The following is a 72,089-nucleotide window of genomic DNA, read 5'->3' on the forward strand; positions in this document are numbered from 1 at the left end:
CAAAATCATACAAGGCTAAAAAAGATTTAAATAGAATTTAGATTTTTGCTTGCTGAGCAGTTGTGCTTGGTAGCTGTACAGGCAGCTAGTCTCCTAAGGTATTAGTTCTTTTGGTCTTTTTCCATAGCTGAGTTCATTTTTAAAATAACTTCAACATTTCAAGAATGATCCATGGGCTTGGACTACCTTTAATTCTTTTCCATTTCATTGGGACACTTTTATTAGTTTTCTCTTTTATAGCTCCCCATACAGAAACTGCCAGCTTGACTCTACATCCAGGATCAAAGCCAATGTCTATCATTCTATAATAGGAAGATCAAATTAAAAACAGCTTGCTCATCAGGATGTTTAAAACATCCTTGTTTCACCTGCCTAAGTCTTCTTTAAAATGCTTCTTTAAGTTTCTACAGATCCCATAAGTTATCAACTTTTTTTTTTCAAGGTCACTTCCATGAAATTATATTTGATGAAGTGAAAATAAGAAAGACAAATCATGACGAAAACAGCCTAGAATTTCAACATGCTTTATTTAATAAATATTTTAAAGGACAAAACACTAGCAGAAAAGAACAGCAACATTGTACTTTGACAGGAAACAAGAAGTATGTAGAGGTCTTCAATAAAATTCAATATATATTATTCTAGTATTGCAGAACATGAAAATAAGATAAGTTTCTAGCCTTCACAAGTTGTATAGCATGGGTCAAGAGCTTATGGGTCAAGATTAGAGGACAGGGACGGACAGGGGATTTTACGGTGGGGGTCTGTTACAGGCCGCCTGGCCAGGAGGACAGAGCAGATGAAGTGCTCTATAGGCAGATAGGAGCAGCCTCACGGTCACAGGCCCTGGTCCTCATGGGGGACTTCAACCACCCTGACATCTGTTGGAGAGACAACACGGCAGGGCACAGGCAGTCCAGGAGGTTCCTGGAATGCGTGGATGACAACTTCCTCCTGCAGGCGATAGAGGAGCCGACAAGGAGGGGTGCCATGCTCGACCTTGTGCTCACCAACAGGGAGGGGCTGGTGGGGGATGTGAAACTAAAGGACAGCCTTGGCTGCAGCGACCATGACATGGTGGAGTTCAAGATCCACCGGGCAGCAAGGAAACTACATGGCAAGCTCTCTCTGCCCTAGACTTCAGGAAGGTGGACTTCGGCCTCTTCAGGGACCTGATGGGCCAAGTGCCATGGGAGGCGGCCCTGGAGGGAAGAGGGGCCCAGGAAAGTTGGTCCATATTCAAGGAGCACCTCCTCCAAGCTCAGCAGAGGTGCATCCCGATGAAAAACAAGTCAGGCAAAAAGGCCAGGAGGCCAGCGTGGATGAGCAAGGAGCTCCTGGACCAACTGAAAGTGAAAAAGGAAGCCTATAGAGGGTGGAAGTGGGGACAGGTAGCCTGGGAGGACTACAGAGAGGCTGCGCGAGCGGCCAGGGATAAGGTAAGGAAGGCCAAAGCCCTGGCAGAACTGAATCTGGCCAGGGATATAAAATGCAACAAGAAGAGCTTTTATAGGTACGTAGGGGACAAAAGAAAGTCCAGGGTAAATGTAGGCCCCCTCCAGAAGGGAACTGGTGTCCTGGTTACCCAGGACATGGAGAAGGCTGAGGTTCTCAATGACTTTTTTGCCTCAGTCTTCACCGACAAGAGTTCCTGTCCCACCACCCAAGCTGTAGAATGTGCAAGCAGGGACTGCGAGAATGAAGAACTGCCCATTGTACTCGAAGAGCAGGTTCGGGATTATGTGAGGAACCTAAAGGTGCACAAGTCCATGGGACCTGATGAGATCCATCCGCGGGTCCTGAGGGAACTGGCGGATGAAGTTGCCAAGCCACTGGCTATTGTATTTGAGAAGTCGTGGCGGTCTGGTGAGGTCCCCGATGACTGGAAGAGAGGGAACATAACCCCAATTTTTAAAAAGGGGAATAAGGAAGACCCAGGTAACTACAGGCCGGTCAGCCTCACCTCTGTGCCTGGCAAGGTCATGGAGCAGATACTCCTGGAAACCATGCTAAGGCACATGGACAGCAAGGAGGTGGTTGGTGACAGCCAACATGGCTTCACCAAGGGCAGATCGTGCTTGAACCAATTTGGTGGCCTTCTATGACGGGGTGACAGCATTGGTGGACAAGGGACGAGCAACTGACATCATCTACCTGGACTTGTGCAAAGCTTTTGACACTGTCCCGCACGACATCCTTCTCTCTAAACTAGAGAGACATGGGTTTGATGGACGGACCACTCGGTGGATAAGGAGTTGGCTGGATGGCCGCACTCAGAGAGTGGTGGTCAACGGCTCAATGTCCATGTGGAGACCGGTCACGAGTGGCGTCCCTCAGGGGTCCGTGCTGGGCCCGGCCCTGTTCAACATCTTTGTCGGCGACATGGACAGTGGGATAAAGTGCACCCTCAGCAAGTTCGCCGACGACACCAAGTTGTGTGGTGCCGTCAACACGCTGGAAGGGAGGGATGCCATCCAGAGGGACCTTGACAGGCTGGAGACGTGGGCCCGTGCCAACCTCATGAAGTTCAACCAGGCCAAGTGCAAGGTCCTGCACCTGGGTCATGGCAATCCCAGGCAGAAATACAGGCTGGGCGGGGAATGGATTGAGAGCAGCCCTGAGGAGAAGGACTTGGGAGTGCTGGTGGATGAGAAGCTTAACATGAGAAGGCAATGCGCCCTTGCGGCCCACAAGGCCAACCGCATCCTGGGCTGCATCAAGAGAAGCGTGGCCAGCAGGTCGAGGGAGGTGATTCTCCCCCTCTACTCTGCCCTGGTGAGACCCCACCTGGAGTACTGTGTCCAGTTCTGGAGCCCCCAACACAAGAAGGACATGGACCAGTTGGACAAGGTCCAGAGGAGGGCCACAAAGATGATAAAAGGGCTGGAGCACCTCTCCTATGAGGACAGGCTGAGAGAGTTGGGGCTGTTCAGCCTGGAGAAGAGGAGGCTCCAGGGAAACCTGATAGCAGTCTTCCAGTACTTCAAGGGGGCCTACAAGAAAGATGGGGAAAGGCTGTTTAGTAGGGCCTGTTGTGATAGGACGAGAGGTAATGGTTTTAAAATAGAGGGGGGTAGATTTAGATTAGAAATTAGGAAAAACTTTTTTACGATGCGAGTTATAGAACACTGGAACAGGTTGCCCAGATAGGTGGTGGAGGCCCCATCTCTGGAAACGTTCAAGGCCAGGCTGGATGAGGCTCTGAGCAACCTGATCTAGTTGGGGATGTCCCTGCTCCTTGCAGGGGGGTTGGAGTAGATGACCTTTGAAGGTCCCTTCCAACCCTAACCATTCTATGATTCTATGATTCTATGATTCTATTACTTTTTTTCTAAGGTTGCACAAGTCCTCTAAGGTATTGCAAGCTCCAGTAAGGCATATATCAGCTACAATTACATTGTTTTATACCAGTAGGAGAGCGTTTTTATTTGTGCTAAGAGTGCTGCAGACAATTCTAGCTGTTCCAAAAAGGTACCATGAAATCTTTAATGTGAAAAACAAAAGATAGTTAAAGCCTTAAGAGAAACACACAAACCATGGAAACTCCAAGGAGGAAGGAGTAAAGCCTAACTTAATTTTAGCTAGTTTTCAGGAGCAATTGTATTGCAGTTATTTCCTCTCGTTCACCAAAAGAACTCAAAAAAAAAAGCAGAGAAAGTTTTAAGAAGAGATTAATGAGAAAGTGAATAGACAGAAAACTAAAGGAAAGCCTAAACTCTGAAGTCATCTCGCAGCTGATTTTATTGCTACTGTACAGAGGCACCAACCACCTCCCCACCTCCAGGGACTATTCAGACCTTTTACTTATCGAAAACAACATCTGAGATTCCCAGTATATGTGAAAGAAAGTAAAAAACAAAACAAAACAAAACAAATTCCACTCTGTGGCAGTGAAAACCAAGGCTAGAACTCTTCTGCACACAGTAAGTTTGATCCTGCCCACCCTGAAACCTCATGTGCCTTTTTCTCCCTATATCTCTTCAATGCCACTCATACTTTGCCACATTTCTGTACCAAAGCCTGGACATAGCCATGGTGTTTCTTACTGTTCCTTTGCATTAGTTATTTTGGTTTGCTTTTTTGTGTGGCTTTGTAACATGGTAGTATGCCAGCTTTCCTTTTAAGTGGTCTAGAACCTTTTATGATCTAATTAAAATAATATGATACTTACTCATCTGCTTCCTTTCTACCATTAGGCTTCCTTTTATTTTTTTAATTAAGTTTTCCTGATGATGATAGATGCAGACAAATTAATGCATTGCTCAACACATTTGAAAAATAGGGATGCTTTTTTAGGAGTCTCTATATAAATTTAAGCAGCCAGCTCCAGGTTTTAACACTTGGATTAGATTATGGCTCTTGCTTCTCATCCAGGTGGATTTCATTACTCTTCCCTGTCTCAGCAAAGTACATACTTGTCTCTTTCCCCAGCTGTCACTCAGAACAGCCAGATCCATATAAAAAGGAAACGTGACGAGGTTTTTTGCTGATCTATCCCAGGCCTTAGCTACTCAGTCATCACAGACAGAAATCATGCAAACTTCACTAGTCTACATTTTGGAATGGATGATGTCAAGTATAAATAAGACAAATTAAACTTTCATTCTGTACTCTCCTTCATGTCATTCAACAGGACAACAGCAGTCTTGGGGTTTTTTTTTGCTTACATTTACCAGTTGATCTCCAAGCTTGAAAATCATAATCAAGGAACTCAAAACTCTACCATAATTACACACGGAATTGCGTCCTAATATTATATACACCTTAATCATGCTTATGGGTGGAGAGGGGGAAGGAGACCTTTGTCAAGGAGTTGCATTGAGAAATAAATGCTTCTTCACAATTTTGATAGTCAGACTTAGCAGGATAAAACCCCAGTGGGCAAATCCTACAAGCCATTTCTGTATTCTTTACTCCCAATTTTTCCACCAGGAGTACAGGGTAGAGTATTCCCCCTTAATATTTAACCACAGATTATCCTCCTCACAACCACTGCTGGCTTTCCAGCAGCCACCAACACCCAGGACCTGCCTGGAGGTGCGGGCCTCCTCCACCACCTTCCAGAGCACGGAGGTAGGCGGTGGGGCAACCCAGGCCTTGCCGTGGGACGACCTCCCCTCTGGCGTGGGGTCTGTGGAGCATCGCGGGGGTTGCCTTCCATGTCCCTTTGGCACAAAACCCAGCGGTTCGGCCCGGCCCGGCCCGGCCTGGGGCACAATGGGCACAGGACCAGGGAAGCAAGGCAGGACAGCGGGGTTTGGGCATGGCACGCCAGCAGCCACGGCCGCAGCCTTTGGCAGGTCCCACCAGCCGCCTTTGCTCCTTCCACTCCCGGCACTGCCCTGCTCTGCTGTCCGTGGCTGCTGGGGTCTGAGAGGCGAAGCGCTCCGGCCAGGGGCCCCCGCGGGGACGGCGGGTGAGGGGGGTGCTCTGCCCTCTCCCCTCCCTGGCCTGAGCCCCACGCACAGGCCCAGCGTGGGTGTGGGGAAAGCCAGCAAGGAGAGGTGACCGGCAGCCGGACCCCCCCCCCGCGGGCCCGAGGGGGCAGGGAGGCGGAGGGGGCGCAGCTGGGTGGGTAGGGAGGCCGGCGGGCGGGCACGCCGGGGGGCGGGCGGAGGGCCGGGCTCTCCCGTTGCCAGGTGAGGCGCAACGTCTCCGCCTTCACTCTGTACGCGCGCAGCAGCGCGGAGCCCAGGGAGGCAGGCGGGCGCTATCGCTCGGCTCGGCTCGGCTCGGCTCAGCGCGGCGCCCCTGGCCCGCCGGCCCCTCTGCCGCCGCCCCCCCCCGCTATGGCGAAGGCGGGCAGGAAGGGATGCAGCTGCCCGGGCTTCCTGAGGAAGAACTGGCTCCTGCTCAGCACGGTGGCCGCTGTGCTGTTGGGTGAGTGAGGGGAAGGGAAGGAAGGCGGCAGGGAAGGGGGTGCGGCGCCGCCGCTGCCGCCCCCCGCACGGCCTGGCCCGGCACGTTACGGCCGTGCCCGGCGCACCGCTAGATCGGGGCTGGCGGCGGAGCGACGGGCAACGCCGGCGACGGGGCGCGCCGCGGCCGCGGGTCCGGGCCGGGTGGTGCGGGGAGATCCGCGGCCCGCCCGCGCCCCGGTACCGTGAAGGCTAACGGTTTTAACGGCGGGCGAGGAGACCGGCCGCCCTCCCCCGGCGGCGCGCAGGCCGGCTGAGGTGCTGCGCGGCCGCGGCGGCGGGGAGCAGGTCCGCAGTGGCACGATGCTGTGCAGCCCGCAGTTTCGCGTGGGTGAAGGCAGCCCCCGCCGCCCCCGAGCGATGGGGTCGGCAGCGAGGGGCCGAGACGCGGGGTGCCCGGGGCCCTCAGCGCCGGGCCTCCTCCCACCCTGTGTCCATCCAGCCTGTGTGACAAAGGTCTGGGGATTAGTAGGGTACAACTGCCTTGCGAAAAACCTGCCGGTCCACCGGATGACCGTGAGCCCTTCGTGCAGGGGTTCTGCGCGGTTCCCCCATGACAGGCTGTGGCCCGGGCCGCGTTTGCCCACCTAGGGGGGCCGGCAGCATGCTCAGGGGAACAAGCCGGATTCACGGTGCCTTCACGTCATCTGTTGAGATGGAGGGTGTTGGTGGTGGCTTTGGGGTGCTTCTGTTGGCCTAAGCAAGCCACACAATTGGAAGAGTTTGGCCATGCCACCTACCTTTCAGTGGGTTTTTCAAGAGTGTCATTGTAAAGACAGGAGGATTTCTCCCCTGCTTGCCAAGAAGTGTCTGAAGCAGAAATGAGTTGAGCACTATCTTATTAAGAATAGGCGACCAAAAGGGCCAAGAGAAGCTGTCAAATGGCTTGGCTGAAGAGACTTTTTCACAGAACTTAATTTTGGTCCTAATCACACATCCTTTTCATTTTCTCCTGGTGATTATTTTTATGCTAAGCAAGCAGAGCTTCCTTCGTGTTACTGCTCCTGTAAAGAAGTGCTGCTTTAAGTACTTCATTAACAGCACTTCCTGTTTGATGGGTCTCTTTGAGATGGCTTTTCTGCTAATTTGAATTTTGTCTGGCACATATCTATTTCTGTGCCTGTTTGTTCAGCAGAGAATTACCCTTTTGGAATTCCACCCAGCTATTTATAAGCTGTGATCAGAGGTGTTCTTATGTATACATGTGTGTTTTCCTCCAGGCATTCCATATTTGAAAGGTCTCAGTTCTTTTTCACCTCTTTAGTAAGTGACGAGATTTTAGTGAGTTCTGTGAACCAAGTGTTAAGGGCTTGCTTTGAAAATCTGACTGTAACAGCTGAAGAAATGTTTGTATGTGTCTGTGTTTGTGTGCGTACAGTTGCTTTTTCATCTACACCTGTCAGGCACACTTCTGTGAGTTGACATACTTACATCCCAATTACAGAAGTGGTTAAGAAATACTTTGCTCTCAATATCTCCAGTGAATGTAGGTAGAACTGAAGTGCATGATATGATCCTACAAGCTGGTTGTTCTGAAATGAAATTTCCCTGAGAGCCAGAGAGCCTGGCAATGTGAGAACTATGGGGACAACTTGACCCTAATCCCCTTCATACCCAATGGGAATTCACAATGAGAGAGTGACAGGCACACAAATATCTCCTGTGTTTTTGGATTTCTCTACCTGCTGCACTGTAATTAACAGTTCAGAACTCAGGGGACCTCTGTAATATGGCAAGCAGAATCTTAATAATAAGTTCCTTGAGCTTTTGACTAAATTACATTTGGCAAGTAGCTAAGTGTCTGCTGCATTTTCAGTATTTCTTGGAGGTGAAATAAGTTACACAAGGAGAACAGTGAAATTCTTGTAAGGGTGGCTCAATTGAATTCTATGTTATCTTTTTATTACAGCTTGAGGAACATTTGTAATGTATCTGGAGTCCACAAACCCTTCCTAATTAAATTTACATATTTATTCTTTTTTAATATACACTAGGAAATTGCTCTGAGGTTTATTAATCTACTTAGTTTGGAGGAACAATTTAGCATTCATGAACAGAAGAGTATCACTTATCATTTTGAAGCAGAAAATATGTTTAGACTTTTGAAAAAGGTATGCATGAGTGAGGAGTGAAAATATCAAATGCAGCAACCTATGGAAATATACTGTGAAAGCTGTCCAGCAACGTGCCTGATATTGCAGCACTATTGTATCTATCTTATGGAATCATGATTTTTGCTTGTCGTTATCAGAGCTGTGTTCAGTATCCTAGTGCGGTATGCTTATCTTTGCTAGTACCCGTATAAGCTGAAAAGTTTTCCTAATTACTTGTTCTGCCCATCTCTTATGAGATGGAAACAGACAGAAATCCTTCAGAATTCCAAACATTTCTTCCTTCAAGAGTAACTATTTTGTGTGTTTTATTTGAAACATTCAATCATTTGCCTGTCATTTACGTTTCCAAAAACATTGAATTTGTTTCATAGCAGTTAGGGAGTGAAATTATTTTAAATCTGTACACGAAATATCTTAAGAATGTCACATCCTTTTGGTGAAAACACCAAAATCAAAACTCGAGACTCAAGGTTATTTTTTTTGTCTTAGTAGAAATTGTTTCAAACCACCAGACTGATGGGGGGAGATCTATGAACTCAGATTTGGAGTCTGAAATTGACTGAATTTCAGATTCAGGGCTAATTCTGAGGCTTGTGGTTTGTATAATTTCAGTGATGGGTTTGACTGAATACGAGGCCTGAGATGTGAGTTGCTTGTTCATTAGTTCTTAGGGCATGCTGTGGGTTATCTATGCTGACCAGTGACTCAAAGATGAGGTTTGGGCTCATCTATGCTTCCCCTGTCTCACTGCCCTTCTCTAGGAGGCAGAGGGGCGGGAGAGTACCAGCCTCACATAGGTACCTGTTAAAGGAGAGGTATCTTGCATCTTTTTGCTCAGCTGACCTTACTGACCCCAAAGTAGCTGAGCTATCAAAAGCAGTTTGAAAGTCCACTTAGTTCAAGTGCTTCTTCAGCCTTTAATAAAGAAAGATATATTGCTTCCAGTTTGTACAGTCAGGTCAAAACAAACCAGAAATATCCCTGAAATGTACTCACCCTGAAACAGGTTTCCAAAGGACAATTGCAAAGGGAGAGTTTAAGTCACACTTCACAGGATTCTCACAGAGCATCTATTTTTTGTCATCACTTTGTCTCCAAGAGGTCACTGCTGCAATGCAACAAAACCAGTCGCAAAGGTAAAAGGCTGATGATGTGTAAATACTTACTCATTCGTTAGTCCTGCGGGTCGTAGCCTCATAGCTTGTAGTCCTGGGCGATTCTTCACCAGGACAGCTTTTTTCTTACAGTGGAAATAAAAGTGAAAGTTATTTGACTGCCTGTGGTCCCAGGCTTTAAGTTACAGTAGCACACTACGCTAAAGCAGAGATCTTTTTTAGTTACTTAGAGAGTATGCGCAAATAGGTTTGAATACTTATGTTTTTCAAATCTGTTAGACCAATATCATTTTGTAAGAGTTCTGTGGTCGGGGAACATGATTCTGAGGGATTCCGTTTGCGTAAATTTACAGGTTGCAAGTACTTTTATTTGTTGCTTAATGGAATGTCTGTCTGTCACTTCCTAAACAAATTCAGAACTTCAGATACCCGTGAGACTGCCTGTGGCTCTGAAGTTTGTTTGTTTTTTTTTTCAACAGTGCGTGTGTGAGACACTGAAATTGTTCAGATACTCATGAGGAAGATATGAGAAATGCGATAATTAGGTTGATATAGGCACCAATCACAACAGACTGTGAATGGCGGGTATCCTTTCTTCAGCCAGCCATAAATCGTGTTTATCAGAGCAGCGTAAATGCAGTGAAGAGCACTGTTGTACTCTGCCATTAACTTCCTCCTTCGTGCCCCTCTTCACGTGTACGGGTGGCTCGCCGCTCGCACCCCACACCTCAGATCTTAGCAGGAGGGGGGCTGTCGTGCCGTGGCCGGGGTCGGGAGCCGGGCGGGGGGAGGAGCTGTCCGAGGTGGCTGGGGGAGAGCCCGGCGACCGGGCGGCGAAACGCCGAGCTGCGGGAGTCGGGAGCCGGGAATCGGTGGTGGGAGGCAGCGACGGAGTGACTGACGGAAGGAGGGGGTGGGGGAACACCTCCAGCATGCCTGAATACCTGATTTTTGCACCTCTGAAGTGAAGTTTATTCAGTCTCTACAGGACCAGACACCTTTCTTGTGCCGTTCCCTTGTTGGAAGACTGAGGCTAGCATCAGACCTCCTTTTCTCCCTGCATTTGAGAGCCAGACTAAAATATACATTGTTCCTGTCTGTAGCACAAGCATTACAGAAACTTTGAATGGTGCAGCTGTAGATATCTGCCAGGATTTGATGAGTGCAGCGGACACTGGAGCTTCTATTTTGTGCTGTATGGTATCACCCCAGCAGTCCATATTTGAACAATTTATTCTTTTTAATTTTAATGAAAGTTATTATTTTATATTATACTGTTAAGTAGTAATATCTCCCTATAAGAGTATTTTTTGTTCAGAAGTCTGTGTTTAAAAAAAAAAAATATCAAGTGCATTCACACCTGCTAACTGTAGCTAGAAGGGCTAGGCTCCTTCTGTAATCAGACACAAAGGGGTTTGACAGCTGCTTTTAAAAGCACTGGTTCTTTAAAATTCCAGTCTCAGCACTACTCGAAGCGTTACTCAAAGTCCACCAGTGCATTCTTACAAGAATTAATGTCTTGCAGGGTGAAGATAACAATGGAACAATTAGTAACGTATCACTCTGTTGACAGCCTCTCACCACACGGAAGGCCATTCTGAATCCAGGGAGCTGACCATACTCCTGAGAGTGGGAATTTTCTTTTGCAAATGTACCCTGCACCCTCTAAATCCCATAAGCCTATAAAGTCTTTCAGTTTCTCCCAGTTAGTTTTTTTTTTTCTGTCTCTGACAAGTGTAATTTAAAAATAAAAAGCCCATTCTATATATTGGGTAAGGCTTCACTGTTTTTCATTTCCACCTCCTCGTACCTTTACCAAAAAGCGGCTATTGGTGTAGTTTAGGCTGTCTTCTCTACTATTTCTCTTTGCTTGTGCAATACAGTGTGAAGGTTACAAACAATTAAGTGGATTAACTGCCCCTTGAAATATTCTAGCAAAAACAGAGCTCTTTTCTTCATAGCAGGAGAAAAATTGAAGGGAATGTACTAAAGCAAAGGATTTATAACTGTGTCATTTTCTGACAAGTATAGTTGTAAAGCAAACATCTGATTCCTTTCTTGAATTCTGAAGCATGACATTTTATTAACTTGGAATTTGTAAGAAGTGAAGACCAGACATCTGGAACCAACTGTGGTAGCATGGAAGTTTAACAGAAGACTGTGGTTTCTTCCTGGTGTGATTTAGAGTAGCATAGATGACATTTGTGACTTTTTATGCCTCTTTAGACAGTTGCGATGCTTATTTGTCTGTTCTTCTCTGTCACACTGCATACAACCTGACAGAGGATGAGATCTGGTCAGAAATGTGTGAAACCTAGCAATTCTAAAAAAAAGTCTGAATTTAAATTTTAAACACAGAAAGTAAAATGGAGCATGGCAAACAGTTTCATCTGAGAGTTTCACATACTAGTGGGGATCAAAAATGCTCTGAACCAGAAACTCAGCCAACAAAAGAAACTAAAGATAGCTGATGCTGATAAGCTGATAGCTTATGCTCTTGAGCTGTTTTGAAGCAAAGAAAATCTAATTTTTATTTGTTCTTCTGGCATGTAAAGTGTTTTCCTATTGTCTAGATATGCTGTGTCTCATTTTGACATAAAGCTTAGTTTTCACTTTATGTGATTGAAGTGAAACTGTTGCTAGAGCTGGACTTTTAAATAAAGGGAGCTTTGGAAGGAGTAGGGCTAAGGTCAATTTACACTCTACAAAAGCCCTAAAGCTACCAAGGTCAATGAAATATTTCTTTCCATTCGTAACAATAACACCAATACTAATACCAGCAAAGTATTTACTGTTTCCAGTTTCCCAGTATTATTTAAAGGAAAATACTACAGGCAATTACAAAAATAGTACTTTTTTTTCTCTTTATGTCCTAAAAAAGCATAAAGATACTTCCTTCTTATATACCCCAGGAAATAGATAACATTCAGGATGAGACTGCTCGCAAACAACACTTGCACTGTTTGTGGATCTAGCTTTTTTTCACAGAAGCCTTACAGGATTTGTGGAAGACATTCTTATTTATGGCCCCACAACAGTATCTCATGGTGTGAGGTCACATATGGATCATATTTTATGCTGAAGATCAGGGCTATATTGGACTAAGTGTTCTAGATTTATTTTTCTGTCTATCATTGTTCCGTATATTGCACATTCCATGAGAAATCGATACTGTACCAGCAGCTTAAATGTGACATGTGATAACAATTTCTGTGGATTATATATAATCTAAGTATTTTCACAATAGGTTGCAAAACAGCCATATCTTGATCCTTTCGTGGTTTTGGAACCACAAACAACCTGGCTTTGCTTAATCTGAACTGATTTTCTAGGTCATATCTCTGATTTCTCAATGTTTTGGTGTCTATTAGTTTCAGAATAATTATGTTTCTGCATAGCACTATCTATCTCTCTTTAGTTTCTACTAAATTGCCTCCTGGCTGCTTATCTCGATTTATTACAGTCAGAATCATTCCATCGGTCTTCCAGCAAGAGGATAGCTAGGACAGTCTGTCCTGTTTACTGTCCTTTCTTCTCATCACAGTTTAAAACAGAAGCTGTAACAAAGGTCAGATCTGGCAGATATTCTCGATTGCTAGCCTTTCACCTTCCTTATATCATTGCCAACCATTTAGTTTCTTGTATGTTTCAGAAGTCTCAAATGAAGATACATCTTTCCCCGATGTGCTTTATAGAGCTAATATCTCTTGGGCTATACAGGATGTACAAAGGTACTCATATAGCTTTGGGGTAGCAAGCAAATGTTGTGCAAAGAGAACAGAAGATCAGTGGACTTTTAAAAGAAAGCGTGATAAGCTCTTATTTTTCTGAGTGGCATTGGATGGTGCCATTGGTGTTGTAATACATTAGGCCATGTAAGCAAAATGTTAAACACTCAGAACACCAGAACTGGGTGTCAGACAATGTCTGAAATGAGCAACAAAAGGGATCCAAATGAAAGCACTACTTTATAAAGTGTTGTGGATTTGGAGACATGGAGAAAGCTGCAAGACCTATATGTGTCTGGATGACTGCAGAGGAGAGAGGTCATAATTAAAGAAGGCACCCAAGTTAAGGTGAGTGGGGTGGAGGAGAATGGTAGTGGTTTTAGAAGTGACAGCTGAAAGGGGTCATGGGGAAGGTCTTCAGAAGAAGAAGGGCAAGTTACCATTGTCACATTACATTTCAATTTTACTGTAAAACACAGAAATATGAGGTAGAAAGATACCTCCTGGGTTATCACATCTAGTCTACTGCTGCTTCAGGTTACACCATTTTATATAAACTTGTGTAACATACCATGCCTCACCTTAAAGCTGAATAGTCTTCTTGATGCTGCACATCCTCCTAGGAAGCTGCATTCATCAGTCTGAATGTTAAAAACCTTACAATTTCCAGTCTAAATATATTCAGGTTCAATATGCATCCGTTTCTTAAAACATTACTCTTTCTCTGTTATTCAGCTATTTGTGTATTTCTGGCTCACTCATCCCTATTGGACAAACCAAGCTCTTTAGTCTCATTTCAAAAGGTAGGCTCCTCATTCTTTTCACCACTCTACAGTCCTTCTTTGCATGTGTTCTGGTTTGAGTTCACTTTTCCTGAAGCCTTGATGAGTTTCACATAGTATTCCCAAACAGAACTGGTGCTTTCACCGGGACACATCCAAATTGCTGAGGAAATGTAGGCTATATAGATGCTGGGGAAAAAATGTTGTTTTCCCCAAATTGCTTAATTTAGGATGTAATCTTTATAGTATGGTGTTTATTATGTTAAGGTTGTGAGTACTGTACTTCACAAATCTAGTGAGTCACCGAGTTTGTTGAAAAGCTGTGAAAGAGGCAAATTGTATTCCTAATACAACTTAATCTATCTTAACAGAGTTAAGGACTAACCAAGGAATGAATTCTTCACAACATCTCTCTGTATGTTAGTGGACTGTTCCTATAGGTAGGTTCTCTACAGCACTTCTCAATACTGTACTGAGATACATATGCAGAGGAAGCACAATGATCAAGTTTTTTCTTTCTTTCAACTGTTTTATTTTATCTTGGCTTTCTCAGAAGTTATGTCTGCATACTGAAAATACTTGGGAGATATGCACACATGAAATTCACCTGCAGCATGTTCAGATAAATGAGAGTGAGCTAAGAGCGCAATAGTAGAGACTTAAATTACCAAGCTGCTTAACCATCTGCCATTCTGAGGCAACACTGATTCAAGGTTCAGTAGAACTGCGATCACCCAGGAGAATGGCCATTATTTTGCTTTTCCTGGCCCTTGGTTTGACTAAGGGTGGGGTGGGTCCTGCGGAGGGCTGCATTGCAGAGAGGACGGTCTGTGTTATCAGTGACTGCTACAGGCTACTCTCTGTTATCAGCCATGTTGCAGGTTCCTGCAGCACAGAAAGTAGCAGGAGTTACGTGGCTTTGCTGATTGTAGCAGCCTTCACACCTGCTGTGAGTAAGGGGAACTCCACACTGGAGAAGCTGGCTTTTACCCCTCTGGCCAGTGCTCCACTTCGCCTTCATTCCTGAAGGCTCATCACAGGGAGTCACTGTCCACCCAAACTTCCCTCTACACTGCAGTCAGATGACAGTGTGTCATTCGTGTGAAGGAATTTACAGCTGCTGCACCCTCAACAGGTTAATCGGAGAGAGGACACAGGGAGTCTCACCACAGAAGAGGAATGAGCACACCTTGCTCCAATACATTCCTACTAAATATTTTTCACTAGACTAAGATCTGACTTGGGACTGGAAGATTTCTGAGAGGACTTTTCTTCACATGTCTTTGTAAGCAAGTGGGTAGACTGGGCAACACCAGCATCCAGAGAGTTAAGATCAGTTGCCATATAGTCATACCTCAGAGACTCTAAATCTTACTTCAGTAGTCGCCTGCAGTTTTCTAAGAATCTTGGATTTTTTTTCAGTCAATGTCAGTATGTTTGTTAGAAGGAATATTAGTTGTCAAACAGAAAGTAAAAGAGTAAAATGCATAACATTAGAAAATATTCAAAATAATCAAAAGATAGCTGAAATCATAAACTTATAAATGTTATTATAAGCAAAAATTTCTTCTACACCTTCTGTTTTAGTGTTCTGTAGTTCACACTGTGTATTTCTTTGTAGTTAAGACACAGCCAGTGATACTACAGAAACTCTAGAGAGAGTAGAAAAAAAAATTATTTTATAAAATATTACAAATGGACTTATACTGTTTCACAGACTGCAAATCTTAGCTGCCTGTGCTCCAATTCAACATGTTTATATTAAATGCTTTGCATTGTGTTTCAAATCGAGTCAGTGAACTTTGTTTGCTAGGCTTTTCAGTCCCATGTATCATCTGTTGTAAAGAAAATCCAATTAAGACCTACCAATGTGACAGAAGTAATTGTATTTTAGTCCATCACATGAACAGGGTATAATGTGAAATTATGAAGAGCTTAATCACTTTGTTAATAGCACAATGGATGTTGCTGCAGTACAATTAAATAATATCAGGTTTGAACCATCAGACATGCCCATGTTTTTTCATCTTTCAATGCCATATCAGAGTAAAATTCCTATAATCCCCCCGTGTCTATCAATGTCAGCCAGAATCACTAACTCTGCTCCAGTGAAAGGGAGTTTCTACGTGCTGGAATTATGTGAAAACAGGAAAAATAAAAACCGCAACTTTATTCAGAGAAGGACATAGTGTAATCCAGAACAGATTATTTTACAAAACGATTTATTTGTTCTCAGAAACATACACTGGATTTCTTTTCTCATTGTCTTTATGGTTTATTCCTAAGGATCATTTCCATAATAAAATCAGAGGGAGTTGAAGGTGATGTGCTGTTTCTGCGGTGTCATGCACATTGGTGGGCTAAGAACTCTGTGACAATTAACACTGTGCATCCCGTATCAGCATTGTCATCCGTGAGTGCAAATAACACGTTAGGGAGTCCTACCTGTTCAATACCAATTTTATCTGGTTTATGTTCTCTTTCAGTGAGAAACAGGGCCAGGCATATGTGTGGCCTTCAGTTATTTGTCTCTAAATCATGAGTTGTTTTACCTGGGAGTGAAGGTAAAGACAGTAAAGATACATAGTATCATGCTATCTTCTTATCAAAGATGTAACCAGGCTCTGAAAGGTGTCTAACCCGTAATGGTAATAGAGTTACATAAAGCAAGTAACTACAGTCACTTCATGTCCTGAACAGATTCAGCTACTCAGGGGTTCTGAGTTTTCAAATTCAAGATCTGAATTGTGTTGACCCCACATAATTATACAAAAAAGGCTTCAGAATTTAGCCATCACTCAGTGAAAGATTGTAAATGGCCTCCACATTTAGTTGCTCAGGTGGCTGCTGAGAGGACAGCGCATTTTTACAAGTTTACAGTAGCTGCAGGACAATCTGTGACACTCTCCAGGTGTGCTAGTATAGATGAGCCCAGAGATTACAGAATATGTTTGAACAGGGTGTTTCTTTTCTTACTCATTTCCAAATCTGTGTCATGAACTGCAGCACAATACTTGAAGAAAAATGTAGTAGTGCTATAGTTGTTCCCATGCAAATAACTTGGTTTTTTCCTTAAACAACATTTCAGAAAAAACAGGAATATGCAAAAAGACATACTCTAGATGTAGGGCAGATTGTGGTAGGTGAGTGTTCACCAGATACCCAAATGTCACAGAGTTAGCTTTGCAGATATGCAGAACCTAGAACATAGTGGTCTTCTAAGCCACGTTTTACCCAGTTTCTGTGGTTCATTCACTGTACACAAAGTACACAGGCCAGACTGGTTCTGCCACCTTGTTACAGCCAGCCATCATCTCCTATGCCCTGGAAAGCCCCAGGCTTGGCAGCTGTGATGGATCGATTGCTACATGCAGTGCAGCTGTTTTCATGTAGTGTCCTTTTGCGGTACTTCCTGCTTCCCTTTTCCTGGGTCGCACAATAAGAAATGGGTCATCCCATACAGATGAAGCATACATTCCTTCTAGCTTTTTATGCTGGGACTGCTGGGACTACTTGAAAGATGAGTGCCAACAGATTTCTGTTGGTATGCTCATTTTTAGCGATTTTCTTCCACTCTGTTTTTTCTTCTCTTGTTCTTGTCACCCTCACCCTTTCCTTCTCTTAGTCTACATCTACAGCCTTCCTTTGAAGGATTTTCTGTCTTTTAACAAGTTTGTAAAAAGACTACCTGGGAGAGTAGTGCCAAGGAGTCAAGGCATAGGTTGTTTAATATGGGTTCAGACAAGATAAGTGTCCTGTGGCCTTTTCACATGTTACAATCCCAGGGACCCAGACTGCACCTTTCACCTTCTATGTCAGTGGCTGCTGGGAGAGAAAATGTAGACACCATGCTATACAGCATGTGCTGTACTGTGCACAGTTGCAAGGAGATATTTGCCTTAGAAAATTAAATTAAAGACATGGGATCGTACTGGGTTTTCCACTTTCATTCTTCCCTTCTGCTCAGTATTGCAGAACTCTGTACCTTACGCAGTACATGCCATTGAGTTGTAAATAGAGGATTGCTCTTGTAGTAAAAATCATAACCTAGGTTAGCCGTGTGGGCAAGAAGGAAAAGCAAAGAGAGGGGATGGAAAAGGAAGAAAAAACAATTTAGCATGGCAAGAGGAAAGGTGGAGTAGTTGAAACTGAGGAAAGAGGAAGAGGGCAAGCAGGAAATGTGATGTTTTGCTCTTTTGAAAAAGCGGAATTAAATTACTCCATAAATGAAAAAGAGAGAAATTAAAATAAAGGAAAAATCCTAATATATAGCAAAGGCTTTGCCTACTATAGGGTGTTTTGCAGTTATTAAAAGCAATTGCACGTGTAAGAATTAGTTTCGGAAGTGGTGGAATATCGGTAGCATTCATGTAGAGAAATTGACCTTTTTTTTTTAAACCTTTGTCTATACTTCCTCGAGGCTGCTGTAATCAATGTGATGTTAAAAGCACGGGTGACCATGTGAAATATGTTTATGCCTGGCCACACTTCTTTCTGTGTGTTCTAATTCCCAGGCAGAAGTTTCCAGTTGAACTTGGTTATTGAGGTGAGGATCAAAAAGTTCTATTTACGTCCATTTCCGTAAGCATATTTATTCTGCTGACTTTCTGATCTTCTCTTGTTACTGTTACAAAATAAATTTTCTTCGTATGTTACCATTCAAGCAACATATGCTAGATGCTAGCTCCATTTAAAAGGTAGCTGCATTTTACTGTATTTTGGTGTACTACTCAAGTTAATATGGGTGTAAGTGCTCTAGTAAAGAAATAGCATGAACAAGGAAGTGAGTGCAATAATCTAATTTCAAGAAATTGTTGGAATGGGGAGGTCTATTCTCAGTTACTGCCACTAGATAAGTAATATTCTTGCCAAAAAAAAACCCCGAAACAAATGTAAATATGTAAGTTGAAAAGCTTAAGGAAACTCTACTAAAATTTTGAGAGCACATGGGAAGTCTTTATAGTGAAATCCAAAGAAGTGGAAAAGAGAACACTGAAGAATGAAAACCAGGGTGAATCTTTCTACCTGCTAGTAATCCTGCTAAATATACAATGATCAAACTTCCCAGCTGGTCACCATGACAGTAACTACCTGGAATGAAAGGTAGTCACACCTGCTCAAAGTGAAGTGGCGTTACGCAACTTTTAGTAAATTTATAGTCTAGTGCTGCTGCAGTTTAAGCGTATGCCTACTCTAAGTCATGTGAATAGTCTGAAGACATGGAGAGTACTTGTATGCTTAGATTCAGCTATTTACACTAGTATTTTCAGGATCAAAGCCTTAGCACCTTACTTCAATACATGTAACCGTTTTACAAACAGAGTTTTATCTTGCTTGGGCTTATCGTAAAGTGTAGACTAGCAATTTTCAACACATTTAGCTTAGTCACTAGATTAGAAATAGAGATCATTGTGTCTTATCATTCACTGGTCAAGGGCATTTACATAATATTGCAAATATCTTCAAGGCTATTAAGATTCAAGATTGTTGCAAGGAATTTAAACTGTGTGTGTTCACTGGCCCGAATGACACCTAAATCAGAAATCTTAATAGTTGCTTAGAGCAGCCCATCTGCCTGAAAGGTTATCTTGCTCATTTTCCATCTCTTTATTAGCAGGGAGGACTTGGTAGGAGTTTATAATCTGCCTCTATTTTCTTTCAGCTTGTTTTTGCAAGTGCAGATAGAGCACAGAAAAGACAGTTTATTATCTTTTTGTGTTCTTAGAGTCAAATTCTGTGAACTAGTAGTTTACATTTCTGCGTCAACTAATATTCAGATAACATGCAAACTGGCACGAGTCACAGCCATGGTGAATCTTTAGGAAGAATTTTTACAAAAATCCTTACTTTGTAGAAGAGAATGTTAATGAGTTTCTTCTCTAGTAGAGAATTGGATATGAAATTCCTGTCTGTTTCCTTCAATATCCTTCAATTCCTGTGGGTTTGCCTAAATCTGGTTTTGAACCTGGTAGTTCTTCATTCACTTAAAATAAGGAACCTATCCTATAACCCTGTTTAGTCAAACTTTACACCAGCTTCTTGAGCAACATCTAACTTAAATGCCTTACATACCATCAAATAAGTCATAATGCTTTCTGAACACTGATGAACAGATTTCCTATAACAGTGATTTTAATTTGAAATGCCTGTCAAACTAAAGAAATTTGTCTTTTGGCCTACTATTTGTTTTCTTTTGGTAGAACTTTTATCTGTGGTTTGTCTCAGAAGCTAAAACTATCTTATTTATTATTCATTTAATCCAAAGGTAAGAGAAAGTACGAAGGTGCTTTGTGCTGTGACTCAATCACTGGTTGTACTTACAGTCTGGTATTTTGTAGATTGGTCCTGTAGTGGATTGAGTGTGAAATAAGCTGAGTGTATTTTTGTTATAAGTTTCCTGGAAATTATTAAATTAATTTAGTGATTGTAGTCACACTCTTTTCTAATTACGTAGAGCAGCAATTACCAAAAGTATTGCTGCTGGGTAGAAATATTTTCAGCAATATAAATTATCTGAAATATTTATTTCATATCACTTTCTTTCTTTAATGTTTGATGCTGTTTATATATGATATTGATTTTTTTTTTTTTTTTAATACCAGTAATGGGTCTTCTAGAGCTAGTGAAAGCAAGTAAAAAGTCACTGCTGGACTGGAGTGATAATCGGAGGGTGTAGTCGAGATTTTTCCAAAGACATGCCTAAAGACATCTTCCATGTTCAGAATTGCATGTGTTATTACTGTTCCTGTTATCAATATATGTAACAGAAAAGAAAACATCTCTTCTCTAATTTGCTTTAGAAGTTATGCCATGGCTGTAAAGATGTGTCTGTTGCTCAGTCTTTTTGTTTTACTGATCTTCTCCTATTTTTCCTCCTTTTTCCACATGTCTCTACTATAAATTCCTGCTAATCTGTGTCACATTTTTTATGTGCCTTTTAGGTATTGGAGTTGGCATGCTGGTACGGGAATATGGCAAACTGTCTAAAGTGGATAAATTCTACTTTTCCTTTCCTGGGGAAGTGCTGATGAGAATGCTCAAACTCATCATTCTGCCGTTAATCATATCAAGTATGATCACAGGTATGACTGGAAATGTAATGGTAGCTGATGAGATTATCATTGTGGTTTAGCTTTCTTTAAAAAAGAAATAACCTTTAAAAACACTATATAATGAAACGTATGGATTGCATACATTTAGATTAAGATTTTCTCTGTATAATGAGAATGGGTTTGGAAGGATTAGCACCGTTATCTGGTAGTTAAGTTATAAAGAGCTGTGAGATAAAAACATACATGTGTATAGATTCTGGTTATCTCTTTCTGCCTGTTTTCAGGAGTGGGTTAAATGGTTGCAAATTGCAAGCCCAAAGCTGCAACTGTCCATTCTCAGGTACAGAGTTAGCTATTTTAAGTAGTCTCATGCTGCCATTTCACGAGAAAGGGAGAGCTGATCTCATAGCTTACTTCCATAAAAAGTAGAAATTCCTCACCTACACTTCCCTGGTCTTCGCAAATTCCCGTGAGGTACTTTGCATGAGCTCTAGCATTTGCTGAATCCTTCTGTGAGACCGTTCAGTTCACTGACATGACAGAAGACTATAAATTTGGAAAAAAAAAAAATTGTTTGGTATGCTTGGTTCAAAGGAGTTTTGGGGAAGTGCAAGAGAGTGGGGAGTCTGTGGCCAGGAAGGGGTTATGGATCGTGCTATGAAAGTGCTTTCAAGAATAGGATATTGAGTACAAACTCCCAGGATCCTCAGAGTTCATGGCCAAAAATATCACTGATTTCAGCAGTGCACCTCAGAGTAAGCCTATGATGGGAAGAGCCTAAGGGAAGCTGTAAAGGCCTTTGGGCATATCTGTAATGCAAAATGACAGCAACCCAGTGTTAGAATTGAAATAGAGAATGTCAAGTGCTGCAAGATGGAGACATCCAGAAAGGAAAGCTGCAAGAGGCAGAGTGAGAAATTGGAGCAGAAAATAGTCAATGGCTGTGTCCAAAGGACTGAAGTGAGATGAAACAGTTGTTAGTATGTAAAAGAAGAACAGAGAGAAGAACAAAAAGGGCTTGATGTTTTAATTAATAGACAGGACAGCAGCATTTTTATACAGAGGAGGAAATGAGACAGAAAGCAAAGGAAAACTGAACTCTACTTTTATCATATTGAACTTGAGTCTCTGACAGGAGATCCAGAAAGAGCTGCCAAGATAAGGCTAATATATTTCTTTTTTCAAACAAGCTTTTATTTGTGAGTGAAGTTGGGCCTCTGTCTTCAGAAATAAATTATATCATTAGGATAACCGTGAAATTAATTATTTATTAATTGTATCTCTGTCCAGCACTTGCAAGGGAAAACCAGAATCATACTGGTAAAAAATATTATGCTGCTATTTAATGTTTAACATTCTAGTATGAGTAAACTGCATTTGTAACTACTAACAGGAGCTAGAATTTTAAATATTACAGATTGCAGGAGTTAAATTCATATAGAGAGATTATAATAAGATGCTGTGATTCTGACCTTGGCATATCCAATTTACATAGAAAAGAAGGGCTTATTTTTTTCTACACTTCTATGTTAGGTTATTAGGCAAGAAAAAGGAAACAAGATTGATAAAGAATAGAAGCTACTTCAATAAAATATGTAGAGCTTTGCTGCTCTTGAAGACAAAAGCACTAGCTTTTGTGTGCAAGTAATGCTGAAATGTGTGTCAAGCAAATGAACCGGGCATGTCCGTGCATGATGGTTTTCAGTGTTCACCTGCATCCTTCTTCAGGATGTTGATGAGATATTTTACCTCTTCTAAAAGAAATATGGTAACCTTCCAAGCATCAGAAATGCACATTTGCATTGAATAAGTAGGCCTGGGTATAATCATAAAGCACACTGGTCATTTTTCCTCTTTCACACAGAGTCATACAGAATGGTTGAGACTGGAAATGACATCCTGAGACCATGTGGTCCAACCCCCCCACTCAAGCAGGGTCGGCTAGAGCAGGTTTCCCTGGACCATGTCCAGTCAGGTTTTAAATATCTTCAAGCACAGAGATGCCACAGACTCTGAAGGCAATGTGTTTGACCAGCCTCACAGAAAAACAGTGTGAAATTTCAGATGAAATTTCACGGGTTTTATTTTTTGCCTGTTGTTTCTTGTCTCTGGGCACCACTGGGAAGAGCCTGGCTCTATCTTTGTCATTCACAACTCTTAATTTTGTTCAGAGAATTAAAATTATCTAGAATTGTGCAGTGTGTTTCACAACATTTCTGCATACTGAGCAGACTAATCCCCTTTAATCACTTTTAGCCTTCTTTTTCTTGGACTGAGATTCACAGGGTATGTAATGGCAGTAAATGTTTGCAAATCTGTTATCTGTCCAGATTGCAACAGGACTTAGACTGGGGACAATTGTGCAGTTTCTTGGACATTTGTTCCCTTGTACTTGGGTACAAGTTGGGGAAACTCACATGTCCAGCCTGGAGCTAACTAATCAACACAGTGTGTGGCCTTCTTTCCTGTACCTAAGCCCTATGTTAGTAGCTAGTGTCAGGAGATCTGGACCTTACCCAACATCCCCAGCCCTCCAGATATTACCAAAGTGTCATGTCTCTGCTTCCCATCTCTCTTCAATCAGTCCTTCTACGGTGGGGTTACTTCAGACTGCTTATGTTATTAATTTTCAAACTACAAGCTACGGACTATGATGTGGAGGTCTTTCTTTAGGGCTAGAATGTTTTTTGTTAAAAAAATTCCCCTAAAAGCTGGCATCACGTGGCTGATTTCGGTGATTATGTTTCCAAGGTTAGCTATAAATGTCAGAAATCATAGCCATGTAGCAGTCATGTCTGTTCTGTTCTGCATCATGCTTTGAGTTAAAAGATGTGACACATAACACAGCAGGTCCAAGTCTCAGATCTTTGTTCTGATGACCTGATTTTATCAGTTATTCAACACCTGTTTTACATTCTATGATAACCTCTCCCTCATTTCTTATCTTTTCTCCCTGATGAAACATTAATAAAGCTTTTCTTTATGTTCCTGACCTTCCCTGCACTCCCAGTCTTCACGGGCAGCTCCAAAAAGGCTAGAACAGACACATGGGAGTTTCCTGGGTCATGAATTTGTGCAGGGTCAGCTTTGGGGAACACCAACATTCCTTGAAGCAATTGGTGAGGTATTTGTAGGTTTCACACAGCATACCTCAGGAAAAGTGAAAAAAAAAAAGACAGTATTTATTGCCTTTGTGAGGTCAGTTGTATGTGAGCTATAAATATGGTACCTGCCTTGTTTTGGATCTAATGATGCTCTAACCACTAGGTTTTCAGGACTATAGAAATAAACTCTTCAGGCTCCAGGGCCTGCTTTGATTACTGCTGCAGTACTGTCTGAAGCATCCTGCCAGTTCCACCTTTCCTAGTACCAACTGCACACTCTTTTATTTGCACTTCTTGCTTGTAGTACAAAGATAATGATTCTACAACAAATTTGGCTTATTCTAGCTGACAATGAGTTATTACAACTGCATGAGAGATAAAAATATCCTAGTAAAGTACCTAGGCCATGTGACTTTTCCCATTTGCAGATACAATTGGTTTCCCTGTGGAAAGAGGATGCTGAATCGTGGCTGATGGATGGGTATCTTGAATAGGTTATTTGTCTTTTTCCATTCTTCAAAATTAAAGTGTCAGTTTCCTACCTGGGATCTATGTTTGGGAAATTACTAGTTTGCTTTATCAAAGTGCCACTGGGTTTGGTGAAATGTACAAAATGAGAGACAAAAGAGTTGGAATGCAATGAGAAAACATCGAAGTAGAGTATTAATCAGATTGTTCTTACTTGTAATGTTTATCTTTGAAAGGCAGAACAGTTCATACTTAAACAACCTTTTTTTGTCCACTATATTAGTAATTGAAGTTAAAGCACGCTGAGACTGTGCCTGTGGTCAGGAGTAGACTTGCCAGTTCCATTAGATATAAAATGTTCACAGATTTTAAGTACTGTAGAGGAGCACAGGCAAAGCAATGGTGGGCGAACGAATCCGTTTACTATAGTATAGGGCTTCCACATCAATTTTCCTTTGGTATCACCTTTCCTGGGATGGCAGCTGCCTCAGCGGTTTCCATTTCTGCAAGTCCAAGAAGCACAGCTGCTGAGTGGTGCTCTGTGACTGAGGCATCCTTAAGAGGCCCTGTGCATCACCAGCAAGCATGCTAGTTTCCACTCCTTGGGGAATTCCTGATCTAGCTTAACACACTTCGAGACTGACTTTCGGGATATCTGCATATTCTCTTGCTTTTCTATGTTTCTGAAGTAGAAAGAACCTCTGAGAAAGCAGGTCCATTGTATAGTATTAGTAAACTAGTTACCTGGGCTCAGGCAGAAAATTCACCTTGTCCTTTGTATCATGTATGTCATGCAAAGGACAGAAAATGTTACACTACTATTAATGAGTTTTGCCTTCAGTTGTTCTAAGGGATGCTGGAGGTCCTGTCCCTGCTGTCCATGTGCAGTCATTGAGGCAAGGAGGACTGCAGAGTCATGGGCTATTAATGGACAAGGCTTTGTGCCCATCCTCTTTGAATTACTTCTGTCACAGTCATCTACTCCTTCCCCATCAATATCAGTTGACCTTATGCAACTGGGACAGCCTCTATATTATTTAAGGTTTTAAATTACAGTAATAAAACTTTGAAGTGCACTTCTGGTTCATGGAGCATGATTACCATGAGCTCTCAAGGGCGAAGAGCCCCAGCACAACAGCCATTCTGTGGCATTGGCAGTCACTGCCTCCTGTCCCAGCCATATCACTGGGGGGCTGCTGGTGATACCACTGTGGATGAGTCTGAGGTGAGTTAGTGTCTTCTGCTCTTCCGTTCTGGAGCTCAGGACATGAACAACAATTCCGCTATACGAAAGAGATTACATTCACTTTTTTTACTCCATTTTCCTGTATGTGGACATCATGATTGATTAAAAAGTGTAGTGTAATGTCAAAGTTTTCTTTTTAAGAGTCTGGAAGCTAAAACTTGTGCGCCTATATGTTTTACCAGCAGCAATTTTGAGAAAATTCAAGTACTTTCAGTACTCTAGGTTTTCTATATTCAGTCTATACACATTTTACCTGCAACGGTGCAGAGGCTCTATTTCTGCTACATCCACGAACTGAATCTGACTTCTGTTATGAATCTTACTAGCCTGTCCATCTTGGTAGATTGTGTCATCTTCCCTCCTGATAAGCTCTTATCATATTCCACCCAAGGAACATCATATCTCCTGAAAGGGCATTAACTTGAGATTATAAAATCTCTAAGAGCTTTCTAGAGGAAAATTAAAATTTTCCTACAAGTGATACTGTTTGCAATTAAGAGGAATGGAAGACTGTATTTGTACCTTATTTCTATGCATATAGTCCAATAAACTCTCTAGGGAAAGATCATAATACAGTACTGCACTGCTGCTTGTGCCAACTACCTATAGGACGGCACAACAGTCCCTTAGCAAATTGATATTCAGGGTCAGAAATTTTTCTTTACATCTTACCTGGAATTCCTTCCATTCTATAATTATTTCATCCCCATCATTGCCGTAAGCTATTGATGTCCCATTTATTCCTCCCTTTCTGTCTGGTAATGAGCGGTTATTGTTCATTACAGCTAATCCTAAATCATCCAAGACATCCCCTTTCACTGTTTGAAATATCCTTTATAGCTATTATTGCAGTCCGTGCTTTAGTGTGTTCATAGAATCATAGAATAATTTGGATTGGAAGGGACCTTTAAAGGTCATCTAGTCCAACCCCCCTGCAAGGAGCAGGGACATCTCTAGATCAGGTTGCTCAGAGCCTCATCCAGCCTGGTCTTGAATGTTTCCAGGGGTGGAGCATCCACTACCTCTCTGGGCAACCTGTTCCAGTGTTCCACCACCCTCATTGTAAAAAATTTCTTCCTTCTATCTAGTCTAAATCTACCTTCTTCTGTTTTAAAACCATTACCACTCATCCTGTCACAACAGGCCCTGCTAAAGAGTTTCTCCCCTTCTTTCCTGTAGGCCCCTTTTAGGTATTGGAAGACCTAAGGTCTCCCTGGAGCCTTCTCTTCTCCAGACTCTCTCAGCCTGTCCTCATAGGAGAGGTGCTCCAGCCCTCTGATCATCTTTGTGGCCCTCCTCTGGACTGGTTCAAACAGGCCTGTGTCCTTCTTATGTTGGGGGCTCCAGAACTGGACGCAGCACTGCAGGTGGCGTCTCACGAGAGTGGAACAGAGAGGCAGAATCCCTTCCCTTGACCTGCTGGCCACACTTCTTTTGATGCAGTCCAGGATCTGGTTGGCTTTCTGGACTGCAAGCATGCATTGCTGGCTCATGGTTTCTTGTCCACCAGCACCTCCAGGTCCTTCTCCTTAGGACTGCTTTCAATCCATTCTTCGCCCCAACTGTATTTGTGCTTGGGATTGCCCTAACCCATGGACCTTGCACTTGGCCTTTTTGAACTTCATAAGGTTCTCACAGGCTCATCTCTCTAGCCTTTCAGGATTCCTCTGGATGGCATCTCTTCCCTCCAGCGTGTTGACGGCACCACACAGCTTGGTGTCAGTGGCAAACTTGCTGAGGGTGCACTCTATCCCACTGTCCATGTCACCGACAAAGATGTTAAATAGGGCTGGTCCCAATACCAACCCCTGAGGAATGTCACTCTTCACTGATCTCCACTTGGACATCGAAACCTTTGGGTGTGGCTATCCAGCACTAAGTGGTCCACCCGTCACATCCATGTCTCTTCAGTTGAGAGACAAGGATGTTGTGCAGGACAGTGTCAAATGCTTTGCACAAGTCCAGGTAGATGACATCAGTTGCTCTTCCTTTATCCACCAATGCTGTATCTCTGTCACAGAAGGCCACCAAATTGGTCAGGCACAATTTGCCCTCAGTGAAGCCACGTTGGCCGTCATCAATCACCTCCTTATTTTCCATGTGCCTTAGCATGGTTTCCAGGAGAATCTGCCCCATGACTTTGCCAGGCACAGAGGTGAGACTGACTGGCCTGTAGTTCCTCACGTCTTCCTTGTATCCCTTTTTAAAAATGAGGGTTATGTTTCCACTTTTCCAGTCAATGGGAACCTCACCAAACTGCCACAACTTCTCAAATGCGATGGACAGCAGCTCAGCAACTTCACCCACCGGTTCCCTCAGGATGAACAGATGCATCTCTTTAGGTCCCATGGACTTGTTTACCTTCAGGTTCCTTAGATGTTCCCGAATCTGCTCTTCTTCTACAGAGGGCAGTTCCTCAACTTGTCACTTGAGATGAAGACAATTTACTAGGATAGCAAAGGAAGATAATAATAATAACAAAGTATAGGGGTAATAAGATATACAAAATGAACTATGCACAATTTCTCACCACCTGATAACCAATACAGCCCGTCCTGAGCAGCAGTCATGGGAATGAAACCAAAAAGCAATCCCGGAACAATCCCAAGCAGTGAAAGAAGAAGCAAGAGAGCTACCCACCAACCAACCCCCACTTATATACTGAGCATGATGTCTACAGCATAGAATACTATCTTTGCCCAGTTTGGGTTAGCTGTAGTGGCTATACACTTCCCAGCTTCCTGCACCTGCACATTAGTGAAAATCTGGGAAGCTGGGAAAAGTCCTTGGTCTCTTTTAGCAACCACTAATACATCAGTATATTACCAACATTTTTCACATACCAAATCCCATACTAAATCCAGAACACAGCAGTTACTGGGGAAAAAAAATTCTAAGTGGTCACTTGCCTCTCAGAAAGGTTGCTGTTATAACTTGACCACCAGCGCTACAATGATCAGAGGGTTAAATGAGGATGGTCAGTATGACCTAAATGGCAGTCCAAAACACCAATTTAGAATGATGAGGTCGTAACACACAATGAGATGCAGTTGAAATTTTGATACTGCTTGTGTCTTAAATTAGAAACACTCCCAGCTCAATCTTTTAAAGCCAAGTAACTTCATGCATTTCAGACAGCCATCCATTTATCAAGGGCACTGTGTCTGCACTGCTTCATTCTTTTTTTTTTCCCCTAGTATTTTTCAAAGAGTAAATCTTATATTTTTGCAAAAACAGATAACATAGTGCACCCCTGGCAGTAAAACAACACTTCTATTTTTATATAAAACGTTGTAGTCACCTTAGAAGGATTGCTTACTGAAATTCTCTGTATGATTTTAAGATTCTCCTACATTTTTCTATTTTCATATATTTGTTGCAACATTTTGTAAAAAATTTTTAAGTAGACCTGACTGTCCTGGATGTCCATCTTATCAGTTCTATGACCTAGTGACTGCAAATTGCAGCCAAAAGAGCCAAGATGGGAAGAATTAAAACCCATATGCTTCAGAGAGATTGAGAATTCTTTAGTGATTCCTCTAGCCTCTGCAGAAATTGCTCATTTAAAGCAATAAGGCAGATGGCAGTTTGGAGCAGTTTAGAACTGCATTTTCTCTGTGAATCAACACCTTAGTCATAGATGAGAAGGTCTAAAAGCCATAGCATTCTACTCTTCAGGAACTTCTGTTGCTATATTTTTGTTACAATACTGAATTAGATACCAGAACCCTGAGAGAATTGTGTACAGTTGATGTGCACCGTACTTCAGCTATTTCTTCTCAGAAATGTGATCAGCTCTTAAAACTAATTGAGAAAGCTGCAATGTGGCTGGCAGTTGTGTGGACATGGAAGGCCCTTGGGCCAGACTCTTCCCCCTGGCACTGAGTCACACTTAAGGAGAAGAGCCAGCCACCAGTGCTAGGAGCTGGCTAAGTGGCATCAATCTTTGTATAGAGAAAACTCGTTTCTTGATTATAGAGTGTGGCAGTGCTGGCAAAGGGAGGTAAGCAGCCCAGTCTTTTGCTGATTATATTTAATGATCAATTTATCACACAGATTATGTGAAAAGAGAGAAGAAACAGATCTTTCTGATCTCCAGAAGCTTTGAGAACAGCTAAGAATTACTGCAGGTGATGCACTTGGTAATGACACTTAAATTTGTAGAGCAGCAAAAAAAAAAATCCAAGGTGCCTAGATAGGATTGTTGCTGCTGAACAGAGTCAATCACAGCACCAAATTGTAGATGTAGTCTCTCATAATGTATTGAAAAAGAACACCTGGAAGCATAAATCCTTGTGCTCTGTTGGGGCACCTCTATAGAGTGGTATGACAAAATCGAAGGATGTAGGTGTTATCCCCTAGGGAACCAGTAAAAGGATAATCACTGGAAGACAGAAGAGCCGTGTGATTGTTTCCAGTCCTCAATGCAAACCTTTTGTTGTAGTTCGGCCCCAGTCAGGACTAGACTACGCACTCTCTCTCTCACTGCCCCCACCCTCCGAGAGAATAGGGAGAGATAATATAAGGAAAAACAGCTCGAGGTTTGAGATAAGAACAGGGAGAAAATCCTTAAAATTACCGTTATGGGCAAAACAGGCCCAACTTGGGGAAAAACTATTCATTTATTACTAAAAACAAAGCAGGATAATGAGACAGAGAACAAAATAACCTCCCCTCACCCCTCCCTCTTCCTGAGCTTAACATTATCTCTACCACCTTTCCCCCGCCGAGCGGCACAGGGAGGAAGAGGAGAGAATGGAGGTTATGGTCAGTTCATCACACGTCACTTCACGCCACTGCTTCCTCCTCAAGGAAAAACTCCTCACATTGCTCCCCTGCTCCAGCATGGGGTTCCTCCCACAGGCTACAGTCCTTTGTGAAACTGCTCTGGTGTGGGTCATCTCTTCCAAGGGGTGCAGTCCCTCTAGAACAGCTGTCCCAGCGGCCCCTCCATGGGCCACAGCAGCCTTCAGGCATCCACCTCTCCTGGTACGGGGTCCTTCACGAGCTCCGAGTGGATCTCTGCTCCTCCGTGGACCTCCATGGGCTGCAGGGGGACAGCCAGCCTGACCATGCTCATTCCCCATGCAGGGGAATCTCGGCCAGAAGCAGCATTACTCCTCCCTCTCCTTCTTCACTGACCTTGGTGTCTGCAGCCGTTCCACTCACAAAAAAATTCTTCACAGTTGTCAGGCAGCTTCTCTTCACATCTCATCTGCTCTCCATTTCTTGCAGCTGGGCTGGGCCAAGTTGGGCCCAGTCGGCCACCCAGCGGGAGGCCAGAGGGTGAGGCCTCCCCCTCTCTGCCCTCGCTCAACATCTTATATCTTCTCTCTTTTTTTTTCTGCTTTTCCCCTTCTTAAATACATTATCGCAGAGGCATTGTCAGGAAACATTCTGCTACCAATTGGCTCGGTCTTGGCCAGCAGCGGGTCCGCCCTAGGCCCAGCCGAGTCCACTGAACAAAGGGGAGCAACTTCTACAGCTTCTTAAAGAAGCTACAACCGTGGCCCCCCTCACTAAATAAAATCAGAACACCTTTTCACTTGCAGAGCTCATGAGACCACAGGATTAATGAAACACGGGGCACAACTCCAGAATTACAGTGTTACATCTCATGCCAAAGCCATATGGACATGTGTGCATTCGTACAGGCCTCCAAAGAGAAAACTGATACAAACCACACAACACAGTGCTGTATCACCTTGTACAAAGAGCATTTTGTTTACTTGACTTTTAATCATGTTGGGCACTGATTTGCTTGTTTCAGTTTAAAATACTTATCCCAACTAAACTCATCCCAGAGGGCAAAAAAAAAAAAACATTCTATCATTCATGCATCACACAGTTTCAGTTTTTGACCAGGATTGGTACCTGTGGAACAGAGCAAGTATTCTGCCCTGGAGAGTAGATCTCTCAAGTGCTGGTAATTTTTCTGTGATGATAGCAACTGCAGTCAGTCACTTGGCTATCTACTCCGTGCTGTAAAAATGTAGTTCTGTAAGGCATTTTGTTAGGAGGTTCCCAAATGTAGATATCAGCATAAAATTTATATTTTATGTGGGAAATATAAGTAATTCCAGCAGGTGGGAACAAAATAGGAGGAGGAGCTAATGGAGTAGTAACCTTTCAACATCTTTGAACGTTTTATTAAGGCACTGCGGGTGGCTCCCTCTCCTGCACTCCATTAAATAAAAGGAAAAGATTAACATTAATGAGTACTTGATTTTTTTTTGCCTGACTTTATAGGTTGCTCCTTAGAAACTGCCATCAGCTCTTAAGTATGCGTTAATGGCCAGCTTCAGAGAAAGATAGAGAAGTTTTATAATCTCCAGATGCAGAATAATTTAATGTCTCAGAGGTTCCAGTCTAATCTAGTAGCTCGATATTGCTGTAAACTGAAATATCTAGTTTCTTTATCTTTCATGTTATAGTCACTGTTGTGATTTGGGGTATTTCTACAACCTCTGTACAGGTTCAATACCTCTGTTTCCTATTAGCTCTTGGCCTTAGCAACACTCAAAGACAACACAGTCTGCAATCTAGTTACACAGGTAGTGAAAGATATTTCCTTACAACTAGTTTGATGTTGCTGCATGGAAATGTAGCTTGTTGGTAGCACTTTCCACAGCTCCTGTGTCAGGAGAAGACAATAGGAATTCCCTATTTTCTGAATAAATACCTCGGACACAGTGAACGTGACGCATGTTGCTCTAAGCCTACGGTACTTACATGATGCAGAGATACGTAATTACACTGCTCCACAGCAGTTTCGCTGTCACACTGATGCAGGGTTTGAAAGATTCAACTGGATTTTTACTCAACAAAAACCTGTGGGTATTTCAAATTTCAGAGGCCATTTGGGAATGGCAGACAGGTCTAGTTTGTGACTATGAATGTGTTTGAATGGTTTACCTGACTCAAATAGCTGCAGAGTTTTTTGGTTTTTTTTTTTTTTATTAACTACCTGGGTTTTTTTACCTGTAAAATTATGCTTTATCTGTATTCCCAAAGATCTGAGTAACTGTTTTTGAAAACCACAAGGGAAATCATTGGGAATCTTAATACATTTACTAGGAAACAATAATAAAACTGTAGACCAACCTGGAAGCAGTGAAAAGAGATTGACTGTTGACAACTGGGCAAAGACACTTCTGTTTTTAATGGGAGTGGAGTTGTCATTAGCAGTAGAAGAGAGGACAAAGAAAGAGAAAACTTTAGGACTGGTTTGTGTTCAGATTCCTCCAAAGCAACCTTTCTAAGCAGCAAAGAAAAATAAGTGATTATCACAAAAAGTTTAGAAAATCAATTTCCTGGATTTGCATGAAGCTTCAACAGCCTCAGTACCATTGACACATATATTTCAATGATTTTTCAAGACTTCATTGTAACTTTTGCAGCACTTTCAAAGTTATAGCTTTGTTTAGGAACGTTCTCTGTTCCTGTGTGACACCAAAATGGAAAAAAAAAAGTTACTCTTGTCAGAAAGAAATTAGACAAGTAAATGTTGTTTTTTCATGAAGTTGCAACCTTGTGTTATATTGAAGTGTCTTTTTTTTTAAATACATGAGAAACTGTAAGAATTATTTCTGTAACACCATGTTTAATATTTAGGCTCAACTTTGTTTAAATCAGACTCTTCCTTTAGGTAAAGTAGCTTTATACAGTAGCATTGCAGCGAAGCAGCTCTAAATATGTACAACAAAACACGGTTATGAAAGACATTTCAGACTTCAAAAGTTGCAAATGACTGAGGACGCTATTGTCCAGTTTTAACAGGACTCTTGGTTTGATGCGCTTAACCAGGTAGACACAGGTTCTGAAGTAAAAGTCGGAGAGGCTCTGTGTTTTTCTCTGACTTTAGCAACACAGTGTATTCCATGTGCAAAAATCAGTAGTTGAAGACAACACAGAATTACACTGGTCAGTTGTAATAATTCAATTTTTCCACTTCTGATTTTTTTGCAAATTTCACAATATTGTCCTCCTTTCTGGTTATTTTTTAAGAGGAAAGTCCTGGAAATCCTCTAGTAATAGAGTATGTTGGTTTTGTTTAGGGAGGGGGGGGCTATGGTGACAGCTTCTGCAAGAAGCAGCTAGAAGTTTCCCCTTTGTTCAGTGGACTCAGCGGGGCCTAGGGCGGACCCGCTGCTGGCCAAGGCCGAGCAAATTGGTGACAGAATGTTCAGTGATAATGCCTCTGCAATAACGTATTTAAGAAGGGGAAAAATAAAAAAAAATTAAAAATAAAAAGAAGAAGAAGTGATGAAGCAGAAGTAGGGGGCACAGAGGGGGAGGCGCGAGCCTTGTGGGCCTTGCGGCCCTCACCCTTTGGCCTCCCACCAGCTGGCCAACTGGGCCTAATCTGGCCTGGCACAGCCAAGAGAAGTGAAGAGAGGAGATGTGAAGAGAACCTGAGAGGCGTCTGCCTGAGACAATAGTGAAAAATTTCTTGTGAGAGGAATGGCAGCAGACGCCAAGGTCAGTGAAGAAGGAGTAATGCTGCTCCTGGCCAAGATTCCCATGCATGCTGTGGTGCAGCCCATGGAGGCCCACGGAGGAGCAGAGATCCACCTGCAGCCTGTGGAGGACCCCACGTTAAGGCAGGCGGGTGCCTGAAGGAGGCTGTGGCCCATGGAGGGCCCGCTGGGGCAGCCGTTCCTGAGGGACTGCACCCCTTGGAAGAGATGACCCACACCAGAGCAGTTTCACAAAGGACTGTAGCCCGTCGGAGGGACCTTACGCTGGAGCAGGGGAGGAATGTGAGGAGTTCTTCCCCCAGGAAGGAAAGAGCAGCGGAAAACGACATGTGATGAACTGACCATAACCCCCATTCCCTAGTCCCCCTCTGTGCCACTTGGGGGGTGAGGGGCAAGGAGGTAGAGATAACTGAAATTAAGTGAAGCCCAGGAAGAGAGGAGGGATGAGGGGAAGTTGTCTTTGTTCTCTTCCTCATTATCCTGCTTTGATTTTATTATTAATAAATTGAAATAGTTTTTCTCAAGTTGAGTCTGTTTTGCCCATAATGGTAACTTCAATGATCTCTTCCCTTCCTTATCTCAAACTTTGAACCTTTTTGTTATATTATCTCTCCCTGTTTCCTCAGAGGGTGGGGGGAGTGAGTGAGAGACTGCGTAGCTTGGTCCTGAGCAGGGCTAAACTATGACATAGAGCAAAAATAACAGCTATAAAAACAAAATAAAATCAAATTGGTAGGCTTCCTGGCAATATGCCCCAAAAGATTCAGGTAAAAAAAGACCATATACAAAAATTTTTAAAAGTTATTGCAGTGTGAGGAACAGCTGGATTAGAGTTTTCCTTTTTTGTCCCCAGCATTTAAAATAGAATGTCTATGTATCTTAATGGAAGCATAATCCTGAATGCAGTTTTGTTTCAGAGTACAGCATTTTTTAAAAAAAAACCACCTCCGCACCTGTCATCCTCAGCATACTCGTATTTACTCAGTCATGTCTGCCTGACAGATGTGTTTTTATAGCTATTAGCAAAGCAGCACCGACATGGCAGTGGAAGCACAAGTTGGATTCTAGCACAGCTCACTCACTAACAGGATCATTATCCAGTTTGAAAATGCAGGGGCAAAGTTTGTCATTAATTAAACCTCTGTAACTCCAGTGAGCGTAACAGTTTGCAAAGGGATTTCATTTGGAGCCAGCGGAATGGCTGTCACAGGAATTTTGTTTCATACTAATTGTAGAATCTTTATAACTGAGTACTCCAGGGAAATAACCTTACATGATTATTAGGATCTTGACTGAGTCAGCAATACTGTCAGGCAAAAACATCTTGAGGCAAGCTTTGTGAAACGCTCGATCCCACAAAAAGATTATAGTCTTAGCTTCACTGTCTCTCTAACTGCTACTGACAGTCAATACAAGTTTTAGAGTAAAATTCCATTATTTCAAATTTTTGTGAACTTTTTGTTAGAAGATATGGAACTTTGGCAATACGAATTTCCTCTCTTTTAAAAACATGATGTAAAGTTTTCTAAGGTAATATATCAGGTGCAAAAGTTTCGACATTGACAGCCTCTGAAGCTAGCTCTTCTGTTGTCACAGAACCCATTATTTATTACTAACCGTTCTCAAAAGTTGTTACTGCCATCATTTCCACAGCTGAGCCCACAGCAATGCAAAAGTCCTCCTTTCTAGCTGTTTTTTTCCCAGTTCCCAAGCTGAGAAATAAAAGCAGTTGCACAGATTCTGTGTCTGTTCCATTGTTTGTGCCTCAAACAATATCCTTAGTGCTGACAGCCTGTAATGTCTGCAGCACTGTTGTTTTTCTGTGCACTGGTCTACATTCCCTTGCTGTGCGGGTAGTTCTTGTATTGTCTTTATTTGCTGCACATATGTAGTCCTTCTGTTGTCAGTCTGATGATATGCTGTCCCACGGAAGACCCCAAAATAATCAAATAGATGAAGAAATAAAATAGCCTTCAGTCTCCCCTCCCAGTACTGTTTGCATTTTGAATAACAATTAACAGACCAAGTAAGGTATTATGTGAATGCTCTAGGCACAAGTTGTTACTGCTGTTAATATACCTTCTGAAAGAGCCGTCAACACATCGTTAAAGTATGCTTGCTAAGATCCCTTTTGACCTCAAAGATTTTTGTCAGAAAGATATTTTGATTTTTCTTCCATAGTTTTTGAAGCTTCTTTTTTTTTTTTTCCCTGCATCATGCTTCTCTGAGGTTAATTATCCTCATGGTATTTTTGCGTTCCTATACAAGGGAATCTGGCCAGTCTTTGGTAATCTGACTCCATAAACATAAAAATACAAATGGATCACAAATGTATAATAAAGAGATAGCAGTGAATTATTAACTAGTGTGGTTACAGACAGTCAACTTTTGTAGTCACAATGCTCTTTTTACCCTGGTTACTGAATTGTATGTGTACAGATATAACTGTAAATCTTTTAAAAAAATTAAAAATACTTCATGAGCAGTTTGATATATTGTTGTTGCCAGAAGTTAAGTTGACCTCAGTATAACACCTGCCTCAGCACTTTCCCCACCTCCATTAACAAAAACTGTCCTCAGTTCCTGGCAATGACAGGTACAGACGGAAGAGCAGGAACAGCCCAGACTTCAGAAAAACTTTAGTCAAAACAAAAGTCAAGCTGTTAATAAAAGTGGACCCACCAGGAATGAGCCTTACTTGCCTGTATGTACCTTTGAGCAACCTGGGGTAGCAGCCCTAAGCAACTGCCTTCCCATCACTTTTAGTTTTAAGCCAAAATGTTACAGATCTGAAGAAAGTGAAGCTGTTATTTAAGTAAATATGGAAATAAATTGTAACATACTTTCATAAACCAAAGAAGTCTAATTCATCACCAGCATCAGGGGATCAGAAAAGCTCAATTACATTTTTCCTAGAAAAATCCAGGAAAACCAGATTTTTGCAAAGAAGCAGAAGCAAATAGGTTGGTCTGCTACAGACATTTTTCAGAAGTGCAATTGGCAATTAGTTATTTAAATCTTTAATAAGGAAAAATTTCCTGAATAGAAATGAGACACAGTAAATAATTGTCTCTACAAAAATAACAAGTTTCTTCTAAGACTACTTTTTAGTGTTTTGTTTTTGTGGTTCTTTTACAGGTGTTGCTGCTTTGGATTCCAGTGTTTCTGGGAAGATTGGTTTGCGAGCAGTCATATATTATTTCTGCACTACAGTCATTGCTGTAATATTAGGTACTCTATGATACTGTAACTTTTTAAATCCTGAGCATTGCCTAATTAGAATTATACAGCACTGTGACATTACTAATTTCCCAAGACATGATGGGGAGAAGAAATGGGAATCATACCAAGTGTCTCAACATACTTCGAGCCAGATACAGGGAGAAGTTAGTCCCACTGTTCACAGTCGGTCTGTATTGATATCCAATGTGAAGCCACAGGCAATTTTGCTATACATTTCAGGTCAGGGAAGATCAGGAGCTGTCTGCTTAGGTAAACAAGACCAGCAGTAGGAAACCTGAATGAACATTAAAGGCTAGCCTAAACTACAAAGTTCACTAAAGAGAAACATGGATTTATCTGAAGGACAAAATGTACATCGTATGGGGCCTGCTTGTAAAGGAAAGCAGTATTTAACAATAGAAAAAGAATAACACACTAACATATAAGGCCAGATTAATTTCTAGAAGTTGCACCATTGAGAATAATATATCACTGTAGTTACCCCATTTAGGATATCCTCTTACCTGTCTGGAAATTTACTGTGAATACATAGTGAGGAAAATTAATGAAGACTAGCATTAATATGTATCTAACTGCGAAATTGTCCCTACCCTGAGGGAGGGGTTAAACCAAACTATCTGCAGAGGTTCCTGCTAGTTTATGGTACTATGATATTCCTTGTTTCATTGTGCAGACTTACACAAATTCAGTTCTGCTTTTACTCACAGCTGTCATTAGAAAGCATTTTTCCTGGCTGGTTGAAGAGTCGTCCAAATGCCTCTCTCCCCCTACATTGAGATTTAGTAGTTTCATTTGCTTTAGATTGGTTTGGATTTGGGGGGGGGGGGGGGGGGGGGGGAAGAGAGAGAGAGAAAAATGTGTATTTGGAAATGCCTAGTGTTTCATATAATAGTAAAAATGCCTAAAATTAAGCCACTAAAGTAAATAGAAAATTTGACATTTATTTCAGTATTCACAGGGTCAAAGCTAGTATTTTTTGTCCATAATTTTTAATTTCAGTCTGTCTCTGAAGCCCTTCTCTTATGTAACTTTATTGCTAACTAACTTTACCAGAACATCCTGTTGTACTTTGGTGTCACAGAACAACGCGCTTGCATTCATATTTGACAGCTAGTAACGAGACGAGCTGTGTAAGGTGAAAGGTGAATAGCAGTTCAAAATATCACTACACGAAAGTTACAGAACACTTCAGCTGAAGTGCAGCTGAAGTAATTTACCATTTTGGTGAGCAGTAGTGATTTAGTACCATCCATGCGAAAACAAAAGCTGGAGTGCCCAAGTCCAGTGGCAAAGCCACAAGTAGCTCCTGTGTTGCGGGAACTCACACTTTTAAGATCACCACCTCTAGACTTCTCTTTTCTGAGTAGCTCTGCATGAGCACACACGGAAAGCATTTAGCGAGTTAAGCTCACAAAGAATTTAGCTACATGGGACACCCCAAGGCAGGATGCACCAATGCCTCTGCTTGCACTGTGAGCTGTTCTTCTGGTTCTCCTTATGCAGGGATTGTCTTAGTTGTGACCATTAAACCCGGAGTGCCTCAAACAGCAAATGAGATTGACAGAGTGGGCAGTACCCCGGAAGTCAGTACTGTTGATGCCATGCTGGATCTCATCAGGTGAGCTTTTCTGTTTTAGTTTCCATACCCTTGTTGCAGAAGTCCAAACAAATACAAATACAGTTGTGATGTGTAATACAATAAAAATGCTTTCTAGTGTTGTTTGGATGGCTAAGGAGAGAATAACTTCTGTTGCAACAGGTTAGACATTTTAGAGTATATTCAAAGTAGTTTGTTAAAAAAAAATTCTCTTTGCACAATAGACTTTGATTAATAGACCAACGACAACAAAATTCCCTCCTTCACAGAAATCAATATCCAATATTTACCTAGTATGAAGAAAATATCCAGAAAGGATTGAACAGTTGGTGGGTTACTGACTGGCAGCTTCCGTGTGATCCAGCACAGACAACCACCTGAAATTGCAGTGTTATGTTTCCCGTCCTCAAGGCAGGATGCAGAGTAACAGATGCAGTATGCAAAGGTTTATTAGGGTTGAGCAGTCAACAATTTCACTCCATCACCAGTATCTAAGGCAACCTTATAATGAGATACTTAAAGTTGTTAGAAGGAGGAAGCCCATAGAAAGGTCTGCAGAAGACTTGAGCAGGTTGTCAGAGCTAACATGTTTAAGGAATTAGAAAAAAAAAAAATCACAAAAAAGGGCTGCGTTTCCAAAACTGGCTAAGTAGTTCCCTCAAAAATATTTCTGTGGATAATTTTTTTTTCTGCAGGTGTAATTAGTCTCTATTCTGTGTCACTGTTCCTGCCTACTATTTTATTTTTGTAGAATTTTTACTTAATCTGTCATGTCAGAAATTGCCACATGCCTAAAATTGGCTTTCTCAGAATTTTTTATTTCAGGAAATGTGACAGGCATTTGCAGGTGCAACTCCAAATACATGGTTCTTTGATGTTTGTAAAATACATACATGCATGTATACATGCATGTATATATCACCTTGAAAAAGTCACCATCCTATTTAATAGCAAGTGTCTGCTGTCATCTGGGACATCTCTGGCCCAGCAGAGATCAAGGTAGACCTCTCTGAGAATAACTCAATTTCTCTGAGGTTTGTATGTGAAATAATTAATAGTCTTCAACCCCACAACCCCATGTTCAACAATCCACAGCTCTTCCCAGCCTCTGTCCCCTCCTGCCTGTGCATGTCCAGAATGGCAGCTCCTTGGATGGCTCATCTCATTCTTCATGGTCACTTGGCCAGGAATCAGTGAGGGGAGCTGTGCAATCAACTGCATTGTAAAACCTAATGCAGTCTGTTACCAGTAGCTTCCACATGAACATTTCCACACGTATTCACAGGGCTGATGTAGTTCCATGTGCAAAAAAGTAAGAAGTTATATGAATTGTAATTCAGAGTAACTTGGGTTTCTGCTACAGTTTATAGCTCAACTTCTTGTAAACAAATGTAAGATGGTAAATTAGGAGTTCAACGTCTGAAATTATCTTTTAAAGAAATTATAGTTACTTTTCCTACTTACTTGTATTCGTCAGATTAAGATCCAAATCCAGACAGCCTTGTAAAGATTAAGGAAATTCCCAGGCTTGTACAAACTACTCTTACTTTTGAAGAAATTTTGCTTTAAAAACTTGAAAAATAAAGGTGGAGTTTGTGAAAGATAATTAATGCTTTTTTTTCTGCATTCATTTGATTCTTAAATTATTGGTTGGAAAGGAGGCACACAACTGGATTGTACTGCTTCTGATCTAATTTCCTAATTTTTCAGTGTGCAAAAATGGTTCTTGACCCTGTAATGTCACATGGCAATCTTCCATCAGGCAAGATTAATTTCTGAATTCAAGATGACAATAGAGCACACCAAATACATGATTCTTCCAGCACAGTGTTTATAAGAGTTATTATTTTTTTTTCTGTTTGTATTTGACAAATCCTATAAAAATGGTATATCCTGCATTCCTCATGCAAATGGTGGACATGATGCATCAGGGAAAAAAACTGACTGGATTTAGCAGCTTGCCAACAAAAATGTCAAATACTGAAAAGTAAGCCCAAAAGAAAACACTGAGGGTCCTGAACCCTTAATTTATTTGGACTTTATCTCTGATGTGCTAAGTGCACTGCTGTCTGGAGAAGGAACATGACCTGATCTGTTTCTCATGCACCAGATTTTATCATTTTGTTTATATAAACATCTTGTTCTTAGTATGCTGTAATGAAATGCCTCTACTTTTTTAACAGGAATATGTTCCCAGAAAACCTTGTCCAGGCCTGTTTTCAACAGGTAAGTTTGAATATTCGTCTTTACTACTGTAGTTTTCATAGCTAGCTACAAATTATTCTTCTTTTATGTCCCCAGAAACTATGTCAGGTAAGAATATTTTCTGAGAAGTCTAGGAGTATCTTAATCTCCCATAAAAATACTGTTTTCAAGTAATCTGAGTTTCATTTCCATTATGGTAAACACTCTGTTATCAGCTATTAAGTCCTTGATCATCCCTTGCAAAAAGACACTGTTTAGGAGTTGGGTGCAGAGACAAAGCAATGTGTAAGAGAAGATTTTTCCTTTTGGGACAGGCAGTTAGAAGAACCATGACATGAGGATCTATTTCCTTGTTCTTAAAAACACTCAGTGTCTGATCAAATCTGTATAACTTAGTCCTTACCCTGATGTGTCTCAGATTGGTTCTTTAGCGATCCTTGGCAGAATGATGACAGCACTAAATCTTTGTTACAATTAAAGCCTTATTATCTTAACAGGATGTTATGATTAATATAGCACAGAATTTATAATCCGAATAGCACAGGATTTCTGTAAGCAGATTCAGTGTGGGATAGTTTTATAATAGCACCACTTATCATATGGTTTCTAATCACCTAGATGCTCTGCAGATTAGGTCAAATCTTAGTACTTGGTTGGCCATATCAACATAACAATCATAATCTAGACTTGAAAAGAATATAAAATATACGAGTCACTCCCTCAGTCCTTGGAGGAAGCAGACAATAGTGGAGGTGTCCCTGCGCACCAAGGGATCATGGTTTTATTGTCCAGCAGCAGATCTGGTCCAAGTTCCCCCTGAGGACTTGCAACTGCTTGGTTTTACAGACAGTGCTCTGGGTGCTGTTATGCTTCCCTATTCTGTGTTGAGGCTGTCACCACCACTTGGCTGGCCAGATGCCTGGGACCTTCAAGGCCGGTAAGGAGTGGAACAGTCAGCCTGGTGCCCAGCAATCTTTAGGCCAGTAGGGAGGGGAAGAAGAAATCTATTTGATTTATCTACTTGGTGCACAGGACCTTCAGGGCCTGATAATAAGGGGAAAGGGAACTAATAAGTGACCAGCTCGACCATGGAGAATGGCTGTTTGCCTTGTATTATGGTGTTAGTTGTGCTAACCACATTACCAGGGATCTGGTTGTATGAGGTGCATCTACTCTACGGGCATCTCCTTGAGTGGCTTTCAGCAATTCTCTCCAGTCCGTTTGTCCCAGCAAAAAGTGCCTTTGCCATTGTCAGAAGCTCTATCTCATTCCCCACCAGATGCACCAGGTCCACAGGGCACCAGAGTAGCAGAATGCATAGCGTATTATTAATCACTTGTTTGATCTACAGCATTTGAAGTACAGAACTGTGATGGATCACATGACTTGGGAAGTAATGTGTTTGTCTATGTTTCCTACTTTCAAGTCAGATTGGTTCATTTTTCCCTTATTTTTACTGGGCAAAAGTTATGCTTTTGTCCATTCTTCAGTTTCGTTGTCTTTCTAAATAAGTTCTTCTCTTTTTTTAAAAACTTTTCCAGTATAAAACCAAACGTGAAAAAGTTGAAGCTACAACTGGCGAGGATAAAAACAGCTCCACATTTACAGAAGAACCTGTCACAACTGCTACAATAGCAGAGGCTTCAGAGGTGTGACCTTTATTTTTGTATTCCTTCATAATACGTGAAGTGGGGAGGAAGAACATAGAATAAATTTGGTTTAGTTGATGTGGTTAGTGATTGAGAAAAGGAAGAAAATGGTGTGTAGATAGGTTTTAGCAAGCACGCAAACCTTGATAAGTAAATTCTAGAGGTGATTTTGAGTATCTTCAAGTAGGTTTAAAAACACCAGAGGACTCCACTGGTAATTAAGCAGTCCAAAGATAACAGATGACATGAGATAATAATCCATTCATATACTCCATTAAATGTACATGCTGATGAATCATCAATTTACAAGAAATTAAAGAAAACAGTCACTGCGGAAAGGCTAGATGTGTATCAGCATAAGATGTTTTAGCAGCAATGAGATAACTGTAAGCATTGCAGAAAGAAAGGAATGGAAAATCATAATAGATTTTTTTAGTGGAAACTAAAACAATGGAAGGCATTTGTTAATTAATAGTTTGTTACTCTGCAAAAAAAAAAAAGTAAAGACAGAAAAGTGAAGAACAGGTTTAACAAGCCTCTGATTAGAGATCTGGAAAGCTTATGTGTGTTGAAGGTTTGTAAAGCCTAGAATGACACTAGAGGAGAAGGAGAGAGGAATGCGATAGCATATGAACACAGAACTATAAAGAGTACCGAAACAATATGCATTTTATTATACTCTTTCCAAATTTCATCTCATAGTAATGAGAGGATGGGAACATGCTATATGAAAAGACATTAATTAAATCCCGAAGCAGGATGTAGTGGAGAATTGCATCCTTTCCTTCCTGTGTTCGTACTGCACAAACACAGAAGAATGTATGAATAGATAAAATTTTTAAAAATCCTATTAAGTAGGATTTTTATGTTATGTTTATCCAATTCTGCTATAAATTATGCAATTCCACTGATTTCAGCTGAACAATAGATTTTAAACCTGGGGCAAAATTGAACACCATTGTCTCAGTTCTTACACAATGGACTATTTATCTTAAATTCAGACACAAGCCCTCGATTTACTTAGAAATAACTGTAAGGATTCTACATCAGCTGTGTTTTGTTCTCCACAGTAGGGAGTAAGTCTTGAGTGTATTGAGGGCATGACTGTGGGTACCTAGACATTGCCATACTTTGTGTCAGAAGTCTATAAAAAGGGCAATGTACATTAAGGGATGTTTTATCCCCTGCTAGGGTTTGGTCAGATTCTTGCGTAGCTTTAAAATATGAAGTTTTCAAAGACAATTTAGTTCTACCTTCGTTCCTGAACTTGCCCACTTGTAATTGCCATAAAGGGAATAGAGCGACTGGAGAAGAGCTCTGTGTCTTTTCAAAGAAAGATCTAAGTGTGTTTTCATTTTAGAACTCTTTGAAGTGAATTCAGTGTTTTCAGATAGTAACTTTTTTCTCTTGAATCTAATCTATAGAACAAAACTCAAGAATACAAAATCGTGGGCATGTATTCCGACGGCATCAATGTGCTGGGGTTGATCGTCTTTTGTCTTGTTTTTGGAGTGGTTATTGGGAAAATGGGAGAGAAAGGACAAGTACTGGTGGATTTTTTCAATGCACTAAATGAAGCTACAATGAGAATAGTTCAGATAATTATGTGGTAAGTCCAAGGACATACTGGCTTTTTCTAACTACTTCTTTAAGTGGGTTTTCTCATTGAGGAGGTAAGAGCAGACTCATACTTCATGTTCGCTTTTGTATAGTGCTTTACAGAAAACAATTTTAAAAGAAAGGCTGCGTGAAAGTTTCCTTTCTACGGAATTTGATCCTTTTGAGGAAACTAGTGACAGAGCTCCCCCTTATTCTATGCTAAAGAAACAATCCTATTGGTACACAACAAACCTGACTTTTTCAGATATTCTTGCTGGAGGTTTTTATCAAACTAGTACAACTGCACTAGTGATTTGAGGACTGTAGAAGCATTATCACCCACATGCTATTCTGAGTCTTGAACTCTATTCCTTGATAACCATTGTGTTCACAGGATAGCTGTCCTTGGAGCTAGGTTCCTTCAGAAATATACAAGCGATAGCACAGAGCAAAATCCAAAATAATATGCAAAATACAACTTAGCATCATTTGGCTTGTGCTAACAAGTTTTGTGAGACAACATTCTCGCAATATTTTCTCATAGTATTCTCAGACAGGAAAAACTGTTTGAAAATGTAAGAATCCATCTGACAGTGTTTGGTTGGACTTCACAGCTATTAACAGAGCTTTTGTACATGCAGATCACAATTACAGGATCAGGACTATAAGCACATACAATCCTTTCCAGAGTTTGATACTACATGTGGAGTGCCTTGTGCCATTTACTACAACATTCTGCTCATCCACATATTTCACATAAACAGTAACTTATCAGATCTGGCCCTTTTTCTTCCATTCCAGCACACTGAGGCATCTGTAAAACAGTAAGCCTGTCCAGGGTTTAGTTGCACACTCCTTGCTGCCTTTAAAGAAAGGTAAATTAGTTTCTGCAACTGGTCCTGTGCTAGGCAGCTGGTTCAGTCCCCAGCTGAGTTACAGCCCCGTGAAATAGACTGCCTCACTCTGCAGCAAACTATCACTGATGACACTCGAGAGTCAGCACGTGCCACAAATACAGGATCCTACCCATAAGCTGACTATCCATTGCCTTGCATGTGCGTGAAGCTGTGTCTACAGTCTCCCTGTGTTTCTACAGATATGGGAGCTGTTGCCTTGAATAAGGTAAAGTTTGTTGCTAACAGTGTGAGGAATTCTGCTTTCACCAATTTCAGAGCTCAGAAGGAACTAGGAGTCCCTGCTTTGCACAGGCGCAAGATACTATTTTATTTGTGAGATAGTACACACACATTTTGTAAACGTATAATTTGTATTTTAAAATGGATACATTTTATATGTTCACAAATTTATAAATTGATTTATACTGCTCAAAGCTCTGAAGTGGCAACTTCTCTCTGTGACAGCCTGCTCTGTGGTACCAAAAGGACTGTAGTGGAGCCAGTGCTAGCATAAGTCCTTTTTTTTGCCTCAGATTCCTCAAACATCATTCAGACAGTAGCCCATGCAGCTATTTATGTCTGCAAGGTATGGCCTTGTGTAAGTTTACTGTGGGATGTGCACCTCTCCGTCAAGCAACTCACTTCTGACTGTAGTATCCCAACATACTAAAATCACTCTTATTCTGTGCAGGTGACCCACATATAGCCCCCAGTGCTGCAGGGCATCTGCTGTAAGCACAGGAGACCTTTCCCATCTGTGTCTGATTGCAGAATGCACAGATGTTGGTCTCAGCCCTGCAAACGTCCACCTCCAAGTAAGCTTTATGGCTGTGCATAAACACTTACTGTAGTAGAGCAAAGCCCACACCCCTTCCCAACTTCTGTGACATCGGGTCATACAGTACTTCTTAGACTATGCATAGGGTTATATTCACTCTGATTTTCTAATCTTTTTTCATCACCTCTGTTGTAGTCTTGCTGCAAGTGAATAAAGTCAGTTATATAATAGAATATTAAAAAAATCTTCATTTGTCTGATAGAATAAAAAAAAATCTTCCATCTGTTGTAAAAAGTTATACTGTGCAGGAAATTACTCCATGGTAAGCATGTAATATTTCTAAGAATGTATTTTTAATTGCTTTATTTTTGCTTTCTAGGTATATGCCAATTGGTATTGTGTTTTTAATTGCTGGGAAGATAATAGAAGTTGAGGACTGGGAAATCTTTCGTAAACTGGGTCTTTATATGGCTACAGTACTAAGTGGGTATGTAATTTCTTAAAGATGAAATTAAATATGTGCAATTTTGAGAGCTCAGTTGATTACAACTCAGTTATCCACAACACCCAGACGCTTCTAGGTCGGAGGCAAAAATTCCTGTCAGTGAAAATTATGTGAGGATGTTTTTAATGCATGTTTTGCTGAATGCCTGTTTTGCTTTAAAAGTCACTGCCTTGCATTCTAAAAAAAAAAAAAAAGAGAGAGCAAAGGCTGTTCTTGTATTCATTTTTTCATCTTCTCAGCTTGGTGCTGAAACAGATAATATTATTGGTTTTTTGAGAGTAGTAATGCTTCTGTTAGATGCTAGAAGTTGGAAAGGGGAGAGGTTGTGAATTGTGGCTTACTGGGGGTTGCCATCCTATTGAAAATACACAAATATCTGGATTAAGTTGGGACCTGTGGGCCGAGGGTGTGCTAGCATAGGCGCAGCTCTACTGCCCAAGACAAGCGTGTAGTAAGTGCAGTGCACAGTAAATGATGCCAAAGAGGAAACGGATCCCTTCCCACTTCACCGTAAAGCAGACAGCTGACACTGAGAGAAGCCCTGGGGATTGCACTGTTATTTACTCCTTCACCGCAAAGGTAGCTGGTGCAAAAGCAGCAGTTCCTGTCTGAATAACTTAGCCAAGTATCAAAACATTTTTTTCTATTCTTTTTCCAGACCCTTGGCTGTGTAAAGCAGTCTGGGGTGGAGGAGGTTGCACCTGCACTGTGTGGAGCCTTGCAGATGTGGAGTCATAGAAGGGGCAACTTAACTGCTCCAAGTGATACAGGTTATAATACTAGATCGTTGTCTATCTCTGAAGACTATCCTCAAAGAACCCTTTTGATAGATAAATGCGTATTACAGTCCCAATAAGTTAAATGCATTTAAATTTCTATTTCCAATTCAGTGAAGTGTAACTTCTAGGCTATCTTGGTTCATTGCCTTAGCATGCACTCCTATAATTCCTTCAGTATGCTAAGGATTTATTCATGTTTTTTCTAGAGGCTAGATCCAAAGTTGTTAAAGATATTCTTTCCCCTGTACTTTGTGCATATACATGCTATTCCTCAAACATCATTCACACACTTTCAGATGACCAAGCAGAGAGAAGGGTACTATATTAGTCTAAAATGCAAACTTCTCTATAAATAGTCAAGAAGGATCTCTTTTTTTTTTTACATTAATCTTTGCTAGATAATCATATTTATTTCAAAGTTGTTGTTTTGTTTTATGCATAAGCCAGTACATTTGGACTAACTGTTCAAAAATCATTTGAGAGATAATGACTTTCTAAGTGAAAAATACAATTCCAGAAATAGCACTGAATCATGAGTTTTTCAAAATGTTACAGAGATGAGTGCAAGTTATGTTTCTCTAATGCATAATGCAGGGGTTTGTGAGTTTCCTTTTAGACTTGGAAAAGAAATCAAATTTTTAAAGGATGCAAAAGTTTATGTTTAGCAAGAGACTGTAAATCAAGAGACTAATGTTTTCTATGTAAGTTATAAATGAGACCATGACCATGAGTTGGGTAGAAGTCATTTATAGAATGACACTGTATCACTTCTGCAGGTTTTCTGCATTATTAACTCAAATTAACTTAGAAGAGGAATATGAAGGATGGATTATTATACTGCCCTTTGACTTCAGCTTTAGATCAGATAGCAAGTTTTACAGTTTTATATCTGATAGAAAGTTTTATGACTGTTTACCTATTAATGATTACTGTTAGTACTGTGACAGGGCATACGTTCCTTAAGATGTGTGGGAGGACACGGTGCCTTCTCCAGAGTACTTCGATTGCAAAGTAAACTTCCACCACATATAGTTTCCTGTTTAGTTTGTAACCATGGGCTTGACAGGCACACCAATTTTAAGTAGGTTCCCAGCTGCCATCAAAAAGATTGTATATAGTAAGGGAGCCCATCTTTACATCCTTGGAGAGAAAAAGTACCTGTTCCACCGAACTCCCTTGCACATGCCATGATTTTCCCTGATGGGTGCTAGCATAGATCTCTGCAGCATTTCTGTCTCTTATGGGAGATACGATGCTCAAGGTGTTGTGGAAAAGGGCTAACATCAGCACATTCTCTGCAAAACCGGCCGTCAGGGAGAACATGTTGTAATCAGACCGCAGGAACAAAGATAACAATGTACACACAAGGCTATAGGCTGTGGGGAAAAGGTGCTTGTTCTGTATTTTCCAGCCTGCAAGAATAGCCTTTTTCCCACCTCTGGCAAACAGAAGTTGTGCTCTTTCTTTGTTTTGGTTTCTTAAACACTGCTGTTCCTGCCATCTTTTTTGTTTTCATCCTTATTTGCCTGATCTTAGAATCATAGAATCATAGAATGGTTAGGGCTGGAGGGCACCTTCAAAGGTCATCTAGTCCAACCCCCCTGCAAGGAGCAGGGACATCCCTGACTAGGTCAGGTTGCTCAGAGCCTCATCCAGCCTGGCCTTGAACGTTTCCAGGGATGAGGCATCCACCACCTCTCTGCGCAGCCTGTTCCAGTGTTCTACAAGTCGCGTTGTAAAAAAATTTTTTCCTAATTTCTAATCTAAATCTACCTCCCTCTATTTTAAAACCATTACCCCTCATCCTATCATGACGGGCCCTACTGAGCAGTCTCTCCCCATCTTTCCTGTAGGCCCCCTTGAGGTACTGGAAGACTGCTATAAGGTCTCCCCGGAGCCTCCTCTTCTCCAGGCTGAACAGCCCCAACTCTCTCAGCCTGTCCTTGTAGGAAAGGTCCTTCAGCCCTTGTCTGTTTGCAGTGCGTTCTGTTCATCAGCGTCTTCTGTAGTAGCTGTCTGCCATCCTGCCTTTAAGCTTAACCCTGAGAGTTACAGGTTATCATAAATATATTACTTGTATTCCCTGTCAAGAAAAATGTGCAAGAACATGAAGGCTAGTGTGTCTTATCCTCCTCTTCCTTTCCTTTAAATTCTCTCTCCAGCTCATCTTCTATCTATCTCACCTTCTTCCCAGTTTTACTGTTCCTGACCTTTCACATTCTCAGCCCTGCCAGCTCTCACCCACCATTATCTGCAACATGTTTCAGTCTTTATGTCTTATTCAGGTCACCATGAGGGAACAAACTTCCCCCAGTGCCTCTGCTCCAATTGGCCATTAAATATCTTCAGCCTCTTTAATGGTGGCGGTGTCAGGATGAGGACATGTTAGCAATTACAGGGGAGGAAAATCAAAGTAGGAGAAATCATACAAGTACCAGAGGACTCAGCCTGAGGTGGGGGGAAAGAAAAAGGAAGCTGCAGCAAGCAGACTGTCTTTGGCCTGTGCCTTTGTCTGTTCTGAAAGCAGCAAGGCAGCTGCATCTCTGGACTCTATAAGGAATGCCAGTTTGAGATTCTGAGAGACAAGATTCTTCCTATCTAAAAACTGAATGCTATTAGAATTTCTGTTTTCAGTTGCTGATTGTGATTTTTGGTATAAAAATTTCTGCTACTTGCTGTTAGTTGCATTTCATGCATGAAAATAAATATTGCTTTGAATTTGTTTCAGGAAAATCAGTACTAGTAAAGCAGAGATGCACAAATACTTTATTTTGGATAATGCCTTGTTCATGCTGCCACTAAAAAGATGCAGATCTAAGTTTTCCAAAATAGCTATTGGACAGTCAGTATACTTCTAGATGTAGACATACTTCAGATGTTTATTGTCATCAACGTTTTGTTAAGACACCCAATGACATCCATACCACTTTATGTTTTTTATGTACGTTCTGCAGCATTCAGTTTACTCTCAGGCACCACTGTGTAAATTGTTAGGTTTCTTTCTAGAGTTTTTTTGCAAAATGTTATCAATACATGTTGCATGCTGTTATTTATATTATGCTGCATAAATCATTTGTTCACATGCAGAATGAAAACTTAAATGCCTGTTGCTTTTCAAAACATAATTTTTCCAGGGAAACAAAGACTTAGGTTTTGTGGGTGATTTTTGCTGCTGTTGTGGAATTCTATACTCTGGCTCCTGTTTTCTTAATTGCCTGATTTTGGCAGAACACATGGTACCATGATTTATCACTATCTTTATCAGCTGCTCTGAAATCATAAAGCACTATTACAACACAGTAATGTTCACAAGAACATCTTGTGAGGACAGAATAAAAATCCCAAGGTCAAACATGACGACAGTTCTGGGCTTTATGTTTTCAGGCTATGATAATTTCCTTTCACAAGAAGCTGATGTTGCTGTAATTGCTTGCAACCTTGAAACACAGGAAATATTTCACAGACCCTTCACATAAATTTCATTTCAAATATACTCACAAGAGGCTGTTCACCTCTAGTCTTAATGCCCACAAAGCTCTGCATTCATATACATTCAGGATTAATGCACAACATTCAAAATTAATGCGCAAATTGAAAGATTAATTTGTCCTGAGACCCACCCAAATGTCAAGGCAAATACACCTGAGCAGCTAAAGTAAAGAGCATCTTTTGCATGTCCACACACTTTACTTTAAAAGTTAATAGTTTCAAAATATGGTATTTCAGCATCTTACAATATTAAAGATGGTGAGACTACATAAATCTTATTTGTACAGCCCAAAATACCTTGCTACGTTTTAATCGTAGACCTAAGCTTACACAGTTTTTCACAAAGTAAGTGTGATTTTTTTTTATAGGGTCGTGTTTGAAATTTCTGCTGAAAGCTGTGGACTTCATCTGTCCCTGACTGGGAACCATATTTACTTTTAATTCCAAAATGTGTTGGCAAGGCAAATAAACTTGGAAGAATCATTTGGTTTGTCTTTCTGATTTGTCTGTAGTCTGGATTGTAGGGATTTGTCAAGAGAGTGAAGTTTTTTTACATTATTTCAAATCACCCTTTGCATATCAATTTAAATATTATTTATTACTTTAGTTTTCTCATCTTCATCAGTTTAAAATTATTTCCAATATATTACTTAATTCTTGTTCTACACTGGGAAGAGAGACAATTAATAATTTCTCTGTGTCTTCTGAAAGAAAGTGTAGAACAGCATTAGTCTGCATTTTTTTAAGATGGCGTACTCTCTAAAGTTTGAACATATGCATCACTGAAGTCATCTTTAGTGTTTCATAAGTGTACTCCAGGATAGAACTAGGTACTTATTATCATCGTCTTATTAAAACAAAGCAATGAGATGGATCCGTTTGTTTAACTTGTCCATTTTATTTTGCAGACTTGCAATCCATTCCACTATAATTCTACCACTGATCTACTTAATAATAGTAAGAAAAAATCCTTTTCGGTTTGCCATGGGGATGGCTCAGGCACTTCTGACAGCCCTCATGATTTCTTCCAGGTAAACAAAAGAAACATTTATTTTTTGTAATGTTCTTAGTAGTAATTGCATTGTTCGTGCTCTAGTTTTATTGCTACTTTGTTACATACCCTGATTTCAGCTGAACAATTCTCAGTCCTCTGAAGGTTGAAGTACTACTTTCATCATTATTTCTGTAGTTCCCAAAGGGGCACTATAGTTGCTCTGGCCTTACACCAAATAGGTCTGCCCCTCCCAGGAGGAGACACTTCTTTGCTGTTCAGTTCATTAGTCACGGACTTGCTAGAGTTTAAGCTGTTGCACTGTTTCTGTTTCATCATGACAATTTTACCATGTAGTTTTGAGGATAACTAAGACTTTGTTATTTCTTCCCATAATCAGAAGAGACAACAAAAGTTACTTTGCTTTTTCATGATGCAGCCTTAGATCTCCATTTGAGTCTTAGAGCGGATCAGGCTCTGAGGAAAAGGAAAGATAAGGGAAATGGTATGCTGTTGCCTGCACTTACTTTTTGTGTTTATGTGCCAGTTCAGCAACTTTGCCTGTCACTTTCCGCTGTGCGGAAGAAAAAAACTTCATTGACAAAAGAATTACCAGGTTCGTTCTTCCAGTTGGAGCTACCATCAACATGGACGGCACAGCTCTTTATGAAGCAGTAGCAGCTGTATTTATTGCACAACTGAATGACTTAGAACTGGATATTGGCCAAATAGTTACCATTAGGTAAGACTAAAGCCATCACACGTATTTTATTGGAGTTTTTTTTTTTTTAATGAATGGTACATTAACTTTGGATAAAGCATGGTAAGGATGAAACTGTCATTCACAGCACAGGAAGTAACAGAAACATTCACACTTCTTGGTCTGAGGCCTTGCCCGTGCAACTTGATGAGGAGGTGGGATGGGCCAGTACAGGCAGCTGGTATATAGCATCGTTCTGGAAATTGCCATTATTCTTCTGCTGCAAACACTTGCAAACACAACTTGGCCTCTACCTCTGCTCTGTCCAGTTTGCTTGTTAATCATGCATTGCCTATTATTGTACAGTATAAACATAACAGTATCTATACATGACTTGTCCCATAAACTTCTCACCAGACTTTAAGTAGATACTATTCAAGAGGAAAACTGGAAAGCTTGGGCTCCTTTCTTGCAGTGGAATAAGCCTATTTGTGCCAAAAAAATAGAGTTTCTGTGAGAAACGTGTATTCTGAATCCCTTTTGTGGACTTTATTTGGGATTTAGTGTCACAGCTACAGCAGCCAGCATTGGAGCTGCAGGCGTCCCCCAAGCCGGACTTGTCACCATGGTGATTGTATTGAGTGCCGTTGGCCTGCCTGCCGAAGATGTTACTCTGATCATTGCAGTTGACTGGCTTCTGTAAGTTTAAGAGACTTGGTATTTAATTCTTTCTCAGTTTTTTTAATGTTTACCTAAGTTGTGTGGGAACATGTGGGTCTGAGAAGGAAGCAACAAAATAATTTAGGACTGTTGCAGGAATTGCACAAAGATTGTTTTCATGGCCAGACTTGTTCAATATAGAGTTGAATGCAGTAGTGGCTTTAATTCTGGGAGAAGTCCTACTGCGTGGGATGGCAGTAAATAAGCTCACATCCAGAGGTGCTATTAACCACAGCATTAATAATTCATTAGCATAATACTTGGGAAAGTCAAATTTTATAGTACCAAGGAGCGCCTCTGGAGTATCTCATCTGCCACCGTGTTATGCTGAATTCATACACCATTCATAAAAATCAAATGCAATCACAAACAGAACATCTCAGCTAATTTCCATAAAGCACATAATATCCACATACTGGTGAAGAGGGAATGGAACACAACATGAACTAAGCAAAGCTGATCCTTGATTCCACATGCACATACATGATGGGCTGTACATGGGTCTGTACTGCCAGCATTACTTTGCTAGGGCTGTTCTTCACTGAGAGATTTTAAAGTCCCAGCCCCTTGATCAACAAGCACACACGTGCAGACTCAGAAAGCATTCCTTATGCCTGATCCCAACCATCTCACCTTAGAGCACATTAAAACTCCTTAGTCCCATTAAACAGCTCTTTCTGGAGAGAAACATTTTCACCAGAAGTCTTTTCTATTCAACTTAGAATCATAGAATAATTTGGGTTGGAAGGGACCTTTAAAGGTCATCTAGTCCAACCCCCCTGCAAGGAGCAGGGACATCTCCAACCAGATCAGGTTGCTCAGGGCCCCGTCCAACCTGGCCTTGAATGTTTCTGGGGATGGAGCATCAACCACCTCTCTGGGCAACCTGTTCCAGTGTTCCACCACCCTCATTGTATAAAATTTCTTCCTTATATCTAGCCTAAATCTACCTCCTTCTAGTTTAAAACCATGATCCCTCATCCTATCACAACAGGCCCATCTTTCTTATAAGCCCCCTTTCAGTACTGGAAGACACCTGTAAGGTCTCCCTGGAGCCTTCTCTTCTCCAGGCTGAACAGCCCCAACTCTCTCAGCCTGTCCTCATAGGAGAGGTGCTCCAGCCCTCTCATCATCTTCATGGCCCTCCTCTGGACTCACTTCAACAGGTCTCTGTCTTTCTTATGCTGGGGTCTCCAGAGCCAGCACACACCCCACCCTGGTGGGGTCTCACAAGAGCAGAGTAGAGGGGCAGAGTCAACTCCCTCGATCTGCTGGCCACACTTCTTTTGATGCAGCCCAGGATGCGGTTGGCTTTCTGGGCTACAAGCACACACTGATGGCTCATGTTTAGTTTTCCATCCACCAGTACCCCAAAGTCCTTCTCAGCAGGGCTGCTTTCAATCCCTTCATACTCCAACCTGTATTGATACCCAGGGTTGCCCTGGCCCCGGTGCAGGACCTTGCACTTTGTCTTATTCAAAGGTTCACATGGGCCCACCTCTCAAGCTTGTCCAGGTCCCTCTGAATGGCATCCTGTCCCTCAAGCATGTCACCCACACCACTCAGCTTGTATTCTGAAGTTCAGAAGGACATCAACATTCAGCTTTACCCCATGATTCACTGGGAAAGAGTAACAGGATTCACAAGTCAGGGAGTTTAACTTCAGTTTGTAATACAGCTTTTTTGCCTCCTAAACTGTACCAGCTTTAGTGCTTAGACCAAGGTCTTGTTCACCTGCAGTAACTCAGCATGGGTGATATTTCATTGGTATTAGTGGAGACAACTTAATCATTATACAACTCAATTTAGCCTCCTGCAAATTGCAGCTCAGAGAGTTCCTGAGCTAGAGGAGATTTTTGTTTTGACAGTTCTCAATAGATTTGTTCTTCCTTGAATGCCTCATTGCTTTTGGGACCCATATAAACTTTTAGATTTCTACAAGTCCTGTGGAGAGGAATTCCACAACCTAAAAATGTGTCATGCAGACACATATTTGATTTTGTTGTTTTTAATCTACATCCTAATTATTTTATTTGATGCCCTCTAATTCTTTAGGAGTGAGAGAGAGAGAAAGAGATCAGTAATTCCCTATTTCTCATAGTAATTATAATTTTACGGATCTGATCTCATCTCCACTTTGAAAGGCTGCAATTTATGTAATTCTTAGGCACAATACAAATACATGAAAGCTAGCTGTTTCACTATGAAACAAACAAAGAATTCAAGCTGTTCCTGATTCTGATTGATATATTTTTCAGATTAATGTGTCTTGCTGTGTAAAGCAAATTAAAGATTAATTTCATGTACCAGGGATCATTGCCAGTGCATTTTGCACCTCAGCAGATGGAATGCACATCATGATGCCACGTAGATTATTAACACTTTCGCCTTTTGTACTTATTGCATAAAATGTATTATTTTGCAACCTGCTAGTAGTGGCTTATTAACAATCCTCTAGTTAATTCTGAACTTACCAAGGTTTTATTACATAGGCTTGAGGAGTCCTTCCATGTTTTTAATGAAGAATAGAAAAATTTTGAGAAGTATTATGAAAGATGAGTTTCCAGTGCTGTTGATTTCCTCACTTGACACACTGATCCTACCAGAATTTTACTTTACCCCTCTCTTTTCCTTTCTCTGCCATATATTTCCTTTCCACATGGAGAACACATGAGCGCTTTTTAGCACTGGAGTTCAGCAGTTGCAGTAGAATAATATGTATATTAGGCACGCCAATTCACTTCAGTGTCGATTTTGCAGTCCCTTCTGTTTGTCAGTATGTCCACCTCAACATCTCTGCATAGACAGAGCAAGTTGCTCTGCCAAAAAAAAACCCTTGCAGTGCTATGTAGCTGAAAAAAAAACAAGGAAGCATGACCTTCCAGTGTCCCTACCTTACTTCCACACCAATTTTCAAACTTCGCTATGTTGCATGGTTTTGTTGCTCCTCTGCCAAGTAGTGGCAGATTTTTAAGGCTTGCAAGTCACATTGGGAGAAAAATCAGCAGTGCAGAAGTATCATATTCCTCTAAGTGACTTGTTAATACAACTTTGTACTTCAACCCTTTAAGAAGGAGAAGCTGAAAGAAGATAGTCTTTCCCATTTTCAGGATTTGGGCCGGAATACTGAATATGCTGTGGCTAGGCACTCCTGTGGCTGTTAAAAAGACAAAAAGCACAACACAGGCTCTTCTACTGAACCCCACGGTCTCTTCTCCCAACAAAAGCAGTCTCATCACAAAGAGAACCAGCTGTGTAGCATACTTCAGGGCCTGAGCAGTGATCCCTACAACATTTTGTGGGGCTATGCACAGCAGTGTGCTAACTACTCTAACAGACTAGTGATGTGTCTTGCCGTTCTGCATACCCTCTACAAAGTAATTTGTCATGAAAGTGATTCCTGGTTTCTTCAAATGCATGTGGGGAAAATTCTGTTTCTTGTTCTACAAGATTTTTTCTTTTAGTTGTAGAATTACCCAAATCCGCATTGGTAAAAAAAGTAGCTCTGCATTTTCTAGAGCAGCTTACTTTTGCTAAAAGGATTTTCTAAGTAATATACAGAATGATTTGTCTGACAACATTTTTATTCCATAGGGATCGATTCAGAACAATGGTGAATGTCTTGGGAGATGCCTTTGGTACAGGGATAGTGGAAAAGCTCTCTAAAAAGGAGCTGGAGCAGATGGATGTCACCTCTGAAGTCAACATAGTCAATCCTTTTGCCTTGGAAACAACAATACTTGATAGTGATGAAACAGAGACCAAGAAATCGTACATCAATGGAGGCTTTGCTGTAGATAAGTCTGACACCATATCCTTCACACAGACATCTCAGTTCTAAAGCCAGTAGCTTTCAGGTAAAACAGGAGCACTAAAGGACATGGCCGTATGCAATATCTCAAAAAGCTTAAATGATAATTGAGAATGAATTAAATCTCACATGCATTTGATTTACTACACAGACTCTGATTCTCCTTACCAGTTCTACCCCCTTCTCATCACCTCTCCCAACAATTTGAACTCACCACTTCTAGTCCTTGCTGATATGTTGAAGAAGAAGACAGTTGTAAAATACTTTTTTTTTTTTTTTTCCAAGCATATACACTATTACAAAGGCTATGAAATGCCTCTTTGGAATCAGCATGCTCATAAATGGGTATCTTAGCTGGGACAGCCAAATGTGTTTTACTCAGGAGTAGCACAGCATTCCACTTCTTACCCACATTACAAAGCACCTGTATGAAATCCCTTTTTAACATGTTTGCCTTCTAAACAGATTGCACTGTACTTGACACCTACTGTAACTTGATCACGTGCCAAAATACTCATTTCTGCAGCTGAGGGGATACTATGATTCAGGAAGGAACAGACCAGAAAGGCCTTGTAATAACTATTTTACTGTGAACGGGGTTTCATTTTTATTTAATTGTGAAATAATTGGGCATGGAAGAATTTTCAGTGTTTATGTAGCTAGGTTTCCTCATGCCTTTGATGTGAATCCCAGCTGCTGGGATTGGCCTTCAGATGTGAAATAAATTGCTATGGGTTTGCTCTTCTGGCATTTGAAGAGTTTTTGTAAAGTGATACTTCACCAATTTAGGTCCACTTTCATGGCCTCCTTGTACATTTCCATCAGAAGCAGAAGTAAGTCTGTTTACTGTTGTTCATTTTTTACTCTAACCAAATATAAATCAACCCAAAATTAGGCAGAGGTCATGAAGATTAAAATGGACTATATAGCAATGCATAGTGCAAATTCTAAACCTTTCCTCCTTAGAATAAAACTAGATATAGTGTCAAGAATATAGGAGGCATACCTTTTTCTAGAAAAAGCCACTGTCACTAAGCTTTTTACACAGGCTTGTTGGTTTTTTGCTCCTTGGTTTAGCTTGCCAGTTGAACATGCACATTTGTAGCTGCAACACTACTACAGTGCCAACATATCAGCTAGACTGTATCTTATGAAGCATTCCTAGACCCAGAAAGTCATGTGTTTGGGTGGCTTGCTATAGGATAAGAAGCACCAATAATTCCTCATAAGAAATCTCCATTTTCTAAAATATTTTATATAAGATTTCCATGGTGCAAAAATCACTCTCTCAAGGGCGGAGTTGCTGTAAGAAATTTTTTTGCCTTGCACATTAAAATCATTAGTCATTTTGTACGTAAAGTAAACTGAAATTCATATACAGTTCTTTATTTGTAAATAAGCTTGTGGTAAACCTAAAGTTGCACTTGTATGTGAATAAAAAAAAAGTTCCTACAGTGTTATCTACTCGATTCAATCCTACACTTTTGTATTTAAATAAACCAGAAGCGTGCCAAAGAGAACTGATTCAGAAAAGAATAAAATATTTACTGTAGGTTTTGATAAATTGCACCTTAAATCAACAAGTCAATGAGACATAATACTGCATTTAAATTAAACATTGTAAACTATATGGAAGTGTTAATCTAAGTATTGGTGTGTTTATACAAAATAAAGAAAATGCACAGATTGAGTAAATCAATCTTTTACCTGTGCAGAAAAGGTATGAGACAGTCTTTATTTGTACAGCTTTGCTTATGGGAGGAAAAGATTCACCAGTTTCCGCAACTGCTCTGTAATCTACTCTTTGTCTTTTCTTTACCTTTTTAAGTCACCCTTTTATGATCACCCCATTATGTAGTCACCCTGTTATGATGTACTGTGTTCCTAACGTGTTCTAAATAAATAATTTCTCTCTTTACTCTTGTTTTAGCCTACCATCCTTTCCTCTCTGTATAATATTGAGTTCCTTTAGCTATGGCAAGAAAACAAAACATTTTGAATTTAGAGTTTATATTATCTTCACTAGTGACTCAGCTGTAGTTTTTGCAAGAATTACTCTCTTTTTCCAATGAAATAAATGCTTAAGAGCACAGTCCTCTTACTACAGATGATCCGGGTTGGGAGTATACTATTAAACACAGGCTAAGCAAGGTATTAATTATTTAATTTTTTATATGGATCAGATTGAGCTAAGCAGGGGTTGATGGTGCTGTTTTGCTGTCTGTTCACCGCCAAGAGACCAAACCATGTACTGAAGATACTGTATATATACTGTTTATAAGTACTCTTTCTGGAAGCCAGTATCTCCACTGGCTGTTGGCAAAGGCAAAATCTTGAGCAGACAAGACTTTTTTGTTTCTGACTTACTGCTCCTCATAGGGTTTATCAAATGTTGCACTGTTCTTGACAGCCTCAGTTGGCCCCAAAATATCTACATCATCACCACCATTGAGAAAAGCATGCGAGGAGCAAGAAGCAGAGAATTCAGAGTAGCTGAATTTGTGAGAACAGGACAACTGCCTGCATATTACTTAACAGATTATGATCACAAAGAAATTGAGGGGACATTTATGTAAGAATAATTTTTTAAAGCAATAGAGGCTTGCTGTCGTAGTTCAGCCCCGATCGGACCAGACTACGCAGACCACGACACTTGCAAAAAAAAAATCCCAAAATACACACCACAACCATATGCCATATAAAGACAGAGGAAATATGCCTTTAGACTTTGGAGAGGAAATCAGTGCCAAAACTGTGGAGAGCAGTACTGGCTCTGGCAAAGTCTTGGTGTAATCAAGACCAGCCTTCTCCAGTGAGTAGTACCAGCTGATGCAGGCGTAACAAGATGCCCTGCAAACACTGGCCCCATGCTGATCTACGGATTCAGCAAGACAGTGCAGAAGCACCCAGGATGCTTCTGTGTAGACTGACACAGATGCGGTACAGATGGTGAGCCTAGTACTGCACTGGCATGGCAATACAGTGTTTTCAGACCTCAGCTCAAATCTGCCTTTCTGCGTGGGGCTTTACTAGTTCAAGATGAAGCTTTTTAGAGAGAATCATCCAAGTTGCTTTATGTAGACATGCTTCTTGGCTATGTTCCTTTAAAAAGAATGGGAAGCATGACAGCAAGGGGCTGGGAGCCTGCAGCACAAGGAAGCAGAAAGCAGATGAACAGACAGGTCTCTGCAGAGACCTGAGGTAAAAACAGGAGGACTGGACCAGGTGACCTCCAGAGGCTCCTTCCAACCTCAACCATTCTGTGATTCAAAATCCATTTGTGAAAAGGTTGAGTAATTAATTTGCTCAAAGATATGAGAAAGCGGGTTCCCAGATAAAATCCACCCAGGTAAAATACTGATATGTGGCAGCAGTGCTCATATTTTTGAACAAAAGGCATTGCATTTACAAAAGAAGGCCCCTTCACTTAAACAAAACAAACAAAACAAAACAAAACACCACAATTCTTATTACTCCCTCTGCATTTGCTCTTGCAAGTTACAGATTAATGGAAATCTGTTCTCAATGGCTGTAAAATCAGCATGAAAAGGTCATTCATAAGGCCGAACAGTAACACTGTATCCTTGGGGCTTCTTCATGTGAGAGAGAAATTTTCCTAAATTGCCACAGGCAGTCAAGCCCAATCTAGTCCAGGCGTCATTTTCCCAAATTCCCGATCCTCCCTCAGGTCCAATAGGCTCTACATAGAATGTGGAAATCGGATCACAGCCAGGTACAGAATGGTCAGCAATAAGTCGTTCCTGACCAAATCCTGATTATTCCTGACTCCTCCAGCAAAGCACTTCTTGTCATTAGTCCCATGAGTCGTCTCTTTCTTTCACTGTAGTGAAGTTGAGATTAACTGTGTTTCAGCGCTGGACTGAAGTCTCAAGAAGTAGTGGTAAAAAAATAGCTTTGCTTGACAGAAAAAAATACTCTGTCCTAGTATGCTTATGAGTATTTGTACGCAGGTGCATAACGGGTGCAGAAGGAAGTACGCATCCCCAGTATGCTTAGTACATAAAGGGAAACAAAATGGTCCCTTAAAGACATTGTCTGTGCGGGGCAAAACATTGTAACTCAGAGCCCAGCACAGTCAGATCCTGCTTCAGAATAACGAAGGCATAGTAAAACTCCCCTGTGCAAAGCAGTAGTAAGGCAAGGGATTTACATGGGTGCAGCTCCCACAGCACTTTTTCAAACTGTATCCTCCAGGATCAGATTACATTTCAGGCTTGTTTATGTGGCCTGCCTGGAAGTTGAACTGTCTGCACCGTTGTTTTTTTCTTCTCTTGGGGAGCAAGTAGTCTTAGATCAGACTCACTTTGTCTGAGTCATGATGAGGGTAGATGGCAGGGTCTGAACTGGGAGGGACAGCACATGGTTGCAGAAAGTCAGCAGCATTACTATACCTGTCTGTCTATTGAGCAAGACCTGCCACAGTGAAAAGTTCTCTCTCACACAGTAAAATTGGTAGAGGATGGATACCTAACCTAAACCCTTGCTCAGAGGATTTGGCGTAAATTTGCATTCCACGGCATATCACTGCACACTGGTCTCCAAAGGTCCTGCAGGGAACCAGCAAAACAGAGTTGCCCTACTCACATGGGAAGGAAGTGATTTTGTGTAGCAGCGGGAGTTTACCTACTTTCCCTCTGCAAAGTTGAAGGCCAATCGTGTCTAGTATTTCACTGCTCAGTGTGACTCTGTCTGGCTTGAGAGCTGGGCCTGAAGGAGGGCACAGAATAGATGCTGCACTTTCTCCAAACCAGAGCTAGAGAATGCCCCTGCAAACACCAAGAATGGTTGCTCACGCTCCTCAGAAACTAATCTTAACCCCGTATGCACATCCCACAACTAAATGAGCACTCATGAATGTAGGGTTCTTCCTACACAAATTGAAGGGGACGATCATCCAGTTCAAACAGAAGGACACAGGCAGTTGCATGCTAGAGAGGAGGGCAACTGAACCTGAGTTCCTCTCCAGATAAGGATCATGAGCACACACTGTGAAATTCAGAGGCAATAAATGCGAAACCAATGGAAGGGAGTACATCTGTCGTCTTTGTCTAGCTGAGGCATCATTCAACTGCAGAACTCTCCAGGGAACTACAGAAAACTATTTCATTATAATGACAAGATATCATAAAGAGAAATAAAGAATTTCCATGGAACATAAATCTCATATTTCAGAGCATAAAGCCAACTGCCCATTGACAGGGGTGACAAAAACTTTATTTGAGTTACTTTTTCATGCAGTTGTCTTCTACATGGGTTTTCATGGCCCCTTCTGAAATATCTAGTACTAGCCACTGAAGGAGACTTGCTAGGTGAACCATGGCTTTTCTAGTTACTGATACAAAGAAAGCATTTTCTGAAGAGTTATCACGATTTTTCTTCTGACGCTTATCTGAGAATCATAAATTCAATTAGCCCAAGAAGTCAGAAAGTTAATCTCTCCTGTCATTCAGCTTGTGCTCTCACAGCACAAAGTCACTCAGGTGACTTGATTAAGAGTTAGTAACCTGTTCTGAAAAGCACAGGGACTCCTGACAGGACTCAGTGACTCGAGGTGTTGAGAGGCAAGACGAACGCTGAAAAGCCGAATCCCTCTGACTGGGGGGATAATGCAAGTAACTCATAGGTCTATCTGTGAATCATATTTAGAAGTAGCCTGTTCAGATGGTTCCTTGGTCATCTAGGGAATAAGGAAGAAAATTTCCGTAACTAGAATTGACACACAACATAGCCAAAGAAAGTGACTGGGGAAAGAAAGGAAGGAAGAAGTTGTCATACATTTTATGGAAAGGAAGAATAAGGAGGATATTAGAGGTAAAGTGAAAATTCAGAATGCCAGATGTAAACCAGGTATGCAGACTCACTGTGAGCTGCATGAAATGGAAGCCCTTAAAACTATGGCTCATAACTAACAAAAATACGCAGAATTCCTCATGCTTATGACTGGCTGACAAAAGCTAAGCAAACTCATTATTTTAGCCAGATATTATCTCATTCATAAAAGGGCAGAACACCGCAGGAAACACAAGCAAGCAAGCTGCTCTTGTTTTTATGTACAGAAGCTTACTTTGCTGCATTAGGCTAAGGAGCATCCCTCCCAACTAGTTGTGCTGGCTCTTGACGTGTGAGGGAATCAGGAAAAATGGGCCACAGAGAAGTGCCCCAAGAGAGATTTGTACAAAAGCTGCGCTTTCACCTTCATTTGCAAAATGGGAGTTTGAGTGGGTTGTGACTAAACAATTAAAAAGAAAGAGAGCAGAAGCCCACTCTGTGATGAGAGTCATTGGGTTCAGTGAAGAGCAGGGAGATATTAAAAGACGTTTGATCTCATCTTTGATACCAGACATAATTAGTAGTATGCCTGATGTTTGCGAGAAAAACAGCATTCACTAGTAGGACCTAAAACTGTGTCTCTGTAAGTACTCCTGCAAACCTGCCGTTAATTAGACACATATCTTATGCCTTTCAAGGATCCTTTACTCACGAGGAGGATAAAACATCTGAAGGCAAAGTCTAGTGTCTGTAACAGGTGGTGAGATGTGGTACGCTTCACTTCAAAATTATTCTGGCTCCTCTGAGAATACTGACTGCAGGTTAGTATGTGCTCTGTTCCTCTCACTTAACATCGGCTGGGCATTCAGTTTTGACTAGCTGTCCAATTTTTCGATATTCAATGAAGACAGGTAAGAACTGCTAGTCTATGACACATCGTAGTTGCCTTAGATGGTGATTTTTCTTTCATAAAATCACCATCTTTCCACCTTCTGTGGAAAGAACAGAGGTATTTAGCTCACAGTAGATGTCAACCCTTTCTCTGACCGTAACCACCTTAGATGATTGCTGCTTCAGTGTTGTCCGTTCAATGTTCTTTCCAACGTTACTGCAGATGCCAGTTCAATTATTAAAGAAAAGACATTAAAATCAGACAAAATACCGTTATATTTGGCTCTACTAGTCCCTTGCTAAAAAGGCTGGAGTCTGAATGAACCTAGAGGATAGCCAATGAATGACAGGCAGAGAGTAACCAAGAATAATACACATGAAGAGTAAACATTCTTTTCCACTGCAAGTTCGGTATTTTGGTTGAGCAGTGCTCAACAGAGACAGTCAGGATACAAACTTTTCAGCACACGGCTGTACCTGCAGATACAGAGCAATTGCTCGAGAGCTTTTTCTTATTAGCTACTGCTAATCCAAGGTAGGTTTAAATTCATGACAGAGAGTGAAGAAACCCTCTATCATATTGCTACAATGATGTGTCCCAGCTACAGCTTTTGTGTGAAAGACTTTTGCAGATTTGACACAGGTACAATTTCTTAAAGCTGCCGTGTAGTCTGATGTAGCAATGCAGCAGATGACAAAACACTGACCTGATCTCAAGGCAGTTCAAGTCTTCTAGTGTGCTAGCAGTGACTTTCTTCAGCAACTGTACAAGGAATCCTAAACCAAAGGTTGTATTTGCACAAGAAATTCCCATTCAAGATCATATTACATTGGTTCTCCTGCTGCTAATAGTCAAGGAAATTAGACTAGTGCTGACATGAGTATGTTTTTACTTACTATGCCTCCAAGTGAAACGCAGGCATTGGCAAAGAGCCATTCTCCATTTCAGCCTAATTGTAGGCCACTTCAAAGATGGACTTTTCTACAGTTTCATTAAAATGTGATCTGTAAAGTTGTAAACAGTTGTAAGCAGAAAAGTTGAGCTGGGAAAGAGTATAGTCTATCACTATTTTTTGCAAAATTAAGGATTTGATGTGAATTATTATTTTTCTAATATCTTTGCTTACTTCTGTGAGGCTTACATCTTCCCTGTGCCAAAGTATCATCTTCTGCATGACAGATAACAAGACTTACTCATTACTGTCTTCTGAACCTTCAACCCTCCTGATGGAACTGTTCTGTTAGAATACGTAGTAATGGAAGAGGCATAATTTTCTGCTTGTTATTTTTTAATTACCTTAACTGAGGTATTTGATGCTTCACAGTTGTCAAAAGATGAAGCTAAAAAAAAAGTATTTCAGCAACTATTATTGGCAATGAACCTTAAACTTGTGCTTTCAATACATTAGCACTAAAGTAAAAAAGTTATCACATGAAATGTTTCTTTCAGGAAATGTTCTTTGTAACCTCAGTTACATTATGCAATTGTGTTACACTCTTTCCACCTAGAGAAACAGCTGCTGTGAAAGTGCCTCCATTAGATAATGCCTCTTACATTTCTAGGTACTCTAACGAAATATGCGTGACTAAGAAGGACAGATTTGTACCAAGCTGTTTCTCAGAAGCGCATAGATTTTCCTGGACTGTATGACTTCCTCGTCATTTCCCAATATGCTGATTGGATGATGAGTAGTTTGCATATGATGAAGGGCAGAACAGATGACACATAAAAATTGGTGCAAAGTCATACTGATGCAGGGATTTGGCTGCCCCTCTGTGTTTCTATTCACGTAAATGGACGTTGGTTGAAATAACAAACGACTGGAGTAGGACACATAACTTTAGTAAGAAAGACATTAGGATTCCCTTTTCCTGAAACGACTTCAAAATTGGTTTTCTTAAACAGGCATATGCTGCTTAACAAGGGGGAAATCACTTGCTGGAACTCCTACCTGTGTGTTCACGTTCTGCCCCTGCTAGCCAAGTACTGTTACCTGTCCATCCCAAACAATGTTTTCTTTTGTGAACCGTTCATCTGAACTGAAAAACAGCACAAGCCTGCATATAGTTTTAAAAATATTTGTTTGAGATACATGGTAATATCAATGGTGGTGTTAGCCCTGTTCTATTATTTCTAGCAGTAAATTGTATTTCACATGAAATTTAAGAGAATCTCTTTCTGATCTCACACTTTGCTTTATCTCACAGTAAGGTACCAGCAGGGTTACTTCACTGAAGTAACTGTCACCTAAAAATGAAGAAATAGTAGGAAGACGCACTTCCTAATGTACAAAAACTTGCTCTAATGTAAAGCATCTCCAACCTTCACAGGCAGTAATAAACTCATTCATCCTCCCTTATTCTTTTTTTTTACCCTCCTCAAAAGTGCAAAAGCATGTACATGGCATAATGCAAACATTTTTTTTGTAAAATCACCTCCTCTAAAAACACAGTTTGCTCTGGTTTTCAGATGCAACTCCAAAACTAGAGACTTCCCACACAATGTAAAGTTTCAGAACAAAGTGTACAACAAGACACATACATAAGTTTTGGGAATATGAAGTGGCATGTTATTTCTGGAAGTGAGAACAAGTTTTCCTGCTCTCCGTTTACTGCACTGGCCCTCAACTGTCTGCAGTAAAAATCATTCTAAAGCAAGATGTCTTCTTTTAAAAGTTAAGAAATACTGCTACAAAAGAAGCAATCAGAGTTGTTATTGTGAGAGGCAGGTTTCCTCTTCCTCAGCGAAACACATCCTCAGCTCCCAGTTTCTGTTGACTTGATCCCTGCTCCCAAGTAGGAAAAAGACTCTTTTTTCCCTCTTCCAGAAATAGGACTCAAGGAAGTGAAACAAAGCTGCATCAGGGGTAGTTCAGACGGGACATTAGGAAAAGGTTCTTCACTAAGAGGGTGATTGGTCACTGGCACAGACTCCCCAGGGCAGCAGTCACGACACCGAGATTGTCAGAGTTCAAGCAGTATCTGGACAACACTCTTAGCCATATGGTTCAGTGTTAGGCAGTCCTACAAGGAGCAGGGAGTCGGACTCGATGGTCCTTGTGGGTGCCTTCCAACTTGAGCTATTCTATGATAGCTTTTTAGCATGTTTGGCAGTAAGTTGGCAAAAAGTATGGAGACAAACAAAACTCAGGTCAGCAAGAAGAAAGGTCTGTTCCTGTTGTTAAATACTGCATAGATGTTTCGAAAGGTCATGGAATGCTACATTACTGGTTAATTCACACCAGGAAGAACTAGTTGTGGATGTTAAGGTCAGGGTAGTCTTGGCTACAGTGATCGTAAGACACTGAACTTCAGGACTCTGAGAGGCAATATCGAAGCAAAAGCCAGAAAATCCAACAACGCTGGATTTCAGGACAACAGACTGGAATCTCCTTGGAAAAATCCCATGGAATACGGTCCAGGAAAGAAAAGGGTTTCATGAGAGCTAGTTGATATTCAAGGATCACCTCTTCCAAGATCAAGAAAGCTCCATCCCAACTAGTAAGAAATCAAAGGGAGCAGGAGACTGGCACGAATGAGTAAGGAGCTCCCAGCTGAACTCAGAGGTAAAAAGGAAGCGCATTAGGAGTGGAAGCCAGGACGGGTGACCCAGGAGGAGCATAGAGTTGCTCTCTGATCTTGCAGGGATAGCACCGGGAAAGCCGAGGTTGATGTGGCCTTCAATCTGGTAACATTTCTGATGTGAATATGTGGAGGGATTTTTTTTTTTTATTAATAGGTTTTCCCTATCAATTATAAAGAGAAACAGGGTCTTCATGGGAAACTCATCCTTGCAGTTTTAAATTTATATTTCCTCTGAAAAAGCAGAAAGTGGCATCACCATGTAATTATTTCTCATTTAATAGTAAATTGCCAAGGTACAATGACCATGGAAATTCATGGAGCAGTCAATTGCTTTTATAATTTAGCTCCTATCGCTGCAGCATGGTGACAGTCATCCTTATTTGAATTGAGTTACTGGCTTGTTTTCTTTATTTGTCTTTGAATTTTGTGGTTGATGACATTGTTTCATGGTTTTTTGATCCCTACTGGTAATGCCAGGAGATACCAAAGGAAATGGAAAAGTCTGAGATATTCAATGCCTTCTTTGCCTCAGTCTTTACTAGTAAAACTGTCCTTGAGGAATTCGAAGCCCCAGGAACCAGAGGGAAAGTCTGTAATAAGACATACCCTCCATGGAAGGAAGAGCAGACTAAAGAGAACTTAAACAAACTGGACATACACAAGTTCATGAGGCATAAGAGGTTGTACCCACAAGTGCTGAGATAGCTGCATGATGTCATTGCAACTTCATTCTTGATTATCTTTGAAAGATCATGGCTACTGGGAAAGGTTCCTGAAGACTGGAGGAAAGCAAATGTCACTCCTATCTTCAAGAAGGCCGAGAAGAAAAATCCAGAGAACTACAGGCTGGCCAGCTTCACCACAATCCCTGGGAAGATAATGCAGCAACTAATCCTGGAAGACATTTTTCAAAACACATGAAGCACAAGACAGTAGTCAGAAATAGTCAGCATGTTTTTAGGAAGATGAATCAATGCTTAACCAACCTGAGAATTTTCTCCAATGAGGTGACTGGCTTGGTGGATGAGGAGGGAGCAGTGGATGTTTTTTACCTTGACTTTAGTAAGGCTTTGGACACTGTCTCCCATAACACCCTCACAGAAAAGCTGACAAAGTAGAGGTCAGATAAATGCACAGTGAGATGGATTAAAACAGCCTGAAGAGGCAGGCCCAGAGGGGTGTGATTACTGGCTTGGAGGCAAGTCATTAGTGGTGTATCCCAGGGGTGAAAACTGAGGCCAATACTGTTTAACATCTTCACCAATGACTCATAGTGCACCCTCAGTGAGTACACAGACAATACAAAACTGGGAGGAGTGGCTGATCCGTAAGATGGTTGGACTGCTACTCAGAAGGTCTCAGAGAGACAAAAAGATGTCTGGGAGAAATCTCATTAAGATGAACAAGGATGAATGCAAAGTCCTGTATCTGGGGAGGAATAACCTCAGGCACCGGCACGTGCTGTAGACTGACTGGCTGGAGATCAGGTCTGGAGAAAAGGACCTGAGGGTCCTGATCAATAACAAACTGACCATGAGCTAGTAATGCAACCTCACGGCAAAGGTAGCCAATAGCCTCCTAGGCTGCATTACGAAGGGCATTGCAAGCCTGTGGAATGAGGTGATCTTTCCTATCTACTCAGCACTAGTGAAACCATAGCTGGAGTATTGTGTCCAGTTCTGGTTTCCCCAGTACACAAAAGAGAGAGACTTACTGGAACAAGTTCAGTGAAGGGCCACAAAGATGACGAGGAGACTGAAGTGTCTTTCGTATGAGGAAAGGTTGAAAGAGCTGGGACTGTTCAGCCTGGAGAAGAGAAGGCTCAAGGGGAATCTTATTCATGTGTCTAAGCACCCGACGGGTTGAAATGAAGAGTATAGAGCCAGGTGCCCAGACACAAGATAAGAGGCAATGGGCACAAATTAAAAAACATGACATTCCATCTGAACACAAGAAAACACTGTTCTACTGTGAGGCTGGTCAAACACTCTGCCCAGGGAGAAGTTCAGCAGTCTCCATCCATGGAGATATTCAACACCTAGATGGACATGGTCCTGGGCAATATATTCTAGCTGACCCTGCTTGAACAGAGGGGTTGGATTCAATGGTTCATGAGGTCTCTTTGAACCAAAACAATTATGTGATTCTGAGATTATATTGCTGTCTATGACTATCTAATGGGAGGATGTAGAGAAGGCTGAGCCAGGGTCTTTTGAGATACCTAGTGGAAGGACAAGAACAAATGGTGTATGTTCCAACTAGAGAGAGGGACAACTTTTTTTTTGCCATTAGGGTGGTCAGCCCAGAGAGGCTATGAAATCTCTGTCCTCAGAAATATTAAAAACTCAACCACACAAGGCCTTCAGCAGCTTAATCTGATTGGACCTGCTGTAAGTGGGATTTTGACTAGGTGACCTCCAAAGGTCCAACTCAAGCTGAATGATTTCATTATTATCATGCAAAGCAGGATTTAAAGAATGTAACCTGCCACAGATTAACATAGTAATGGAAACACTGGTAAAACATAAGCACACTGAAATAGGACTGTGGAATACAAGACCAGGACCTAGTCAACCTAAGTCATTCTAGATAGTTCACTTTAGCCTGGAAGTACTGATCACCCAAGAAACACTGTTTCCCTCTCTCTAAACCAGGCAAATAGTCAGGAGAACACTGTCCTAGTAATTGTTCATGCTTTGAAGCATTCAGATAGAACATCCTACTGGCTAAACACAAATGTTTATTGATGAAACCCCAGAAACACTTTCCACTAACTTCAGTGACTAACAAAAGACCATGGGGACTGCCAGTCACTGCCATATGGTCAGGTATCTCAGTTCTCTGGCCTGTCAGTAAGTATAACCAGTCCCAGTGATTTCATAAGAAAGCAGGACTATCTCAAAAACATGAAATAAACTGCTCATGGATTCCTTACCAAGTACAGAAATGTATAGGTTGGTTTATGTCCAAAAGAAAAGGGGAGGGTTAAAATATTTTTATGTTATCTAAATTTGGCTTTGCATTCTTTGTTTGTAATATGTTTTTCTTTCCTGAAAGTCGTTAGTTGACTGACCTGATTTCTACCAGTTGTCAGTGAGTTTGACAGGCCAGTTACATACTGAGTAAAAAAAAAATCTGTTTATATTTTCAAATTTGTTGCTAAATTTTTTCAGTCTTTTGTTGAGCTAGTAGTAGGATAAACAAAAATGCTGAAATTAATACTAACAACAATTCATCTCCTTAATGCAGTACAGCTCTTTTAGGACTTACATGTCTGACTACAAATGGTGGGCTGCTCTCATTTTCTCATCTGCACTTAGCAGACCTGAGGCTCCGTCTTGACTGCTGCTGCTGATTTTCTCTGCAGAGTTCACAGAAGTGGTCTCTGGTGTTGAGAAGAGGAGTTTGTGATTTTAAAGACCTTGTATGCCTTCCATAGCTTTTATCTTTTTTCACTAGTGTCTTGCATTGTGTTAGTGATCAGTTGCTTCATTTTGGGGATGGAGATGCAGATCTTTGATTCCTTATTTTGCTTTGGCCCTGGCAGAGAAACTCACTATTGTACAATTACCTAAGAAAAACAGGTACAAGCCATTTGAACTCCCTTCAAAGAAGACTAAGCTCTAAGTAGAAATTAGTCCAGTAGGAACTGACCATAGATAGTAGAATTTGGACCTTTGTATGGACAAAATGGAAGAATCTGTAATTCTGTGTTGGAGTGTGGCAAAGTCAAAAATAGAAAGAAGTCAGCATAGGGCCGTATATCCTATCTCCTTCCACATTATCTCAGTTGTATAACCTCCCATCGAGGACTCAGTTCTGAAAGATCTTTCAGAAAGCAGAGAAGGATAAAGTACTTCAGAAAAGCACTTGTGGGCTTTGAAAATTCAGAACTTTAGTTGAAATCCTGACTTCCGTGGGAGACTTTTCAAGTAAACCTTGTAAGTACCTAGGGTCAAAAGACAATTCATGGGGGCCAAAATCAGCAGCTGTTACTCAAATGAAATTACTTTATCTGCTGTGAGTGCTTTATTCCAGTAGGGAGGGCAGAATTCTGTCCCTGCAGGATATTGTCTAATAGATAACCTATTAGATATACAGCCACTAAACAAAGCACAGAAAGCACTAGTAGCACTTTCTCAGAGGAGGATTAACTGTTTGCAATTCAGTCTGGATCAGAAGATGGCATGATAAATAGGGGAAGCATAAATCCACTAAGCAAAAACATGCAAAGAAAAACTTTTGTAAAAGCTAGCTACAAACCTCTGTCAACAAAATTCAGGAGACAGCAAAATGCCATTAAATCAAACGATCGTTATCTGCTCAAATCTTACCTTCAATAGAAAGCAATGCAAGGATTATTTGGTTTTGTGGGCTTTCCTTGGAATGAATTGCTTAATAATCAGGAAATGAAAGCATCTGGGACAGCAGATAGCAAACTGAGAAATGGATGGCTTGGGTTCAGTCAGTCAGATTTGCTGTTGTTACAACAAAATCTAGGACTGCTAGCATGGCCTTAAATCTCACCTACCTTTGCTGCATAAGGTATCTAGATACAAAGGCAGCAGTAAAATTAGACTCAAATACACTCAGTCAAAGGTCATAAAATTCTAACTAGATGTGCATCCCTACCATAAATACTTAAATAATTCTTCCTTCTGTACTGAAGTGGAAGTTCTGTAATGGTTGTTCTTGTAGAGAACTCTTATTTTTTATGCTATTCTCTTAAAAATAACAGTTAAGGGGAAAGGATTAATAGCATAATCACTGCATATACATCCCCCTTACAATCATAACACTTTAAGTCCTTCATTGCAACTGAAGAATCAAAAGTGACTACAAGAAGCACTGCAG

At 41.1% G+C, this 72,089-nt stretch overlaps 1 protein-coding gene across 2 annotated transcripts; it reads left to right on the forward strand.

Annotated features, from left to right (window-relative positions):
* Positions 1 to 5,721: 5,721 nt before the first annotated feature.
* Positions 5,722 to 58,887, forward strand: SLC1A1 (solute carrier family 1 member 1). Of its 2 annotated transcripts, XM_086770020.1 has the most exons (13): positions 5,771 to 5,880; positions 14,793 to 14,942; positions 20,599 to 20,739; positions 37,146 to 37,238; positions 38,754 to 38,868; positions 41,031 to 41,073; positions 42,594 to 42,701; positions 44,126 to 44,310; positions 46,354 to 46,461; positions 51,656 to 51,778; positions 52,286 to 52,480; positions 53,003 to 53,137; positions 56,753 to 58,887. In XM_086770020.1, exons 3-13 carry the CDS (start codon positions 20,613 to 20,615, stop codon positions 56,997 to 56,999), a joined length of 1,479 nt encoding a protein of 492 aa, XP_086626146.1. In that variant the 5' UTR covers positions 5,771 to 5,880; positions 14,793 to 14,942; positions 20,599 to 20,612; the 3' UTR covers positions 57,000 to 58,887. The 2 variants fall into 2 exon arrangements, with proteins under 2 accessions (XP_086626145.1, XP_086626146.1); XM_086770019.1 differs by lacking the exon at positions 14,793 to 14,942 and having other exon boundaries at positions 5,722 to 5,880.
* The last annotated feature ends 13,202 nt before the right edge of the window (positions 58,888 to 72,089 follow it).

The sequence above is a fragment of the Chlamydotis macqueenii genome, chromosome Z (assembly GCF_036417535.1).
Source record: "Chlamydotis macqueenii isolate bChlMac1 chromosome Z, bChlMac1.mat, whole genome shotgun sequence".
Classification (NCBI taxonomy): domain Eukaryota; kingdom Metazoa; phylum Chordata; class Aves; order Otidiformes; family Otididae; genus Chlamydotis; species Chlamydotis macqueenii.

What these genes read in the sequence shown, in the direction of transcription:
- SLC1A1 (XM_086770019.1), top strand. Translation starts at nt 5,790, where the DNA reads ATGGCGAAGGCGGGCAGGAAGGGATGCAGCTGCCCGGGCTTCCTGAGG. An exon ending in CATATCAAGTATGATCACAG is followed by an intron (nt 20,740 to 37,145) that starts GTATGACTGGAA and finishes GTTCTTTTACAG; the next exon opens with GTGTTGCTGCTTTGGATTCC. An exon ending in ATAGTTCAGATAATTATGTG is followed by an intron (nt 44,311 to 46,353) that starts GTAAGTCCAAGG and finishes TTTGCTTTCTAG; the next exon opens with GTATATGCCAATTGGTATTG.